Source organism: Rissa tridactyla, chromosome 2, assembly GCF_028500815.1.
Source record: "Rissa tridactyla isolate bRisTri1 chromosome 2, bRisTri1.patW.cur.20221130, whole genome shotgun sequence".
NCBI lineage: Eukaryota > Metazoa > Chordata > Aves > Charadriiformes > Laridae > Rissa > Rissa tridactyla.
This window is the reverse complement of record NC_071467.1, coordinates 21,742,512-21,814,600: the sequence shown is the minus strand read 5'-3', so window position 1 is coordinate 21,814,600 and position 72,089 is coordinate 21,742,512.

Sequence of the window (72,089 nt, the reverse complement as noted above, 5' to 3'; positions counted from 1 at the left end):
TGCAATTTACAAAGCACTACCAAGCCTTAATTTGTTTTGTTACTTATCAAATTTTTAAGTATACTTGGATATATTTTTTCAGCATTCATGATCTCCCCCTATTTCTGACACTAAAGCCTAGAATCGTACTTTGAAAACAAATAAAGCAAAATTTTTCTTTACTTTAAAATACTATACACCATAAACTCATATTTATATTTCAGTTTGAGTTTATTTGCATATTCTTGGACAGTTTTTGTCAAACTATTGTCTTAATGCCTTAATTTTACCACATCACAAACACAATGTCAGGCAAAGTAAAATCATGTCGTGGATATGATCAAGGAATATTGCTGTTGTGAGGATTAAGGGAATACAGCTAGTTTCATAAAAATATTGCATTTCATATCACCCCATTTTGCATGTTAATGTCTCGTTAGTAGGATAGGGAATTCCAGTTTTTACAAGGTCTATAAAAATTGCTGAACAATAGGCAGTGAAAGGAAGCCTGGAGAAGCAAAATCCTCACCGCCACCCGGACCCTTTACACTGTTATTTCAACAATGAACCGGAATCTCTACAACTAGTCACCAAAAATAATAGTCTCAATACGTGTAATCATTGCAGGTAGTACAGCACATTTTATTTATTACTGAAGTTATTAATGGTATTGTATTTTTAAGATTTATGAATGATATTTCCTTTATTTACTACAACTTACACAGCTGTTCTGCTCTACCTTGAGCTTGCCCTGAGTAATCTGTACGTGGTATCTATCTCCTTTCATTTTAAGTGGTCACTCCTACTCCCGTTTCAGAACAGGCTGGCTTTGTTCAACCGCCCCGTTGCCAAGCCCTGCATCAAGCACAGCCTCCCACCATGCTTCGTCCTTCTGCAAAACAAACGTGCACAGACATGGAACCATATGCAAGATTCGGTCCACTTAGAGCACATGGATTTCATTGTTTTTGCATAGGTTTATCACTGGTCGAAAGTGGATATAAAATAAGGGCTGTTCTGATTTGGCATCATCTCATACCCACTTCGCACTCACCAGTGTGAGTTCACAGCTGGTTCGGAGCAAAACAAATTCAGGCATTATCAGCACAGATACATTTTTACAGAACAAAGTATTGTCAGCATGCCACACTCTCCACGTTTGATTAATGTGCACATTCAATACAAATCAGGACGGACCTTCCAAAGAGCTCAGTTCATGCAATTGAGGCCAAATTTTGGGAAGTGCTGATTGGTGAGGTGATTTTGAAAACGTGGCACTTTACACAGAGATCAGTGCCTTGCTGCATTAATGTCATACAAGGCGACAGAGATCTTTTTGTGCAGACCTGTTGTCTGAAGGTGCAGTCTTAAGATGCGCGTAGGTGAGGGGGGCACCGTCACTGCTCCCGTATGTGCTTTAATAACAAAAATGAATTATTTAAATACCACAGCAGCCCTGTGAAGCAGGTAGTAACACACTCATCAAAGGACTGGAAAATTTGATGTAAGAAACCAATTGTGATGACTCCTGATTTGCAGTCCAAAATGCAGAGAGGAAATACGAGATGATCCACTCAGAGACTTAAGTGACCTTAATGCAGGCCGAGAAAGTGCAACTCACAGGATAAGGAGCCAGAAGAAGGAAGCTGGAGGTTCATGATAGGACAGGGAAACTATGCTAACGGAACAGATATGTAAGAGGAACCGTAAATTACAAAACCGGAGGCTTATTTCATATGCACTTCTCTTTTTGGCCTTGTGGTCTAGCCACAACACCATGCTCCTTTTCTCCAGGTATTTAAACTATTAGACTTTTAACCAAATTTACATAAATTAAAAATGTCAGAAATATAAAAAATATAAACAGAAAAGCAAATTTTTAGGCAAAAATTTGGGAAACCGGAATCCAATCAAAATAGTTTTGAATAAAATGCCAAACGAAGAATCGATGACAGTGTAAAGAGTTTAAAGAAGGCTTTGAACAGTACACAAAGTCCATCTGGATTTCCTACCTATAATGCTACATTCAGATACAACGCAGAGGAAGAAATATATCTTTAAATGAGCCCTAGTGTAAATAAACCCTCACTTCAATTTGGCTAATCAGAGAAGAAAGCAGCTTTGTTCTACTACATTTCAAAGGGCATTAAAGATGCTTGCAGTTGCATGTATATGAAAACCCCACCCTCTCCACTGTTCTCAACATTGAAATCCATTATATTCACTAAAAATAACTTGGCACTAAAATAGCTGAAGATTAAAAGTATTTGGAGATGTTTAAATCATCAACCTTTACTGATATGCACTTCAAGAGAAATCACCTAACATTTAGATCAGATACCTACCGTCCAATCTGAAAGAAAGCTATTAAAATTGTTCCCCTTTGTAAGTTTGCCAGAGTCTCACATGGTATGGTGCATCATGTTGGCATACGGCATGATGCTGCATAAACAACGGGACTGTATTGTCCATCGTCAGAAATATGTGAAAATTCATTTGGATCTGCCACCAGCTATCAATTTCAACAAGGAATGTATCTGCTCTGGCTTAATTAGAGAGGATGAAAGCAGGGCGTACAGGTCAGCCTCCCCCGTGCTTGCACACCACTGGAAACTGCTCTGTGGCAATCTGCTAAAGTAGTCAGGACAGGTCAAAACCAGATGTTTTCTCTAGAAAACGTTCCACTTCCCACTTCAGTGGCATTAGCCATACCTGATACAACACCAGTAATCACAGGTTGCAGATGCGGAATGACTTAAAAAAAAAAATTCAGGTTTTATTTTCCAAGTCAGCAAGAAGAATACACTCATCTTTCCCCTTAGCCAGTCTCAGAGATGGGATTTGACTGGCTTTGGTCAGGTACCTCCTGACTCAGAGCGATGCAAAGGAGAGCAAACTCAAACCTGTGGGAAAAGGTTTTCTTTGTAAAATTGGTGTCATTCCATTTTGCACATAAGATATGGCCTTCTGTGTTCAATTTTTGCATACTTGTGTGGAGTAAATATATATATATATGTGTTTATATGTACACAGTGTTTTACAGATCAGGGTTATAATACTTTTCAAACAGAATTACCCTGTAACTCTCATTCAAAAAAAAAATGTGTCTTTTTTCCTTTTCTTTCCTTCATTCACTCCTTTTATCTTATTTAAGTCTCCTTTTTTGAGGGTGTTACATTTATCACAAATTTCCAAAACTGTAAGAAAAACAGATCTTTAAAAATCTTTTAAATTTCTTATGTCCTTAACTTCATAGCCTTTCCAGTACAGTTGCATTTTACAAAGTAATTCCCTTACTACCAGCCCACCCGGAGAGTTGTGACCTGTTCTTTTACAAGTCTAAAGGTGACTTTCATTTTCATGTTGACTTTACTCTGTGCCTATTTGGAGGTTCATTCAGTGAAATAAAATTGCCTTGCAATTATTTCTACTTAGAGAAATATGACAGCTAGAATTTTTATGTTAATTAATCTTTGGGTTTTTTTATTATTGTGTGGCTGCCTATCATAAATTTCCTTGCAATACAGTTTTAATGCATTCTATAAATTATTGGTTTCTCCCAGGCCCATTACCCCTTGCAAATAGTTAACTTTGCATGGATTTCTGTTGTTTGCCCTAATACCAACGTATGTGTAATTCAGCGGGAACGGTTTGCGTCTCTGAAAATAAACATGATTAGGAAGGATACTTGTCAGGAATGAGCCCTTGCTCAGACTGTAGTCTTGTTATAAGTATGAATGTGTGTAAAAAAATAAAAGTACATTACAAAAAGGTAAAAAGTAATATCAAATCCAGTGCATACTGGACTGAAGGGAACAAACAAGGCATTACGTTTCTTCTTGTTTTGCTGGCTCAGTGAAATTAGGAAGCCACTGTTTCCTCACCTGCATGCCCAGTTAAGGGCCATCTGTTTCCTGTTTAAATGTAGTATCTTACATGGTTTTTCCAAAACCCCTCTTGCATTAATCAACACAATCCCAATAAACAGAAACACCAAATCTTGCTTATCTTTCTTACTCAAGAAAAGCATTTTGGTACTTGCAACTTGAACACAGCCCAGCTTTACTGCGGTGCTTTGTTTTCACTAACATTTACTTTTGTTCTTCTCATTTTTAAATTTTGTCATCTAGTTCTAGGCTGATTGGCAAGCTTTCTGCAACAGCCTGAAGTCCTTTTTGTTGCTGTGGATTAAACCAATAATACCTTGATTTTGTCACTAATGTTTTTAATCTGGGTCTGGTGTCATGTGTTATACTTTAACATCCTCATGAATGTTATTATAAATTTAACACTGAGTTAAAGATAATAAGGTCAAATGTATCCTTGACGTTATACTTTGCCTTTGATGAAGGTAACAAATAATGAACGTGGCCTGGTCTCTTTATTATCATGGTTTAGATTTACAGGAAATCATTGGTAGATGGATACTCCTGGTAGGGAGAATCAATGAGCCAAATTGGTTACTTGGATTGCAGTAAGATTTACACAGAGAAATAATACCTTTTATTATATCAAATAATTACAGTATTACAATGCCACCACAATGAACGCAGATAATATAAATATCATGTGTCATCTTTAGAAGATATTCTTTGATTAAGTACCATTATCATTGACATCAGGATACTTTTTTCATTTAATTTTAAATAAAAAATGAGTATACGTAAAAAGTAAGGAACAAAAATAGCTTGTAAAAATGACCGAGTGAAGTATTTCATTTCATACATACACGCACATTCACACAGAGGAAGGCTCTGCAAGAACTTCATTAACGTTTTCAGAATCAGCCACTCAAATGCTAGAAAAGGTGGCTTGGGCAACATTGATTTGGCTCATTTGTTGCCTACATTCTGGTACAGCCCTTAACTGCCTGGCTAAGGTCTAGCTGGACGCAAGGCCCTACCTCAGCCATCGTACCTGATGGACAACCCCCACCTAACAAGCTGTTGTTCTGTATTTTGTTGTCTCCTCGTTGCTCAGTGTGTGCTGTGAGACTATATTTATAGCACGCTTTTCATGCCTTCCCCGAAGGCAGAGTCAGTTATTTTTGGGCTGGTCTCTGGTGCTCAATGCTAGCAGGATAGCTGTAGCGGCAGCGGGGAGAGACGTGCAGCTCCTGCAGTGGCACGACATGGAGATATAACACCCGCAATTGTATGCCACTCGGTGCCTCCTACGAATCCTGCCCTCCCAGCAGTACGTCTGCGTGCTTTGCCAATTTATTTTTCTCAAAAAGTGGGGACTGTTCTCAATGGGTCTCATCAAGTGGGTAGTTATGGTGCTGTTACTATTTCCAGGCTAAAGCTGAGAGAAATTTTGATGAAAATAGAAACCTTGTTCTAATTTTGGATTCTCAGCTAGATATATCTGGGATCTGAGTTTTTTGAGTCCTTGAGAGGGCTCTGCGGCATCCCTGTACACATCCAAAACCTCTTTCATTTGTGTCAGACATAGATGTTTACCACTCCCATAAATCAAACATCCCAGTTTGAAATCAGGACCCAGAAAATTAATAAAATATAGTGGAAAGTTTGGTTTAAGTGATTGCCCAGCATCACTCAATCCTAGCGCTTTATGCAATACATTTTGCTGGAGTCCAACCCTTTACTCTGTAGTCCTAACGTCATTTCATGTCCGTTCTGAGCACAGACATCTGACCTTTCTTACCCCATCCCCAGTCTGGTGAGTCACTTGGTGCCACTGTCTCATCCCGAGTCTGTGCTCAAGTCCCTGTCACTCCCCGTTTCAGCTGAGCAAGTCAAAGGTTGGGTGCAGCTGCTTGTGACCTCCCTGACATGCTCCCTGGAGCCTTCATCCCGCAAAGCAGCAGCTCGTGCAGGTCACAGTGAGAACTGGGGCAAATTTAGTAGGAGCAGAACTGCTTTTAACAGTCCCAGGGCAGACCTGGGACCCGCAAAGTTGCGCTGGCTGCGCATTGGTAGGAAGAGGGCTTGTTCCCACATCAGCTCCACCCTCCTGTCCCGGTGACTGGGGGACTCCAGCAGGGGAGGAGCCCAGGGGGGAAAATAAGGAGATTAAAGCCTGCTTCCCTACCACTGCCACCTACACTGGCATCTATTACCAGTTGAGTGGGCTGACTTTCAACAGCAAATCAAGCTGGGACGACAGGCAGCCCCACGTAGGCTGGCTTTATCTCGCCTGTAGGCTAGATACAAAGTCCAAGCCTCAGTGCAAAGAGAAGGTGAAATTCTTCACAGCAGCAATACCAGTGTTTTTCAATATGAGCAAAACTGCACAGCATCCCTCACCTTGCTCTCGAACGGGGCTCAAGTACCTTGGCTGAAATTTTCTCAAAAAATCCAGCCTAGGGCAGACACAAGGCATAGAACATTATTTTATCCCAAACAGCTGAAATTTGGCTAAGCTCTAAGTAACTGAAATCAGCAGAGTGTCTGGCAACCTTAAATGAGAGGTCGTGTTTCTAGTCCCACTTTATAATGTGCTGAAAAGCCAGTGTGAATGCAAAACGAAAGCTATTGAAGTGAGCCGAACAAGCAGAACATTTAGCAGGGAAGTGGTGCACAGCTCAGGACGAGGAAGTTATTTCAGCTTGTGAGTCAAATAAGTAAGGATAATAAACAGAGACTGGCATAAAGGGTTAAAGCTTACACAGCTGTTTCATCCTGAGTGTATTGAACTGAGCTAATATTGTTAGATGACTTAAGCGACTTACATTTCTATATAATAGGGTGATTTTATAAGTTTATAGAAGCAACAAAGAACGTAAAGCAGGTTATATAAAGGCAAAAAAAATCAAAATGAACATTTCTGAAAGGAGCAATGTTGCTGACAGGGACAGTTTTATGGGAGAAGAAACACGGGGCTCAATTTACAAGGGGGACTTAAGGATCTCAATCCCTCCTTAGGCATCGAAGTCCAACATTTAGGAATCACTGGTATCTAATGACATTGTATCACCTTGTCTAATCATCTAGGTACCTCAGCTTCCCTAACACCTTGAGAAAGCAAGAAACTCCTAAATTCAGAGAGGTCAAAGCACCTCAAATAGTCACAGGTTAGTCTTCCTCTGCCTATGCCAGCGGTAGGGCTGGAGCTAGCAGGCTCAGGTAACACAGAATAAGAAGAGAGAGCAACTGCATCCACAGTTTTACCTAAGAGGTCAGTGGTGGTTTTTTTTAATTTGGACTGTGAAAGGTCAAGCTTTAAAACTCCCCTTGCCATTGGGCCCTTAAATCACATCTTCTGGTTCCCCAGAGAATGCCCTTGGCTGCAAGGTGACCTGCAGAGGTGGGACCTCCTCTGCCTATCATGTGAATCTCTATGATATAATGCAGTATTTATTTGGGCCAGTGAATGGATAAAGGCAAGAAAATGAGTTGGTAATGTCATTTTTTTTTAAAGACACTTGAATGAGATCAATGTAAATAAAACCCTCTCCTTAACAGGTCAGCATTCTGCTTTCATGAAAGCCGTTCTTCATACCCACCCCTTCCTATTCACTCTATAGGGAACTGACCGAATCAGGACTGGGAACTCCATTAGATGGCAGGATGCTTTAACATGACAAAGTTCAACACAGCAGCAAATAAATCTCTCTGTTCACTTCCCCCTCGAGATGACTTCCTTCCTTCTTTCCTGTAGCTGGACATGTGCTATGCAGGAGAGGGGGTAGGGCGACTACCTGGTGTAAATCCTTCCCTCCACCTGCTGATATTTTTAATTAAAATTAACCTTTAAATAGTATATCTGAATTGGCATATTCTTGGCTTCACTCTATATGTCTCTGTTGTAGTCTTCTGAAGATGGACTGGTAAAGATGCAAAGCATCATATTGTCTAACACAGTAAATGTGCAACCTTCTTACTATAACGAGTCTTTCTCTGTGAGCCTTCTATTAAGACCAAACATGACACCACAGACACTGGAAATTAAAATGGAAAACCTTATTTGTGTAACTTTCCAACAAGCTCTGCTCTTGCTAAAAGGAACATTTTCTAGAAGAAACAGGTCAAAAAAAGTCTGCCCCTGAATTGCTGTGCTTGGGACCTGGAACAGTCTTCCTCCTCTTGCAGGCAAAAGACCGCAACTCTTCTCCTTAAAGTTTGCTAACATAGAATCATAGAATGGTTTGAGCTGGAAGGGACCTTAAAGATCATCTCGTTCCAACCCCCCTGCCATGGGCAGGGACACCTCCCACTAGACCAGGTTGCTCAAAGCCCCATCCAGCCTGGCCTTGAACACTTCCAGGGATGGGGCATCCACAGCTTCCCTGGGCAACCTGTTCCAGTGCCTCACCACGCTCACAGTAAAGAATTTCTTCCTAATATCTCATCTAAATCTACCCTCTTTCAGTTTAAAACCATTACACCTTGTCCTATTGCTACACTCCCTCATAAAGAGTTCAACCCCATCATTCCTGTAGGCCCCCTTCAGGTACTGGAAGGCCATTATAAGGTCTCCCCGGAGCCTTCTCTTCTCCAGGCTGAACAATCCTAACTCTCTCAGCCTGTCCTCATAGGAGAGGTGCTCCAGCCCTCTGATCATCTTCGTGGCCTCCTCTGGACCTCTTCCAACAGGTCCATGTCCTTCTTGTGCTAAGGACTCCAAAGCTGGATAGAATATTCCGGGTGGAGTCTCACGTAAGTGGAGTAGAGGCGTAATGCATAGTAACTCATCTTGCTGCTTCACCTTGCAGTCCTGCCATTTAACTCATATTAACAAATTCTGAATAAATGAAAAGGATGCAGGAAAAGAGGTAGGCTCTGATGCAAGGAGTCCCTGCTTTTATGTCCATGGTGTTTCTCATCCAACTATAGCTTATAGAATAGCATGTATAATACCTTAGTCCCAGGGTTTTCACTTTTATAATTTCACAGTGGACAAAGCACTGAAAAATACATCCACCAGCCTAATGCTAGCTGTTTTGTTCTTTCGTCTAGTATTTTTCTTTCATCCCTTTTTTCTCTTTGACCTGCTCTTTCTCATTTCCAGTTCTTTGTCCCTCTTTCCAGTATTATAATGCCTCTCCCTTCTTACTAAACTTCAGTTCTACTTCCAGTCACTGTGGAACTTGTTTAGTTTTTCCTTCTTCTTCTGTCTTATTCTGGTTTTATAGCATTACCTCTTTTCCTTATGATGATCCATTATTTCCTCTGGTCACCCAAATTCTTTACTTCTTTCTCTCTGTAAAGATTCTATTATCTTTCTCTTTTTGTTTGTCTTCCACACTTCATTCAGTTTTTCCTTCTTTCTCCTCAGACACATTTTGTCTTATTACTATCCCAGATTATTTCCTTTCTGACTATAATGGAGAAAGTTTTATTCACACTGCCTAATTTTTCCACAGTCTCAATTCTCTTTCATCTCTCCCTTTTTGACTTCTAAGTACTTAGAAGCCACAAATATCCATCCAGGAACTGGAGTAACTTACGTTGATCAGATACTGTTGATCAGACGTAGATGAGATTAAAGCGTAGATGACAGCTGGACTGCTCAGGAGCATAGAGGTTGTCAACACAGGACTGCCCGACAACAAATTCACCAGTTTTGAGGGTCTCAGGAACTCTTCGGTACTGTCTACAGCTTAAAGGGGCAACCTGAGGAGCTGTGAAGAGAGGGATGTGGGAAAGGCAGGGAAAATGAACTAGGGGAATATTAATTTTATACTATGTTTCTTTATGCCTTTCAGGTCATTAACATTTTGGGTCTGTCGAAGCAGCTTGAGAGAGCCATTTATATTTATTGTTAGACTCTTCTCTAAGTTGTGTTATGCATAGCATTGTTGGCTCTGCTAGGGTTATTTCTAACATGGGAGCAAAGTTAATTCCTCCCAGAACAAAGTCATTATCATAATCTCCTAGCATATGTCTATCATAACGATACTTTTTCTTTGGAGTCCTTCCAGCAGGTAATTTTGGGAGACCATTTAAGACAGCCCTTCTTTTTTATTGTGGTTGCACCAGACCTTCCGCTACTACATTAATGGGGGCTTGGGGATTTTGATTACTATTACTCCCTTTTTAACTTTTAAACTGTTATTTTAAAAACTGAGGGTTGGGCTTTTCATTCTTCCAATTCAGCTTACAGAGTGCAAAATGAAGGTCTGGCACTCCAGGGTGTATGTTAGCTACAGGATAATGTTTGTGGCAGAGAAGTATACAAGGCAAAGAAATGGCTTTTGTGGGTGATTAAATGCTGAAGTGAAGCTGAGGTGTTTGATAACCAGAGAAGCTATTTATTGTGTGTATACTCCAGTGCCATGAACATTACTCCTATTATACAACAAGACAAAGGAAGATTCAACAAACCATAACGAGAGAAGGATGAAGCATTTTTTTGGTTGTTGTATTTTTGCTTGATGGAAGTTTGAAAGTTCTGTTCCATTTTCTGCCTTTCCTAACATTTCCTTTGCAGGGGAGATTAAGGCCAAAAGACAGAGATTGGCCTGCAAAGGATGGTGGTAGCGATTAAAATCTGAATAAATACTGGGGGTTATCATATCTTATCATCAAACAGCAGTGCTCACTGTTTTACTGGGACACAGAGAAAGACCATGCTAATAGTATTCATAAAAAGCGTCTCTTTAGGTTGTGACAAATAAGCTTAGGAAAAGAACCAAGTATTATCAGGCTTAAAAAAACAGCAATGAGATATATTAAGAAGATAATGGTAATATACATCTTCTACATGTTCTATTAATCCTCACAGGAGCAGTGTGAGTTCCGGAAATATTGTGAGACCAAGCTCACAAATGCTACTTAAATTCTCAGCAGCGATTCTGTTCTGCTGCTTCCCTGCTTGTTTACTGCTGTTCCTGTGGAGTATTTTGGGGTTTTTGGATGGCCCTCAATGCTAGTCTGTGAGCTTCACCGAGACCTATGCCCATTCTTAGAGGGAACTGAAAAATACAATGAGATTTTAATAAAAAAGACCCAGCATATGGGAAAACATACTTGTTTCTCACTATCATTACTTAATAGGTGTTCCTCTTTAAATCACTTGAGTTGTTAAAAAGAACAGAAACAAAACGGTGTGGCTAAAATGCCGAACAATCCAGTGGAAACCCTGAGCAGAGGAAGTCGGTCACAACCAACCCCACCGTTGGTCTTTGTTTGTAAATGTTGCTCATTAAACAATTATGAGCAGAGAATCTATTTGTGAAGTGCGAACTCTGTTTGCAAATGACTTGCCTGTAGATAAACAAAGCCTGCCTTGTCAAATCATGAGAAATAATTTAACCATCTGTAGTCACAACATCCCTGCGAGTAACACCACTTCAGAGGTGGGGAACTCAGGCACAGACAAAAATTTCTTGCATCAATGGCAAAGTGTGAATTAACTTAAAGCAAAAAGAAGCAACTATTAATCATGCTGTGATTTTGTTGTTGTGTTTGTACATCTCCTGAAAGGAAATAATACAGATTCCCTGGGAATTTTTATTACTTTAGGCAATGAATTTCAATGTTAATAACACTTGCTGCCTGCCCATAGACATTCCTTCAGACCAGGCCGTTTCTAAAAGTTTTTCTAAGTGATTAAAATATTATCTGAGCATATTGTTGAGTACTTACTGCTTTGAAAGGTGCTGGACTGTCATTGCAAGCTCACCTAGCAGTGAATGAGATTAAGGGGCCTTGCACCTGCCAGCCACGAAACAGCAGCAGCGCACGGTCCTGCTGCCCCCTCCAAGGTCCCTCCCCGCCTCCGCTGTGCGGGATGGTGGCTATGGCAGGCTCCGGTGTCCTCTGTCCCCTCCTGCTCATGCCCCAAAAATATTTCCTCACTATCAATATGCGAGTTGTTGCCAGACGTTTTTCCTCTGTTTTACGCACCATCATATGTGGCTTAACAGATCGGTGCCCTTTCCTGTGACACTCCAGCACCCTACTGAGCACATCTTCTCATTTGGATGATTGATTACTCTAAGTACCCTTGAAATGCATACCAGTTTTGTTCAAAAAAGAAGGTATTTCCTCATTATTATTTTTGTCCATGTTTTATATTATTTACAGCATCTAGACATTTTATAAGTTCGTTTTAAAATGATAGCTGCATTTGAGTTGTATATGAAAAATAAAAAGGAACTAATGGAATTTTATTTCAATGCCACACAAATACACAGCCACACAAACCAACGGTATGGACTTGGTGATTCTTGCTGTTGTTTTTTCAGGTACAAATTTCCATATGAATTATAGGATAATATTTCTGCTCTTGAGTGGAATGTGAATACTGCTTTCTTTGTGGTATTCAGTACTAATGTGCATATTTAAATGACAAATAAAGTTCTACTTATTCTAAATTATCTTGAATGACTATAGTATACGAAAAAGGACTGTTACATTCAGATGTATCATTTAGAAGAGTGTTTCCATTCTCCTATGATGTGACCTAATTTCAAAAAAATTGAGGCTGGGAGTTGTGCTCTCCTTGTTTTACACAGCAGATGTTAATGCCATTATCTACTTAATTTGAAAGCTGCACTGATTTCCACTCTGTTTCTTCCTTTGAGTGTCATTGCCGTATAAAAAATACTATCAAGTGTAGCAAAGGTCATTTGAAGTTACACCCAAAATACTGGCCTGACTTTATAAGTAATAACTTTTTTTTTTTTTTTTTGATCATATGAATGCGGATGGCTGTAACATGACTATTGGGTAAGGCTGTGTAGGATAATATGATAACAGAATGGGAATTGTTGTCACTAAAATACGTCATAAAAACACTACCGATGCCATATTCTCTCCTGCCATAAGCACTTTCTTAAAGTCAAACTGAGTTGGAGCAAAATAGCACTGGCCCATGTATTTGTTTATTATTTTACTCTAGTGGTTTCAAGATCAAGCCTGGTCAGTTTACAGGTTTGCTTTGAAGTAAATTACACTTGCCAAAAGTTTCAGAGATTTAACTGTATTTGTCTTGGCTGAATTAACGCCTGTCAAAGATTTTGGAACAGAACCTGGTTAGCAATATCATCGATGCAACATGGGGTAGGATGCAACACAGGTTGTCTCAGCTGCATCACCCACAGTTATAAGGCAGTTAAAATAATTTTATCACTAGTCGTTTGTTTTGATAGCGTTATGAGAAGATGAATGCACAAAGAGGTGCCGTCTACTGTCACTGTTCTGATCACTATGCAATTTTAAAAGTATACTGGGTCTGTGTTTCATCATTATCTGCATTTCTAAACTTAAAAAAAAAATCTGCATTGGTGTTACTTTAATTCACAGCATTTTTAATCTCATAAAACTCCTAAAATTCTACCTTCTAAGTCCTTCTGGAAATGCAATGTATTGCAAAATGTACTATTGCCTCCCTTTTATATATGTTTTCAACAATGTGAAAATTCAGCTGCCCATCATGTGAATCATGAAGTCGTATTTCTTTGGTCTGTGGTCCTGCCAAATGTCAGGCCCATCTAGTATTGAGCTTGTTCAGTAGTAAGATAAAAGACCTGTAAGAAAAATATAGGTTGTTAACTGAATTGGTATTGATAATTCAGTAGGTGGCATTCTTTCCGCTAACTGCTACAGATTTGCTGGATCAGAATGCTAATATACGGCTGAGCTTTCAGTTAAAAAATTCTTAGGTACGTGATTAAAAGTAAATTTCCTACACTTGTGTTGGTAGAAACTCCTCTAAACCACTACATAAAAGTACCATAACTGTATGAACAAGAAAAAAATGTGACAGACCATTAAGCGTGCAACAATAGAGGCTGCAAATTATAATTTGGAGAACTGATAAAAGCTTCTTCAGCAACATGATCTTGAAGACATCAGTTAGTAGATGAACTTATGGACCATGTCAGCTGGATGATGAAAAATTTATACTCTACATGATAATATTTTGGGACAGAATTACTCTGGGCTATGCAATGTAGCTAAGAGTTTACAAATACTGGAAAAGAAGGAAAGCATATTTGTTAAAGATTATCTCAAACTATTTTTGCCACATAAATAGAATTCACAGTGATGTAAGTGCTGAAAGTAAAACATTTTTTGTTAATTGCAATAATTCCTAATACATGAAAGTCACTTTTTATTTTCTCATAGAATGATGTGGTGAGATTTTGTAGAATTGTTTACACTGTAACTTGAAAGTTACATAAATGCCAGGAAATTTAAATAGAGGTGCAAGCTGACATTAGGGCAGGAGGAGATCATCTGGTGTTTTAATGTACTTGGGTTACGTGGCACATAAGGGCAAAGTCAGCTTGCTGTCTGTAAGCTGAAGCCTGTGTAACTCTACAGCAAAACCCATCCCTTTATTTCTCTTTTCCCTTTATCATCACATAATTCAATGCCCACTACAACTTTTCGCTCCTCTGCCTTGTCGTGCCAAATTATTTTCAGTGCAATAAAGACCAAACTTTACTTCTTTAATAAAGATCAAGATTACTTTAGATCTGCAAAAGACATTTTTTCCAGCACTTTTTTTTTTAGTTTTGGGTTACATATAAGTAGCCTAACATGGAAAGCGCTTTCAAGAATACAGCTATCATTAAAACAAATTGAACTAAACAAAAGAAATTCGTAAGTACTTAAATCAGGCAGAGTTGAGGTTGCTCTTAAAATAATCCCAAACATTTAAAAATATTATAATGAGAAAACCTTCTTATTATAACGAGAATTATCTTTATTATTATTTTCTCTTTCTTGAGAAAACCTTACAGGAATAGTCTTTAAAAAGTGGGCTTGAGAGAAACCATAGAACATCTTTACTGAATGGAAAATAGCACAGCCGATGTCTCAGCTCTGCAGTCACAGCCCTGAATCCAGACATTTTGGCAACCATACAGTATGCAAACAAACATAAACTTTGTAAACACATGATTAGGCAGGACTCTTCTGCAGGATCCATGTTTAGGGTGGTCACAAGATCCTCAAACAAAGAATTAATGCATTTGTATATACAATCCCCTTAGTGACAGATTATGAAATTGTCACAGATAAACCCTCCAAAAAAGATCCATGTGGTGACGAAATACTATCCATAGTATTAGAAACATGTATCAAATCCATTCTCATCAAACATTCCAATATATCATTTTCAAATTGCACCATACTTAGTCTCCATAATAAATGTCTACTACTTCAGGCAACAGACTTCCTTCCGTCTTACAGATGAAAATGAAGAAAAGGTAGGAAAAATCCTCATGGTATTGTCTCTGTATTAGCATGCTACCTTTTTCATGTTAAAGACCAGAAATTTAAAGTATATAGAAAAGATCTTTAATCAGGAAAACAGAATTTTAGAGATTAAGTCTAGAGTTTTGAGGAAAGTTTAGAAAATAATATATTCATTCTGAATTAAATATTTCATTGTTTCTTAAACTTATTTTGCTTCAAAGTAGGATTTAATTTCAAATTTGAATTTGATTTAGATCAATACAAATTGTATATGGTTGAAACAAAATCAGAACAAAATACTCCAAGTGTATGTTAAAGAAAAACTTCATTACACCTGAAATTAACTTTAAAAATGGTTGAAGTAAGAAAAAAATACTTCATGTTGACCCAAAGCATTTTTTTAATTATCTTTAATTATGGCCAAAGCTGAAAAAAATCACTTATTTGTACTGTTCTGTAGAAAAGGAAAAAAAAAGATGAAAACTGTTTTGGTAGCAGAAGAGTTAATTTTATTCTGAGGGAGAAGTTAAATAACACTTAACTAAATTCCTGTATTGTCTAAAACAAACCCCTTAAACGAGCTGTTTATGCCACATATAAAATTTTACTGGAGGTGCTCTTTTTTCCTCTCATGACAGTGCAAAACAACAGATGTTCAGGCGAGCCGTACTCGAGGATTCATCTGAGACAAATAATGAAATCTCTAGTCCTTGGTGATGAGATATCACTTGTTAGTGATGCAATTATTTAAAAAGAATTATTGGAAGAAAAAAAACATCGTGTCACTTGATAGCATGTACTGATGTGCGGAATTATGGAACAGGAGAGCTCTCTCTTAGTCTAGTCTTAATAGTCTCTTGCTTAGTTCGGAAGCTTAGTGTGCCAAGCATTTACTGCAATTGCATGAAGAATTGTTACGTCCTTGGCAAGTACCACGTAGAGCTCAGTAACCAGATGCTTCTTTTACTTTGAAGACAAAATACATTTGGTGTCATTTAATTCCTATTCGGATATCTTGAAATAGAATGACAGCGGCACAGGCCTGAAAGGAGCATCCTGGGTCCCTTACTCCAATTCACTACGATCACGGATGATCTGATTGTCTAATTCCTTCTATTTCAGCCTTTACCAGATTCAATGCATTAAGCAGATATATCATAAAGGATCATCACATTAATCATACATTGTCAGGGTCAATCACCTTTATGTAAATGTCTGTAATATACTCACAGGGAAAAAAATAAATGGCTGTGGTTGACGTTTCAGGCAGAAACAAATTCATACAAAGTTCAGTGCTCCCAGAGGCAAGAATGGTAGCACGTGAACAAAAGAAAAGCAGGAAAACGATAATTTCATGTACACATATCTACACTGTTATAAGGAAAAACAATTCTGTTGCCTTTCTTTACCCCAGCCCTTAAGACAGTTGCTGAAATATTATAGGCTAGATCTGTTCCGAGGGTGAAGTCAATGACACAGGCAGATTTGTTTATAATGCTGTTCTATACATTTTTGGAAAAGAAACTTTAAATCCTTGAGCACAAGAAGAGGAAGCCATTTCTGAGGTATTTCCAGCCAATGCACTGCTCAAAAAGGCCTTTTCTTTTGGCTTTTCCTCATGGCCGTGCTTCAAGTGACTTTCTTATTTCTGTAGGTGTCTTTCCTTCCTCCCTCCCAACAGCAGCAGCTTCCCCGATGGGCCTTGATGACCCCCCTGGTCTCATAGCCCTCCAGGCTGCCACACATCCCCCCGGCACATCACTCGCTTCCTTCTGGCGTTGCCTGTGACCCGTGGATTTGACAGTTGTCTATTTGTTGTTCTTAAGAAGGGCTCAGGAGACCAACTGACCCAGCTTAATTAGTTTATCGATTAGTACTATAAAGTCCATAACCAATTAGTGAGAGTAAAGTTATTAATGTCCAATTCTGCAATAGGCTACTGCGAGGGTGCAGCCGTGCAGCAGAACAAAGCAAACAGAACACAGAGCTTGTCATACCCCCTGTGTATCCCACTTGTTCTCCACACCACACGAGAAAAACCTCATTCTGTGCACTTCTCTCCCCATTTTCCCCAACACGGGGAGGAGGATACAGCTTTCTGGTTTTATTCTGTCCTGCTACTATTACAAAAGTAATAACGGACCCAGCCACTGGTAGAGGGACTTCATCACTTTAACTTAAAAAAATGACTGCTGTGGAATGGAGTGTAGCGCGAATGCAAAACATTTTGAGAATATAAAACAGGGTAACAAGACTTTGGTTAACAGGGCAATAGATCCTATTCAATATCTTTCTCAATGAGATTTAGTTATATCCATCATAAAAATAGGTTTACTATACTGTGAAATTCATAGTTATGTGCTAATGCTTTAGTGGGAAATTAAGGACGGTATTTTAGAATTAGTAGTTGAAGTTAACGGAGGAATTACAGAATACAGCCAGGATGCAGTGATCAGCGCTTGTGCTCCGATAGCAAGCGGGTTGTTCTTTCCCCCTATACAAGGAAACAAGCACTGTGCCGTAAATGTGATATTATTAATATATGTTTTGAGCTGTTGTGTTTGGGCTATTAGGCACATCTTCGTAAGGGAAATTTTTATTCCTCTAATATGACTGCAATGGCTGGAAGTATCAACGTGTTGTATAATTAAAGGGCTACGTTAAACAGGCAGAAACAACATGGCTACTTCTAACAAAACCCAACAGGAGCAAGAAAAAGTCATCTGCATCGAAATATTTGTCACCAACCATGACTGATTCTGATCAGGACCTGTAAGGTACATCATTAAATATAGTCCTCAGATTACAATGGTAGAGACATTTCTTGTTCTGTTTCCAGGAGCCAGCTTATTCCTTCTCCTTGCTACAGTTCTGCTCTCAAGACCTTTTTGAGCATTAGCCTTTATAAGGGTTACGCTGTGACATGCAATTTAAGGAAATACAGCAGTTCCTTTCTAGTCCAACTTTATAATTTTATTAGGATTTGATTATGAATGTTTTGATAGTAGTATCATTTTTTACAACATACCTTGTTGTTCTTCGGAGGTAAGCAAATCTACTGTGCCGTTACACCAGCCAGGACTTTGTCCTTGACAAAGAAGAGGAAGATGGGGTATCGTGTTTGAAATGGCTTCAACAGCTTTCTTTGAGCTGAAAACAGATACATTGAAACTAGTTTGCTGAAAATAAGTTAATTGTCCAGTTTAATCACATGAATTTGATTCAAAGAGGAAAGGCAGCGTGGCGGTTCATTACCGCAGTATTTCTTGCCCGAGTTCGTTGATGCCTTGCTCTCATGTTGTGAACCGGAGTCTCAGCCCGCGACTCTAATTCACCGTGATACTGCAGTGCAGTTCATTTCTGAATGTATGTTGTAATACTGTGCTAATGGTTCACTCTTTCTCATGATAGAGCACAGGGCTGTGCTCTGGAGGAGGATATAAAAACACGAGCATAAGTGGCCTATATTATTTCTAGCTTGGAGTATTCAGTGACATACAGGGAGCATGAAAAAGCTTGTACATTTTGCTTTTTCCAGAAAATGGGTTTGCATCTTGTGTAAAACTCCCGAGGAATCATTAAACAGAGAAGGATGAAATAGTAAACTTTGATAAAGGAATAAATAGCAAAAACGCTTGTGGAAATCAGATGTCTGACCCTTTGCAAACAGAAGAAAACAATTTGTCAGTGGAACTGACGCTCTTCTTCAGTCTGTGCAATTGCTTGTTGGAATGGAAATGTATTATAAAAGTAGGAGAACTGCTTTTTTTTTTTTTCTTCATTTCTGAGGTCTTCCTAGAAATTTGCAGGTGATGAGAGAAACCTTCATTCTAATAAAAGAATAGGCCAGCTTACTGATTGGAGAAAATTACATGAAGTTTTTTAATCAAAGTCTCTGTGGTCTGCTGTCTGATTTTCTAGGCCAGATGTCAAATGTTTTTCACTGATGTCGATGTTGAAGTAATCACTAAGCCAATTCCAAGAATGAGTAAGTGAGACTGTAATAACATTTCATTTCAGTATTACATAAGCTTTTTTTTCCCAGCTATGAACAAAGTAACAGGACCCCTCTGATTCAATATAATTACACAAACTATTACTTTGAAATTTGTGAGACAGTTTTATGTGTGGTCAATTGCTCTATACATATATATGGGAGGTTTCAGTACAAAATGCAAAAACACATTTACAAAGTTTTATATTTTTAAACATTTACATTTAATTTAAAACATAATTACATTTTTAGTATTTAATCTATTTTATGAAGTTTATCTTTGCTGCTATGGTATTAACCAGTAATTTGAAAAGGCAAGAATTTGCTAGAAAAAAAGACTTTGGTTTGCAGTTTGAAAATGGGGAGAGCGAGCACTAGCTGGCTCAACGGATGATGCACCTCAGTGGGTGAATCTCAGCTGATTATTGTGGGAGTATGGCATCAGATTAAATGTTTTACAGTTTCTGTGCAGAATACAACCAAAATTGCTCATAGTCATGCAGAGAATTAGTCTATTAGAATTAACACTGAACTTGAAGAAACGTGTTTTCTATTGTTGTCTCAAGAGGAAAGGGGTGATATAATAGACCAGACAGGTATTTGTTTCACAGGTAACCACAGAACCAAGCACATCTAACATGAAACTATATGCAGCACACAGAGTAATCTTACTCCGTGGGTAAATTAAACATGAATATTAACACAAATGTACTCAAGTGGCAGACTCAGACCCTTAGTTGTCAGAAACCGGTAGGATGTTAACATTGCCGCTTTCACCACAATTCAGATCTTCAGTGAAAAGCCGTTTTAATTAAATAACTTTTGCTTTATCCACTGTATATTTGGTGATCAGCTATCCAATCTGTTATTCCTTCACGATGAAGTCCTGGCCTGTTTTTTAGACAGAATCACATATTCCCTCATGAGCTTTGCTGTGGTGCTTGGTACTACAGTTTCATAACCGGTGATGACACCGTGATGTTTTCACGCTGCTCTTCTGAGAACAAGTATTATTTATGTTCATTTTGTAGATAGGGAATGGAAGCATGGAAAGATTGATACAAATATGTGTTATTGTTTTCTAATACCCATCCAGGATTGTTTTTCAGCATCCTTCACCTCAGAGCACACTTTGTTCGAAGCTCAGCTTGCTTGTGATATTATTTGCAGCATCTGTAATTTCTACACATGCTATCTGTGCCTAAAGTATGTGTACATAAATAGCACATGTAGAAATCGAGGCCTCGGGGGACACACCAAGTGCTGCTCCTCTTGCTGGGTGCACAGGACAGACGGGGCTCCCGAGCCTGCAGCCCCAGCATTGCTGCTGGCTCCAGCTGTAAAACTGCTCCTCTCAGGGGCCTGAGGTCTGATCCAAATTAAGGTGGTTCTTATAAGCAAGGCAGAAAGACTCATTTCAAGGGTGGGGGCACTAGATCTTTTAAGGAAAGGGCACTAGAACAATTTAATGGGTGCCCTTGAATAGACACCATGTGCTTTTTCCCTGTGCTCATTCTCAGAGGCAGTGGAATCCCTTTTGGCTGAAATTTCCCAAACTTACTCAGCCTGAGCAAGCAACACGACAGGAAAACTTCCATTGCAAACCCAAAGGTTACAGTCTGAAAAATGTGATAGCAAGTGAAAACAGAATCTTAAAATGGGAAGCATCAGACAACATTTAACACAAGCAGTACTGCCAGTCCTACCTCCCGCAACAGGGCAGAATCCAAACAAGTTGAAGTTGTAGCACAGACCCTGTAAAAATGTAAGAGCTTTCAGCTTAGTCATAGTGATCCCCAGGGCCAGTTCTCTACCCCACTGCAATCCTGCCTTAGTCTACCAAGTACCTCAGAGGACAGTGAATGCAGGACTGAATATACAGTATATATAAGTAGATTATTTAGAAAAGTCAACATTCCATTTATAGGCCAAGTTCAGACACCATCTTCTGTTATAGACTTATAATATACAATTTGTCCCATAAACAGGACAGGTTTGTGATAAAGACAGGGGCTGAGGAGCTCCAGGATTCAGTGATACCTTTCTGCTTTATCAACCAAAACCATTTTCGTCGGCTTAGCTACCTACATACAGCAAGGACCAAAAAATCTGCAGTGATCGATATAGTCCACTGCCACTTTGATAGTGTAATGCTGAATTAAACACAAAACTTGGAGAGGCAATTAAATGTACTGGTTTTTACTAACCTTAAAGGGACCAGATTCTTGTCAAGGACAAGCACTCTAAGCCAAAAACCTCTTGAAAATCATATCTGGTATATGTGAATTCAATTTCTTCAATTATGTGAAAAAATTCTCCCAATAAATAACCAAAAATTTTCATTATCTATCAATTTTTCAATAATTTTATTGACTCTCTACCTGTTTGTTGAAAATGGCTGATTTGCCTTTAATCTGTGTTTGAAATTGTTCATTCAATTTTTTTGTGAATTTTTGTTTCTCCATCATTTCGTATTTCGGTTGTTTTCTTAGCTACGATAGGTCACTGGAGACTCATATAATTGTTTCTTACTCTCCGCTTGGATGTGTGAAATTGTAGATACAGAGCTTCTGATGTGAAAGCTCCTGGAAAATAAATACCTGCAATTGTTAAGCGTGCAACATTAAAATATGTTTTATGAGATGTTCATGGTAATGAAAAGACACTTCAAGAAAGTATATGGGAAGAAAAACCCTGGTATGAAAACATCCCCAAATCATTTTTTGTTTTGTGTAAGTATTTATGGAAATAGTATTTGCTGTAGTGGGCTAAAACTTAACACGAACAATATTTTGCCTTACTCTTCAGGGAACCAGAGAAACAACACATAGGTAAATCCTTCCATAGATGTATTTTTCTTAAAATATTACTATTTCAATACTTTGAAGACAAGAATTGGTGAAAACCTGATTACCATGACACAATCAACCATGTCAAAGCACACACAGGTTAAAGCAGGCTGAACATTTAAAAAAGCACCCATAAAAAGGTATACATATTCTTGTATTTAACGTTTCCAAAATATGGCTTTCAAAATCCTACACTTTTGGAAGAAGAACATTTTTGTCTGAGTCTTGGTAAGAAAGACTGTAAACACTCCTCGAAAAATATCCTTAATAAGGCTTCCGATAGCCAGAAAAATAAAGCTACTATTGGGCGGTCACCAAAAGGAGGAGGATGACAGGAGAGGTAGCTCACTCTCTCCATACCGGCTCTGACCATTGAGGTGCTTCTCCTGTCTACTCCTCTGCTTTCTCCCCTCTTCTATCTGTAGCAGTAACATAAATAGCAGGTCCCTGGCTCTTCTGAGTGTGGACAATGGCAACTTTCCCAAACAAGGCTGCAGATCTTCCAAGCTTTCTGTGAACAGAGCAAGAGCATGAGTTTAGTGACTCTTTACTGCAGGAAGATGGAAGAAGTGAAAGCTCACTGAAGGAAGCTGAGACTGAAGAGGAAGGGTTTCCATTGGGAAAGTATGGGGAAAGATAAGATCGACTGCTAGCAGCGGGGTTTGGGACAGGTTCTAAAGGGAAGAGACCAAATCCAGTCCGCCAGCTAGCAAAGCTGGAGCGCCTCTGTCATAGAAAATAACGTCAGGATTCCAGCAATTGAGGTGGGGTTTTTTCCTAATTTTTCCTTTCTCCATGAAGAGATAATTTGTCAAAAAAGTGTTCACACAGCCATACATATCAGACAAGAAGGGCATTTCTGGCTGAACACCTCTCTTGCAGCAGCAAAGCACCGAGTGACTGTGGCTACCTCCTCAGCTGCGGAAGGCCAGCAGTTCAACTCTGACTAAGGCAGAGCAGAAAATCAAACTCCTCCTGGATCACAGGAAAACTCATGAATCACTGGTCCATTGCCCATTCTGGGATGGATGAAGTGCTGTCTGGCTTGTCTATTTGAGGGGGCTTGGATGTAAAACAGGAATGTTTCTAAATATCAAGACTTTTGTGGATGGGAAAACTGTGCTCAGCCCAACTGCTGCCAGAATGTGGGTGGGAGAAAGGAATCTGTTTAAATAAAAGCTGTGTTTCTGAGAGATAGAACAAGGATTTTGATCTCAGCGAGATATAAAAGCAAGACCGTAGTGAAAAAAATAAATGAAGATTGTCAAGGTGTTAGCACAAAGGAAGAGAATGGCTTCTTGTAGCATTTTATTGAAACTGAGCTCAGGGAAAGTCAAAATGGAAGCTGCACACTCATAAATGTATATTCTACATATTAGAAGCTTGAAGTGTGAATTGCAGGCAGAGCAATAACCAAGGAGAGGGTCAAAGGAGAAGTGACATCCTACTCCAACAGAAATATATACAGGCTATCACTTTGAAAGGGAAAAGCTAACAAGTCCTTGTTAATGAAATTAGGTTGAGAAAATGAGGTATTAACTTTTGGAAAGGTCTCCAGGGACAGAGTTAGGAACAGTCTCTCTCTGTACTTTGGATTGAGCAATAATGTCTGTCTGCTGGACTGATCCACATGTAGAGTTGAGCTTCGCTATTTCCTTTTATTTGGACTGATGACTTTGCTGACGTATCTTCCCCTTGGGTGTATTTTCCAAAGTGACGCCTCCCCAGCTCCTGAAATACAGACCTTTCTATTGCCAGCAATGAAGTCATGACTTACCGTCCTGGGCAGCTGGACAACACATGCTTACTGGGACTGCCACAAAGCTGCGCTACCGTCACCCTTCAGGCCACTCTTGGTGACTTGTTTAACCATGCCTATACCACGGGTACAGCTGTCAGGCATTTACCAATGCTTTAGTGAGCTCGTTACGTGCCACTGTGTTACAGAAGGCTGGCTCCTCTCACATTGTACGTATGCCAGGCACCTTTGCTTACACTAGCTGCAAAACTCATTTTACACAGCCCGTTTTAGCCCATCACAGCGGTATTGTGTACTTTGCATTAAGTAAGGGACATGCTGTTCTGGTTTCTTTGAAGGTGTTGCGGAGGGTGGACTAGCAGTGCAATCCTGATCATGGTCCCACCTTTTCCTCAGTCTGAGTAATCAAAGCAATTCCACTAATCCCTTCACAGAGATGAGAGCGGCTTAGCTGTGTTCATGACAATGGGCTGCTGTTTTTCAACTGGGGCTTTATTTGCAAAGTGGTCTCTGAGGCAAGAGGACATTTTGGGAGTGCAGCCTTGAAAATGCGGCACCCCAGTGAATTTGATATCTCTGCCCTGTCCTGCAACATGATTTCATTAATAACTGTGTCTTCGGTCATAATTAGGAGCCACAAAGACTCTGCAGGTGTCTCACACATTTGAATTTGGTGCCCCATCCTTTGAGGTAAAAACTCTTTGATTTAGGATTTGGGTTTTCTTATGGGCTTTTCCAGGATTGATTGAAAAGATGGCTGCAAACCACAGACAACATCTTGCTTTTAGGAATGTTCTAGGGGAGATATTATAATTCCATAATACCTTCTTGACTCCTGGGATAAAGAATAGCTAGAATGCCAACATGAATGGTGGATTTTACATTAAGTGCTCAGCTGATAGCTCTAAGAATGTCTAACAGTGTATTAAAAATTAGTTACTCCTTCAAACCACCAAATATCATGCAAACAGTACTGTGTGGAGGAGAAGGATCTCTTTGCGGTTTTCAGACTAATTTGTTGAAACTGGCTTGACCTGTATTTGAGAGTTGAACAGTGCAGCAGAATTCATTTTCTCCCCTTATATTTTCTTAATCATGGTCCAGGATACGTTCCAATACTGATAACAACTGCAAGCCCCAAACGATGGCCTTTACGAAACGAGAGCGCAGGATAGACGGCCCTGCAGCCAATTGCTCCTAACCTTCAGCTAAGCAGGCAGAACAGTGAGGATGGCTTCACTCCAAAATTATCACAACAGAGACCACACAGATGGGGAGATAAAAGTTTTCTCGGTAAGCCCCTAACAATGCACACCATTTTGCTCCGAAGCGCCGGGATCCAGAGGTAAGCCACCTGCGTTCTCATGACGTCACTGAAATAAAGGCCAGGGGCTGATTACTTGATGGGTGCTCTTTTATTATCATATATCAGGTGTCACCTGCAATTTCATGTCTCAGGCAGTACGGGAGAATCCATCTGTCATCTACCGGTGAATCTCAGTGAAATTTCTTTTCTTTTGAAACTGAGACTATTAGACTGGTGAAGCAGATATAAGACAGCCCAGATGTTAAAAAAAAAGATTCAAAAATCCTTAAGGAATTTAAAAACCAGGAGTTTATTGGAAATAAACTGATTTTTAAATTTTAGTACTGCCACATTTACCTTGATGAACAACAGGGCCTGTGTTTCACTAAATATGATGCAACTAAACTATTAATAGATACACCTGGATGTATTCTGCTCATCCTACAAGTTCTCACAAGGGTCTAAATAATTTTTAACCCTTTTAACATTAATAGCTACACATGCCAGTCTAAAACTGGCAGGTTAAGATTAAAAAAAAGCTCATTTAATGTAGTATGTTTTGAAAGCCCAACTTTTCTCCTGGGTTGGAAGACTTCACATTGTCGCCACTGAAACTTCAGTACAGCTTTGTGGGGCACGGGTCTCCTGTCCACGTTTTCTCATGGATGCATCTGGCTCCTAGCTGCTGTGCCAAGCCTACCCTATGAGCCACTGCATCTCTTATCATCCCTTTGTAGCACACCTAGGAAATCAGAAGGGAAGTGTGCCTCATCTGTGCAATGCCATGCCCTGCAAATGAAGGAAAAGTTATCATCAGCCGTTCTCCCACATCAGAACATTTCTAGGGCTTAGAAGAGTATGTCCTAGGCTGATCAGGAGCCATTTCTGCCATGTTTTCTCCCCTTGTGTAGTGGCAGGAGTAATATCAAGCGAAGTAATAGTACTTGATAATACAAATAGTCTGTGAATGCTTTCAGTGTTATATTAGTGACTGGATACTACATGACATAAATAAAAATAACTGTAGTTGATTTAAGCCCAAATATTGTTTGGTTTTTTTAGATTTACTGCAGTATGCTGCATCAGGGCATTCCTGGTACTGCTGTGACTTAATTTTATAAATCACAACAATCAAAAGTTGTTGGGGAACTTTATGATGTTACCCAAGATGCTAACTTGCTTACATTAATAAAAACTGTGAAACTAAGGTTGGTTTCTGTGGCTGAAATAAAACTATTTAACTTTGATATTTCAAATGATACTTTACAATAGTCTTGGATCCTCTGGAAACATTCTCTTCCTTAATTTTGGTTATAAAATAAGTTTTGCTAAAGTTGAATTTAACTTTTATACTGGCTATATATGCACAGAGTACTAGAAGACCGGATTAATGCAAGAAATTACAATAAATCAGGGTTCAGACCTCATATTCACATTTACCGCTCAGTTTAGTCTCACCTTAAGAGATGTAAAAGGGAAAGCTGAGGATGAGTAGTGTAGTATCCAGGTTCTGCAGCTAGAAGAAAAATCAGGCTGGAACTTTTAACACTATGCACAAAAAGAAACAATAAAGAATAAGGAGTCATATTTTCCCCCAATTCATTTTCCACCCTTTTTCATACCAGCCTCTCCTGTCTCTAAATTTGAATGTCATTGCATAAAGTGTGTACACTTTTTTACCTGACCAACTTTTCCAACCTGGCATCTCACTGCCTTTATGACCTGTAACCAGCCAATGCACCAGCCTAGTCCACACCGCAAACGTGTATGCTGCACCCCAGGTTGCACACACTATGCAGCTACACAACTACTAATCCTAGTTCCTTCAGGGGAAGTGATACTTATGACCTGGACTTCTTATTCAACCGAAAGAGTCTGGAGTCCCCCCTAATGCCCTGGTCGGCTAGCTTGTCCATTTAGTCATTCAAATTCTTCAGCAACAGGTCAGGAAAAAGTTTGGGTTGCTTGGCTCTGCTGCACAAAAGCTGTCCAGGCAGCCAAAATGATCTCTTAATTAGAGAAAATCAATAAAATTAATAGTAGCAAGGAATTATCCAACACTTCTGAATGGACTCAGTTATGAAATGTATTAGTATTATATTATTATTTGTTAGTTCTTTTATAGAGCCTACCACTCATATCAGACGAAAACTTTCTTAGGCATGATGTCTACTTAAATGTGAGGTTTTGAAGAAGTCCTGGTAGATTGCAAACTAGTAGATGTCTTCCATACTGAGCAAGCTGACGGAAAGTCATAGTAACGAATTATTAAGATATTCTTAAGATCAAAACACTTCTCTATTAATATACCATTAAGACAATCTGTTACTATTACATACATTTTGAAAATTTTAATATGAAATTTGCAGAGAGAAATCATGTATAGACAAGTTCTTCAGCGGAGCCAGTGAACAAATAGATGAAACAAATGAACAAATAGTTAAAACAGGATAAAATAAATAAATAAATAAATAAATATTCTCTTAGCATACCTGGAACTCTACAAAATTTAAAAAAAAAATCTTCTAACAAAGGATTTTAAAAATCTGGGCTCTCACAAGTTCCAAGACTTGAAAAATAGCAGAAATTAATGGTTAACTTTGACTGTGACAAGGATTCAACAGAGGAGTTCCTTACAGACTGCAGATACTTTGTTTTTTAACATATTTATCAACAAAGTAGAGAAGGGTTTGGTATTAAACTGACGGTATAAAATTATTCAGGTTAGTTAAAATGAAAACTGACTGAGATGTCTTGTGGAGGATGTCACTACACTGTGACTGGGAAATAAAATGGCAGACGAAATTCATACTAATAAACACAAGGTTATGTAAATGAGAAGAACATCTCTGACTATACCTAGGGAGTGATAGGCTATAAACTAGCCATTACCATTCAGGAAAAAGATCCTGGAGTTATAAGAATTATATGAAAACATCATTCCTACCCTTAGCAACAACCAAAACCAGAAAATAAATGTTAAAAATTATTAGGAAAGGAATAAAGAGCAAAGCAGAAAATATCATGCCACAGCATAGACACACAGCACTCTTACATCTTAAACAGTGAGTGCACTTCTAGGAGTCCAATTTAAAAAATTATATAGAACTATAAAAAGTAGAGAGAAGCGGGGGGAAAAAAAAAAGTATGAACCAGCTTTTTATGAGAAAAGACTAAATAGAAAATGACTTTTCAGCTTGGAAAAGGAATGATTGTAGGGAAACATAAATTAATGTCCCTAAAATCGTGAAAGGCGTGTGGAAAGTCAACGTGGAATGCTATTTCACTATCCTTGTAGCACAAGAACCCTTACCAATTTAAATCCATGCAAATTTTTGTGCAGAAGGAAGCTGTCCACGCAGTTCACGCAGTCAGCTGTGTAGCCTGGGTGAGCCCAGGATGTTGGGGCAGCCCAATGTATTACTGTGCTAAAAAAAGCAAACAAACAGGCACATTTGTGGAAGAGAACGTTCTCCTAGACTTGTTAAGCATGACGAAGGAGATTCACTTTCCAACTCCGTAAAGCCCTTAAGCCTTACCTTCCTCAAGGTAAGGCATAGGTTGTAGCATGTTATAGCAAGGAAAGATTTGTCTTGTTTTCACAGCGGATTCCTTTCAGAAGCAGACTCCTTTTTTACGTGTCCACTATCAACGATGATAATTAAACCAGGATTGTGCTAGGTGGTTTTCTTCTGAGAAAAATATTGCTGATGTTCTGAATTTCTAAGGTTTTACTGTTTCTGATAAAAATGAGTGGTCATCGAATTTATAAAAAAAAATTAAATCAATATATGATGAATAAGAATTTGTCCAGAAATGGTGGATTTGCATGTGTGCAATTTCATTGGCTTAGCTATTAGAAATCCTGATTCCCCCAGTTCTGACCAATGCCACTTTTACACACAGGCATTTGAAACAGCTTTTTTTTGTGGTTCTGCTTAGAATTAGCGTGACACAGACCAGCTTGAACTCCCTGCTGAGCAGAAAAGTCGATGGGAGAAGTAATTTGGATGTTGTCTCCCTTTCAGCTGCAGATTTAACTAGGCAAGCAGCGACGGAGTCCTCCCTCTCGGCAGTGGGCTTAGGACCAGGTGTAACAGAGCCCAGTCCCTCTGTCTAACAGCATCCGGACCCAACCTCTTTACAGTAGACAAGCAAAACAGAAGAATCCACAAATGCGCTCATTTTGGGGGGGAGTTTGTTTACATCTTGGCGCTGCAGTGAAGGATATTGTGTTCAAGGACATTTTCAAGTTGATTAGGTTTGATTAACTTCAGGTTATCTATGATAGCATTCGTTTTTAAGGGACGTGTGTTTATCAAGGACTAGGTTAAAAAGCCAGGTTGGGAAGCCAGTGTTTCATCCCCATATTTCCTATTTCCCATCTCCTGTGTTACCCTCAGCACGTGACTTTGCTTTCCGATGCTTCCACTGCGCCCCTTGACTGCCTTTGGAGGTCCTTCATATGCTGCCTGTGTCAGAGAAAAAAGCTCATTTGTTCACATTTTTATTCACCTGTAATCTCAGAATTAGGCAACCTGGAAAAGGAGCTGTTGATAATGTCTTTCTGAGTTTAGAGAAAAATACAGATAATAATGTCTCTCTATAAAAGCAAATAGGTGTTTTCTACCCTAAAGAAGTTCTTCTGCTTCTTAATAAACAGGTAAAATTGTTTGGCATGATTATTTTTTTCTCACTAAGTCTGATAGCAAGAGAAACTTTAAAAACTTTGTTGATCAGAAATGCAAATTCTTATCCATCCCTGCTTTTTAATTAACTTTTTAATTTTCAAATACAAAGATAGTGTTGATGATGACTGGTAAGCTTGGGCTGAGAGATGTACTGATCTAGTGCTGTTCTTTGGAAATCTGCAGAGAAATGAATCTCAGGGAACAAATGAAATGATAATGGGATTTCAGTTCATCAGGGTTCAATTCCACAAAAAAAAATGTTCAGTTTCACAGATTGTTTCTTAAAGGTCTTCTTCTGTAACGCACAGAATTATTCAAGACTCAAATGACAGTTAAAATTATTATCGTTTTTTCATATTATCATTGTCTCATTCCCAGAAAGGCGCCATCAGGTTCAGATCCTTATTGTGTTCATCACCAGGAGCAAGGGGGAGGAATATTCACCCTTTGTACCTCCACACAGATGCTTTTAGAGCTCTAAATCACCTCCTGAAGGCTCCTAGCTTTTCCTATATTGACTATATAGGAACACGGGACTCTTAAATACAGATACTTCAATTAAAATGTTACAGCAACCTGAAGCAGACTATGTAAATACTTGAACCCATATGCCTCAGAGCAAAGATGTACAGAGATCTGTTCCTGGATGAAGGAGTCAATGCTAAAAAAAAAAAAGGCTAATATAAAATTAGTTACTCGATAGGCAGTGCCTACTTTTTTTTAGAGTTGGAGACTAGAGCACAGGAAAACTGAAACACAGGAAAACTGCAGTTCCTGGAAGTCCACAATGTAGCTCTTCTATTTATTGCATACAGTAACACTTTAAATACAAGGAAAATCCACATTCTCGTCACATTCATTCCATTTCCATCTGCTGTTAAACAGCTGATTTCTTACTGGTGTCCAACCATGCCGACACTGAAGACAGGGTTAGGCAGAACATGAGGTTGGAACGACTCAGTCAGTGAACCTGGAGAATTATTACATTGAATTAGACCTGGAATCACTTTGGAGCAATGGTCACAGAGGGATCGAGAAGGGTGGTATTAGTGGCCGCACCACTAGAGGGGTGCCTGGGGGCTGGGTCTTAGAGGTGATGGTGAGGACTCTCCCACCAACACCAGCAGCAGAGAAGGCTGCAGGCCGAACTAGCAGCTGGTGTGTGTGGCAAAGCTGTGAAGGATAAGGCTAATCTCCAAAGGAAGAACTGTGAGCTTGATCTTGATGTGGTCAAGCAAAGGAATCTAGTAAAGGGATTCAGAATAATGACTCAGGCAAACGGTTTTAGCAGCAAATTTCTGAACTGGCTGATTGGGAACAGTGCACAAGGGAGATCGCAAAATAGAGATGACAGAAGACTTACAGGAATGAATATTCACAATGGGTTTTACTTGATTTGGGGGAATAAATTATATATAAGACTAATCAAAATAATGCTATTTTTTCATCATGAAAAAGCAGTAGGTTTCTATGGTCAAATTCCCATGAAACACAATATGCAATTTCTAATGTGTTTACACATACTGTGAGCTGCCAAACGATGGAAAATATCCGGCTGCAGAATCTGTCCCATAAAAATCGGAGTACTTTGAATATTATTAGTACTCCTTTTTCTAGCCAGTACCAAAATGTCAGCAAAGAAAGAAAAAACATCCCAAAGAAAAGATTTCTGATGGGCTTTTTTTTTTTTTTTTTTTAATTTAGTATAAATATAGTATTACATCAAGAAGCAAAATCTGAGAAGGCAGTAGCTGAACACATCCACTAAGGTCTGCTTGGAACTGGTCCTGGGACACAGCGAGCCCAGTTGCCCACCTGGGCACTATGTGAGTGACCCTCTGCTGCAGGTTGCCAAGGTTTAGACTGCGGCAGGGTAGGAAGGATCCTCTGTACTCCAGGCCAGCTTATGGAGGCTGCCTTGTACAGGCATCTAAATTATTGGTGAGCAAAATAAGTTAGTGCAGAAAGGAACCATAAAAATGAGTGGGTTAAGGTAATTCATTTAACATTTTAAAGTTAATTTTTAGTTGCACGGAAATGTTGATTTTCTATTTGCTCTTGCATCCTTACACACCGGCCGCACCTTTTATTTTGAGACAAAATGAAAACCAAGGAGAGGAATAAACAGAAAATATTTTTGCTTGAGCAAATTCCTGCCTGGCAGAAGACTGCATCATGGGATATTGCGTGTATACTTTTGTACCTGGGCCATCAATCAATAATACAGAGTCTCAAAGAATCATTATTAAATTTAACCGTGTTGTAGACTTGATCAATTTTAATCCATAGAAACAAAAGACGTGGACATCTATGGCTCTGCATTGCCCCTCTCAGTAACACATGGCGTCCACAAAGTCTGACATTCCAGAAAGACTGTGCTGCTGCTGATCCTCGCTCACACAGGCAAAAAAAAGGGGGGAGAAAAAGAAGGCTCCTGTTTTAATGCTGACAGTATATTAAATGAAGAAATTAAATGAAACAATTCTGGGAGGGTATATATAATGATAAGAAAGTAAACTAGCAGTGGTTACATTTTGTATGGTAGACATAATTGATATGTTTGTTGTCTGTGATTCACACATTATTTTAAGTTTCTGAGGGGGATTTTTATTGCAAAATATTCTGCATTTTAAATACTATTTAATTATGGTTTGTTTCCTTAGGGATTATATCACCATGTGATTTTAATTTGGTATATACCCTAAGGGCAGCATATTTTCAATTATGAAATATTTCCTCCAGAAACAATAATGGTTCAATGATTTATTGCAGGATCCTATTATAAGGTGCCTCATACAAGTGAAATCTGAAATGCAATTGGCTTAACAATATAGTATAGGCAGGACTAAAATGCATGTGAACTGAGCACATGGGCCTTTTTCACAAAGATCATATTTATATACTTTCATCCTTTGCATAATACTTCAATTATTATATCTTGAAAAAAGAACTTGGAAAGCTGAGAGCTATGAAACATTTACATTATTATCTCTTCAAAAAGTTCATTTTTGGACAAGTATCATTTGGATAGGGATTAACTTAATCAGAGATTTTGAATCTTCTTTACTTTAATTTTTAATCTCTTTTTAAAAATATGTCTGAATCTTAAAAAGGCCTAAACCTGTAGTCACAAAGCACTGCTTCAAAAAAGGGGAAAAAAAAAGAAAAAAGAAAAAAGAAAGTTTTTAAAGCAGCCACCAGCTGTAAGAGAGATAGTGCAAGCAGCAGATTTGTGACAGAGTGGAGCATGAAACCCATCAGCTGATGAGTGAAAATCCCTGGTTTCTAATTAATCGAGGTACACAGGCCAAGGGATGAAGAGGATCAGGGAAATGAAATCAGGAAAAAGATACCATCAGTCATTTCTGCGGCCCATTGTCATACTTCAGAATCTGCTGTAATGAATCACTCAGGCATTCCACAGATACATTCAAATGGTGAAGAAAATTCATTGTCCGGTGAAGAGTGTTTGATAAAAATCTTTCTTTTCCCCCCTCTTTGTCAGAAGCCTATGATCAGAAAAGGAAATCCAGACAGCACAACAGGTGTGCTTTTGCAAGCCTGGTGAAATCTGCAAATGAACGGCGGCACTAAAGAATTTTTTTGTACTAAAATTTCACCAAAATGAAAAAAGTAGCTTGTGAGAGCAGGCAGTGGCAAAATGCACTGAAAACAGCTGAAGATTAAGGGGATAAAAGGTATAAACGCTCTTCCGGTTGAGAAGCTCCTGTCCCTATGAAATCTTCTTATATGGAAAGGGTGAACAAATATTTTTTTAAGAATATTTTTGCCGAGTTTAGCATTTCCAGATATCGACATCTGCTTTGAAGAGCTACTAATCCACCAGGTAGTCCCAATTTAAGACAGCACTAAACTGCCAGTCTAAAACTTGAGGCAGGGAAGGGGGGGGATTCTACCTTTTTTTAAAAGGGGACAGTTTAGTTTTGTTCTCACAATCACTTGGTTTACTTCAAAGGTAGAATCAATACAACTAAAGGCAAATGGGCTTTGGTTTTTTCCCCTCATGCGCCTGTACGAGCACACACTCATGCAAATACTACGAACAAGGAGATGCTTACATTTTCGATACCTGTTCGTTTCTCTCCTGTCAGACTTGTGCAAAGATTTCAGAACGTATGAAAAGATTAGGCTGAAATTCTTCACAAATTTAAATCCTCTTTATTTAAAATTAGGGATAACATATCTTTCTTCTTTTCCCTTTCTGTTTTGCCTATAGCTCAACTTTTTGACCCTGAGCCGTTCTTCTACCAGTGTGTTCCTTAAAGTAGTGTGTCCCATTATGTGACACCAGAATATAATTGTTTTTAAATAATCAGGTGCTATACTAAGACATATAAGGATGGCTGATTCATTTTAGATTTAATTACCGTAATATAGGGTTTTGCTGTCTATAGTATCAATCACTGAGACACTTTATAGTTGATAATATTAAAATGGCAACAATAATGAGAATTCTGCTTCATGATGAAAATAATTTTAATCATGGGTAGATTACAAATCCATTTACTGTTACGGTTACTGAGAATTCTATTATCTGCCTCCTATTGTGAAAGATGTTGAAACTTGTTTTCAGGAAATGTAAAAGATTATAGAAGTATGCTCTCTATGCAAAGTTTCTATCACAGCAGAGCGACAAAGACCTGCTTAATACCAGGAACCGTTAAAGATGAAGCTCGCCAAGTGAACTTTTAGCTGCGTCTCTGCGTGAACGTACGCCTGGCTATGCACACCTATTTATAGGCTCGAGGACAATATTGGCGGCTGGTTTAGATTCTGACCACGATTTCTTCCATTCACAAACAGTACTTAGCCAGGTGACCAGCTGTGGCCTCTGCAATGAAGGTATTACTGACTAATAACAATCTAACAGAATAGACCATACATGGGTAATCTGGGTAACCTACAGAGTATAGCTCTTCTGGTGGCTGTATCTCTGATGTTTTCCTGTGACTATGGACACACCATCTCATCTCTTTTTCTTCTTTTTTTCTTTCTTCTTTTTATTCCATTCGTTGCCCATTACAACCCTAAACAGCTATTGTTACAATAGGGCTGCCGTCAGGTTGGTATTAGCCGTGTCCGCTCTACAATTAAACTAAGACTGATATGGGGATAGGAGACTGAATCCCAAAGTCCATCTGCTCCCAAAGTACTGATGGGGCTGGAACAGTTGAAGGTCTCAAACCATTTCCTATTCAAAAAATGCCCAGGTGGGAACACCAAACCCTAAATGCCCCGAGTTGGCGTCCTCACTGGGAGAAGTGGCTGGGAGTCAGAAGAATCGGATGGGGAAGTTCTCAGGCTGGACGTGATTTTTCCAGGGGCGCACTCGCCGCTGCTGCACCCCTGTGGTGCAGGAAGAGCTGCCGTGTACAAGAGCTGGTCTGCTCCAATTTCATTTAAAACAAACAAAGAAACCTCACTGAGGTAATTTTAATAGAGGATTTAAGAGAGGGTCTTGTTCTGCTGAAACAAATAGCATAAGCTTCACCCTGTTGAACCTTTTCCTGAAACCATGTGTGACTATGTGTGCATGTATACATTAGCACTGCTTTGATTATATAATGTAATGAGCTCAGTGGATTTATTCTGGATTTATACTATGGAGCCTCAGAGCAGAGTTGGAACAGTATCTTGTCTTTAAGATGCCAGTTTTGTAAATGCTTTTCTTTTCTTAAGGATACTGATGAAAATTTATTACTGATTTATCATGCGTAACTCTGCAATGGAATCAGATTTTTCTTTTCCAGCTTCATTGCTGTTTCCAGATGGGGATTAAAAATTTTTTAAAAACTTAGTAGAGAATCAGCTATCATCAAAGTCCCCAGGAGCTCATTTACTGGTGTGCAAACTGCGCCCCACACTGGTCCCCTGCTTTGGAGGAACTCAATGAATAAATTAAATTTCCAGAGACAGCCAGCTTTATAATCCTGGCCTACTGCTCTCCCTTCCTACTTGCATAATTTCTGTCGTTCTGGGCTTCATTCTCCCTGTTCGGTCTCCCTTGCTGACCAATGAGTCCGGGGGGAGGGACACCAGGGCTCAGGAAGTCTGGGAGCACGACTTACACGGAGCGATAGGCAAAACAGTAGAGGGGTACAACAGCAGCAAAACACGTTTGTAAAACTGTCTGCCTATGGAGCAAAATTGTAAAATATACTGTCCGCATCTTAAATTGCATTAGTAAAATGAACAATAACAAATGTAGAATCAATCTATTTTTTTTACAAGAAACAGATTTGATGGTTTTTATTACACAGTTCTCCTCAAATATATTGCTACTGAACCTTGTTAAACAACCATAATTTCATCTAAACAATAAATCTGTTGCTTTTCTTTATTTTTTTACCTTGTGCTGAAAAAAGCATGAGATGAAAAAGAAAAAAAATCCGAACAACTTCACAGGTAACATGATCTTCTTTGAGCAAAAGTGAAACAGGAACAGCAACAGAAAAATTCCTTCTAATCAGTCTATTTTGTAACTCAGAAAGACTATTTGGAAAGGTTTTCATCAAAGTGATTTTCTGCAGATAGCTCATAGGTGATCAGGATAAAACCCCACAGCTTCAGCACTTCAAATATTTATCATATACATGTTTTCTTGAATCTTGATAAGGGTGAGGTTTGGGACTTATGGACACTGAGATAGGATGTCACCTGAGACATTCATCTGATTCCGAATGCAGACAGAAAGAAAGTGCCTAGGAGAGGCCAGAAGAGAGAGGGAGGGAGAGAGTAAGGGATAGTAGGAATGGACAGCCCTTGTTCCCAGCTCTAATATCCCAGTGCAATTATTTTGTGGACATCCACTCCTTGCCTGCACAGGAGATAGGGCTATAAGTGTATGTTATTTTTTAATTACAAGGGGGTAGAAAAAATCCTGATGATGGGCTGGAAGGTGCCATTGCATTGTTATTTTTTTCTCTCCCTTCGTTTGCTGATTATGTGAGCTGGGCTCCTTTGCTAGCCGATGATAAGCAGAATTTCCATGTTCTCTGCATAATTAATCCATCTCTGCCTCTCTTCATGCCAACTCGCCCGTTATCGCCGGCACATGCCTGAATTGCAAAAGAATCCGCTCTTCAATTGGAACTTATTGATATTCTAAGAAAAAAAAGAGAGAGGGAAAAAAACTGAAAATCCTTAAGTTTAAGCCGCAGATTTTTAAATGGATTAATTTCGCTGCAATCGCAGCCATCTAAGGCGGGAAGGCAGGCAGAGCAAATTGAAAGCATCTCCATGTTTGCAGAATTGGGTCCAGAATGCTGAAATGTACTGGCACAGTTCTCTTTTAAAGTCAGAAAATTACCATTCATTTACATCACATGAAATACTTTTTTATGCTAGAAATATTCAAGAGACGTTCCTTAAATGCCTGCTAATGCTAGATAACATTTCTAACTTTCAACATTTTGCTAGACTTTGATATGACATGATAGGAATGCCTGCCAGTGAGGAATATTATATGTACCAGTAATCTCTTTTTATCACATATTTAGATTATATCATCCTCTTCTTAAACCATCCTGAAGTAGTCTTTAAACAATGTACTCAGTGTCGGAGGCTCCTATTTAGTATAGTTACATGAGCCAAACTTAGTAGGGCATATTTAGTCTGTCTAGTATGAAGGGGTTTTTAAAGTGCCAATACATGATCCCAAAAAAAACCCCAAACCAGTTTGTCTTTTTCTATCTTTCACAAAGTTAACTTGTATTTCTTAGCCTCCTTTCTACATTTAGAGATTCTGCGTTCACCTCATTTACAGCATGTCCTGTGTTTTGTTATTTCGATGCAGCTCTTGTGGATTGTACTTACAGTTTGCAAGGGCTCAGCTGTGCTCCATAGCAGCCTGGTATTGCACGTGAAATAACGAGAGCTAGTGGGGGGCTAGGACTTTGCCTCTTCTCCTTCTTTTTTCCTCAAATATTACCAAAATCCAAACATGCTTCTCCTTTTGTTGCTCTAAGACAAAATTCACGTCCTTCCTTTCCTTGACCCTAGGAAACAGCGGCGTTCAGCAACAACGAGAGATCTCTTTAATGCCTCAGCTAAGCCACAACGTATCTGGCATTCCATGTCCATATGCTAGAAATCAGCAATTTATGCTGTTGTAGAAGGTAATGTTGACAATCGCAGTTAACAGAGGGGGAAAAGTTGCCACACTGACTGCAAATGGAGATTTAGCTGTTAGGAAATCTTTGTCATTATTAGACAGACCTCTTTCATTTTAAAAATACGTGGGAAAGAAATAAAAAAAAAATAAATGAGAGGAACTGGCAGGCACATATTGGAGTGAAAAAAAAAGAAGAGGCATACAGCAAAACAATGATATTTGTGGCATCATCTGCTTCAGATACAAAAAAAATGAGCTTAATACATGGTTGGGCCATCTTACCATATAAAATTAGCACCTGTTATGAAACGCATGTCACTGGTAAGTAAATAAAATGCCAGTGTTTCAGTTTGGATTTTCAGGCAATAAAAAGCACCATACAAGAATGACTAGTGATCACATTAGGATATGTTTTTTATATAGCAGAAAGAGAACAAAGAAGGTTTTCCATTTGCTTCAGAATGATTGACAGTTCTAAGGCACTACTGAACTTGAGGATATTTGTGGCATATGACAATTTTAACATTATGGTTTTGGCAAAATCAAAATATTTACAAATGCTTTTTATAAAAAAAATAGTTGTGTTCACATTCATTCAAGTCTATTAGCTCCTAAGAGAAATTGTTGAAACCACATTTAAAAAAATCAACATTTTTGAATCACCTGTGAAATTGTATATTTAGCAGACAAATATAATCTCTAAAGAAAGAAATTTCTGTGTCCTTTATGCATATATCTGTAGCCTATATGAGTAAATAATAATTTAATAGTCAAATAGTCGAAGTGCTTGAGATATGTATTTCCAATTGTATAATGTTTTTAATGAAAATAACCATTGCCAACCTAATTTGGGAGAAAAAAAAATATAGCACACAGATTACACGAACTGCATATTAGCACAGAACTTCCTAATCTCTTACAGGGAAATCCTGACTCTTTTGAAGTCAGTCGCAAAATCCTTATTGCCGTTAGTAACACCTGCATTTCACTACAATTTTATGAGTAAAATAAGGTTTAATTAAGTTTACGCTACAATCAGTGTTGATATTTTCTTACAAAAAGGTTCTTCTCCTAAGAATTTATACTGCAAACTTTCAGGATTTACATCATTAAGCACATACAAAAATATTTAAAACATGCTAAGCTTATTTTAGCTATAAGTAAATTGTAGCTATGAACTAAAAATATATGCCTTTTATATTCTTTATATATGTTTATATTCCACCTTTTATATTCTCATCCTATTGTTCATAATAATACTCCTTAATAATTATTTAGTTAACTACAAATGGCTAGTTTCAATACTGCTATTTTATATATATAGGTATACTGCATTGAAGGTTGCATTACAGCAAACATATGCATGATTTTTTACATGTAGAAGTCAAGATATTTTTCTTATTGATTTATGAACAAAAATTTTTGCACTAATACTTTGGAGGATTTTTTTGGCATGGCAGTGTAGGATGAATACTTCTTGCACCTGAAAAGAATGCCAACAGGCACAGCATGCAGGAAAAAGGGTGTTTGCAGCACACAATGATCTCCCGGTTGTTCATTTTTCAGCGTTTTTTTCAAATAATAAATGCAAATTTGTCAAGCTCCTTGTTATCAGTCCCTGTATTGATTTGGCCTTATTGAAGATCAACACATAACTAAAAAACCTGAGATCAGTGGTCAGCACAAATGTTATCCTGGTTTAGAAGCCTAGATTCAGTGCAAAGCAAATGACTGCAATTTATCCATGCATAGCACTGCCTGGCATTAATCTGCTCTCAATTTTATAACTGGAAAGCAACTCTAAATGAATTACCAATTGATTTGTAAAATTTACTTAGAGGAATTTCCTTGCTCCTTCCAAAAATATTCACTCTGCTTGATTTAGGGTTGCTGGCTTTGTGCAGTATATGAATTCTGTTTCTGCGTGCTGGGGATCATTTCGGCAGTTATGCAGTGACACCTATACCAAGGGAGCTGAGAATGCTTCTAAATTCCTCTATGGGGTTCATTCCCATACCGCATGCCCTCTGCATATTGGGCCATCTGGTATAAACCACAGCCTAAGCTATGGATTTGAACACACATCAGATACGGTCAAGTGATGAGTCAGGATCCTATGGAATGCTATAGATGCATAGGAATTTGTCAGACTGCATTCAGAATACAAGAGTTTTGTTGTTTGTCCAGATATGTATGCACCACCTGCAATGTAAAGACTGACTGATATTTAGAATCACTGGGAAGCCTTTGCGTCTACCCACTTTCACCTTCCTGAGGACAGGAACAGTAACCCCAAAGTCCTCGTTATGCTGCAAGTCTGGCAATGAGGGTGGCTATATCATCCGGCGTGCAGTGTGTTAACCTTAGCAAGGAGGCCTAGGAAACCAGTTGTGATATACGGCCCACAAAGACCCTTAAAAACCAAGGAGACAAAGTGCTGTAGACAAGCACAGAGCTATCTAAGAACAAGGAGGTGTGATGATTTGTCCATAAAAGTCCTTGCATAGGTTCCACTAAGAGAGCTGGGTGTTTTGTTATTATAACTGCAATTTAAGTAGAGAATGTCACAAAACCTTAACTCAGTTCACGCTACTAACGAAATGGCTACCCTCCCATAAAAATAAGTGGATAGACGCAATGGGAGCCTGTCTTTGGAGAGGAGCCTTGATGGGTGTCCTCAAAAGATCTCTGGCCTAGGATGTGATCAGTCAGATCACATACACATATAACCTACTGCTACAGTTAGGTAGCAGTAAGAGCTTTCTGGAGAGCTATGAGGGAACAAATGGATTCAGTGTCAAGAAACAGGGAGAAGTCCAGCTGGATAGATGTCACGCTTCATTTTAATACGAATAGATTTGCATTTTCATTTTATACCCTACACAAAAATGTACACTTAACTCCAACGGTAACCTCCATGATGAACGATCAGCAGCAACAGTAAAGAAATAACTTGCCAGATGTTATCATCATTGGTAATTCTCATGTCTAAGATAACAGTTTAAGTTAAGAAAATATGAAATTTTCCTATGTGCAGAATATTTGACATATTCAGATGCTGCAATATGGTCAACAACGTATCCACGACATCCACAGTGATAGATCCAGGGAGCTTTCTCCCATTTCTTTCCCTCTATCATTCATTTTCCTCTGGACCTGGGGAGGGAACTAAAGCATGAACTCCTTAGTTCTATGAAAACAAAGTGAATGGACTGTAGATAACTTTCAGTGAATGTCATAATCTCTCTTAAAGAGCAGGACGTGATAGGTAGAATGCTGAATTTAAGTGCAGGGTACAACTATTTTTTTGCCACAAATCTTGGTACAGAGCTATAAAGGTGTTGTCTGTATAAGAAAAAAATATAAGCCAGAGTTTTCAAGAACAGAAGTTACAGTGTATGCACAATATGTGTATTTTTACCATTGTACCAGAAAAGCCAGAAAAAGTAGAGGAAAACATAACTTTTCCCAGCATAATATATTCACAAAGGAATATTTACATGAAAAGCCCATAAATACACTCAACCTTTGGCTAATGTTGCCGCCAGAGAAAAAATATATCATTTCCTGGAACCAGAAACGCCATTGTGTGCTTTATGTACTCACCTTGATAGTTTGTTATTTGTTGAGACCTGAGCTGAATCAGAATCCGATTCAGCCACCCTCTCTGGCCCTGGGGCAGTTTGACTCAGGAACGGGAGCAGAGTAAACCTGATACAGAAAGAGCCCTTTGTAACATTCACTGGTCAGGGATGTACAAATGAAGGGGTACAAAAAACCTGCTGCATTCCGATAGGCTTTCCAGAACAGTACGCAATGATAGGACTTGAAGATGGGAAGATGGCCTTCGGCACATAAAAGAGGGGCAACTGTTCCGAAACTAAAAGGGCAAATGGATGCAAGCACTAAACGAGCAAATCCAGAAATAACGGATGAGGGTTTCCAACCTATTGGAAAAGAAGATGGTCCGTATTGGAGTGGCTGGGTTTTGTGCTTAGGTGAAACACAAGAACCGGCCATTGAATATTTCCCTGATGGTGCCACATCTGTATGACTTTGCTGTTGCTTGTTTACAGATATGCCTCAACAATGAAGCACAAATCACTGGAGGAAAAACTTTCCACTGCAGATCTGTTCTGAGGCAGATTGCAGCCTGGGAATAGCAAAGGCAAAGCCGCAGAGTTGCCAACATTTGACAAATCACAGTAAGTCTCTTTGCCTCACTGAGAGAGAGCAAGGGGAGCCCAACTGTCTGAATCTGTGGCATCTAATGAGCAGGAACAAAATGACTTCAGACTGTTAACAAAGAAAAATTCATTTTTTCCAAAGCTTCATTTCCTATGGGCCATTGCAGCTCATAACAAAAGTAAAGCTAAAACCTACACAGAACTGAGCATATTTTTTATTTTTCCATTTGAAACCTGGGATTATTTCCTCCAGGCATTTGGAAGGACAATGCTAGCAGGACCCTGTTTGCCAGTAAAACTCAGTTTTGGAAACCATCATCAGTCAGCATGAAAATGGGTCCAATGCTATGGAAATGAGCTCATTACTATTATTTTTTTGCTGGCACTCACACAATTTGTGCTTTTAGAATTTTGAAAAGCGGGACATGAATTCTAAAGAAAAAACGAGTTAACAATATTAAACAGTCAGTTGCTAATTACTGAGCAATCCAAACCTGCGTCTGGAATGACATACTCAGACATCCAGCTGGACCTCAGGCCATATGCTATCCTAGATCCTCACGCATAGCTCCCGCTACTGTCAAACACTGGAGTACTGGGTAAAAAGTTCAGCATACAGATCAAAATATGGTCAGAGCTGTATATTTGTAGATACTTTAAAAAGAATAATGAATACCTCCAATCTATCAGTAAAAGTAAAGGATGAGAGCTGTAGACAGCAAGGTAGGAAATCACTCTGAATTATTATATTTATTTCACACTCATCGCTTTGTTTGGAGCAGAAGTGTCCAATAGCTCCAGTGCTGTTCTTTCTCCATAAGGAGGTTACTTACAGAGATTTAGAATGTTACTTCATCCTAGTACAACGTTTCAGCTGCCATAGATCACATTTGTAATTGTTCAATGTAATAAATGAAGTTTATGATCTACTTATTGATCCTGAGGTATGACGCTTGGCAGAATGAAACATAAAGAAAATTCTAATACAATGTAGTAAGTTTTAATGGTGCATATCCAAGGATAATAATATTGCCAAAAATATTATTCCCTTAAGTGTAAAAAGTCATTTACCTTTAGCTCTAGGTTTCTGCTTGCTTCTAGGTAAAATATTAACTTTTCGTTTATTTGAATTTTACTCCTTACCATGTGTGTTTCAGATAAAGATGATCTATGTTAAAAAGTGTTCATTGGTTTAACTAAACCAGATATTCTATAGTATCTTCTTGTAACAAACAAGTTTTCATTAAGTATTTTCTTACAGTAGTATGATTTCCTACGTTTGTGTTATATTATCTCGTGTATATCAAAAATAGCCCGTCATAGATAAATTGTGAAATAACTGGAAGAGGTCTGATTTGTATCTTCATTTACAGATTTGCTTACCTGGGTTGCAATTACAAATCATTTCAGCCCCTGGATTGGCGATTTAGTGTTGGCCAAATAAGTCCGACGTTGTAAATTAGCTGTGACCTCAGTCTTAGAATCAGTTACAATAAGGCAGAGAAACCCGCAAGTTTCAAACAATTGTCAGGAACCGAGCCCACGCCACACGGTCCTTTTGGATGTAGAGTTGTAATCCTGACTTGCTTAAAATTGTAGCCAGTGAAAGAACATATTTTGTGAGTTTTGCGTGAGAATAGACTGCAGCGGCAAGACCCAAAAACACCCTGCAACTTACACCAAGAGCTGTTTTCATGATGCTTTAGATCGTCTTTAATTCTCACTCATACAAACAATGAGCAAGTATGGTCATGTAACTAGATTTAAATAAGAGACATATAAGCAACTAAGAATTAAAGCAACCAGTCAAAGCAGAAATTCGTAAAGGAGAAAATATCGTAGTAGAAAGATTTGTTTTACACATTTTAAATTCCTCCACTGTTACTGGAAAATAAATAGTCCTTCATATACAAATACATTAAGGACTAGATAGCATGTGATTCAAGGACTCTGATTTAAGAACAAATCCTCTATGATTTGGACTAATATTCTTTATGCAGCTAGTCAACACTGTATTTGGGAAATATGAATTCGAAAGAAAGATTATTATACTAGCTTAAAGCTGGATATTTACACATTCGCCTCCCATATTCATTAAACATTTTCATGCAGAAAACAGTAAAGAAAAATCCCATGGAAAGCTGAAATCCTAAGCAACTCATTTTCCACTTTAGGAGAAGAGTCTCAGTGATCAGTAGGAGCTTTATTATTGCTTTATTTGCAGGAATTATTAGCTCTTTCTTAAATTGTTCTGTTGCAAATCTGAAACATACAATATTTTACATTACAGTAATATTTAATAGAGAACTGAGAATTGTGAGATAGTTTACAAGTGGAGCTACTGTTACACTTCTTGTAACATCTTTCCATTAAAAAGTTAACAGGCTGGATTAATTGCTTCATGATAAATGTTTCTTTTTAAAACCTGCTGTTTTCCAAGCAGCAAAACATAAATACTATATACCGGTATTAGTCTGTTTTGAAATACTGCTTTTCTACCCAAAAAGTTTATGGTGTAGATACATAGTCTGCATTCTAATGTACTAATTCATGCTATAATAGCCTAACAAATCAGGGAACTTTAAAGAACCCACACAAATGCGTATGCTGTTTGCTTGGGAACAAAAATCCCAGAGAGCTCTTGAAACTCAACACTGTCATAATAAATTTGTAGATTGTAAAACATAACATATGACAGATATTATTAATTTGAAAGGGAAAATAATTTCACGTTTTTAAACTGAACATGCATTTACTTACAAATTACATTATAATTACATCATTTTGTCCTCCTTGTTAGTGATGCATACCAATAGAGAAACCTTGAGAGAAATCTGCAAAATGCCTGATGAAAATGTAAATAATATCCAACATCGCTCGATTTAGTTTAAAGTGATTATAAAAGTTGCAATAGCTAAAAGGTATTGATTTTTAAAATAAATCTGGACCTTTAAGGTGACAGCATAGTATAGCATAAGTGTACATTCAAATTATCTATTGCTTTACTATTAATGATTAAGAGCAATTATTAATTATGGTATTCACCTGTTTTATAGCCATCTTCACATACCTTCAACAAGAAGTATATTAATATCTGAGAACAAGAACTGGAGACAGAAACTATATCCAGTATGCTTCTGAAATATACATTTTTAAATGACTATGTTCATAATCCAGTGAACATAGGAAATGACTTATTTTTGCAGTAGATGTAATTAGGGTTTTGCTCGGAAAAAAAATCAACTATTTTAAGAAATAACGATTTCTGAAGCCTGTAGTATCACGAACTAGGTAGTTGCTGTTGCTTAGGACTTGGGCATCTTGACTCAGAAGACAAAAGTATCTTTTTCTTTGATATGGACATTTTAGTTCTATTTTCTGCTTTATTCAAAATTCGTGTTTAGTATCTAGATCTTCAGCTTCAAAATGCCAGTCATGAACCGCATGTGAATGAATTGAAATGCAGTCTGCCCAACATCAAAACATGCAAACTTTGCTGGAAAAGATTTAGTTAAGAGTTTTCCTCTTTCATGTCTTGAAAAAGTACAAGAGCATCTGACTGAGCACATCATTTACCAGGGCTCAAATCCAGGCTGAACATGAAAAAGTCACATACTCCTTGCCCCTCCAGCCTACAGTCCCAACCATTTCTAGGTTAACATTCACACATGTTTAATTATTACAGAATGGATTTTGATCCACTTCAGGCAGCTCAGTAGCTGTATTTTAGGTAGGAGGGAAATAGGTTTTTTCCATCATTCTCAAAGCGATTGGCACAGACAAGGTTTTCACTTTCCCCAGATCAGGTCAGGAGATGAAGGTGAAGATGCTGAAACATAGCAAGTGAAAAGTACTTCATTCTCCTCATTCTAAGAAAATAGCATTGAAGATATTCTTTGGGAAAGCGATCTTATGGAGGAAGTACAAAAGCTAGGGCTCTTCGTGTCTAATTCAGTCAATAATCTGTATTTCTGTACCATCTAAGTGGACTGTACAAGAGAAAGGTCTGTGGATATGAGGTTACAGGCAGCTGATAAAAACCCACTTCTGGGTGGAGCATGTGCAAAAACAGTACAAGGATTCATTTTACACTAGTTATGGTTACTAATTCCCACTCGTGGTTAACTAAAGCATATTTCATGTAGGTTGTATGCCTTGCATAGCCTTGCCAGTTTGCCATGCATATTTAGGCAGAGGGGTTCCTCCAGCGTGGAGGGCAGGCTCCAACCACCTGCACCTACCACATTTGCAGTTTCAGGGGATGGACAGGGAGTGTGTCTGTTTGGGAACGGCCTGGAATAATTTTGCTACCATCACTCACTTGGTGAGCAGTTTGGGAAAGGGGTGCGTACACTAAAGCAGTTCCCTGCATCAGGAGAAAAAGCTCAGCATTCTGCAGATGGGAGGTTTGTCAAATAGGACCCTACCACGGGACAGCTGGATTTTCTTGGAAGTTGCTCATACTACCCATGAATGCTTTTGTGACAGCGCAAAATGCTCTAAAGTTTAAAAACAGACACCACCAAGAAAAGATGGTGTAACTTTAGGTGGTCATATATAAGGATGTTTCTACACTCCTACTTAGAAATTAGTTTCTAGAACATAATTTTTGATTTCAGTGTTTCAGAAGTATGGTGCCATTTAAACAAGCCCCCGGAATAAGATGGTGCACAGCACACAATGTTCGTCCTCCTATGGTACAGACAGAAGACTTTATTCCTAAACTGTACTTATAATACCATCTGCAGGAAGTATCAGAACACCCTCAAAGATATTTTGATTGCTGATGTGCATTTTCTAATTAGCCTGTTTGTGATCACCAACACTTAGATAAGGCCTTTAGAAAAGACCGAAGTAAACAGGGTCTGTTTGATCGTATAAAGTATTTCACAAATTACGGATTTTATAAAAATACATGATTTTTCAAAAAATATCTCTTAAGAAGTTTTGAAACACTGGATAATGGATTTCTCATTAATAAATATATAAATCATAAATCATTTATTCATACAGTGTAATGTAGCAGTTTATTACATACTGCGTGAATTTTGTAATCAGGGAATCCCCTGATGAAAAAATAGCACAATATTAATTACCAGCACCATCTGTGCTAAACAATAGGAAAAACAATATTTTAATACAATGACTTCATGCATGTCAGTTATCTTCAACATTAAACACTGCAGTTTTGTTGATGTGGTTTACCTTCTACTCATTTAAATAACTGATGTTCTTACAAAGGTTAAAACTATGAATAAATGAATTAAAATTAAATATAATTAAAAATACCAATAGATACAGCATGGATCAAGCTCATTCATCAAATAAATGATCATGCAGGTATAGATACACATATATTTGCACACACATTTTTAAATTTACCTACACGTTTACAAAAAATTATTATTTACATGTTTGTTACCTGCCAAAGACTAACGTTCGACTTCTAAGAATTGTTTTGAGATTTGTTTGGTTTGGGTTTTTTTTTTAATTATCACTATTCTAAATACATAATCCTCATAACATAAATATGGAATCTACTTTGCGACATTGTGAGTATGAGTTGTTTTGACGTACACAAAAGTATTTAAGGTACATTTAGTATTCCGGAAACTCACTGACTTTTCCACTGTGTCCTGCCACTCTCAGTGCAAAAGAAGTGTGAATTTAGGAGAATTTGCTTTGTCTCAGTATGATAGGAAAGATGTTATTCTCGTACATCCAGGTGCTAATTTTGTTTAATGATTTATTCCGTTTAAAAATATGTTGGCTATATCAAAATTACACTTATCAACATATCGCCTTCTTGAAAAATTCTGCCCAAGGAGCCAACCAGGGGTATTAGGATGACAGGATTCAAATTTACTGGTTGAGCTTGCCACGGGAAAGCCTTAAATGCAGCTTACTTATTTCCAAAGTCCCCCACCATGCCCACATTACCAAGGTGCAACATCCGTCTGTCTGCACATTCTCTTTTATTATTTAATTATTTTTAACACAAATATTTTATTTCTGTATTTAAACATATGCCCACTACCAGAATTTTTATTTTCATATCTATCCTATATTGGGGTTGTCTATCGATTTGCAACTTTCCCCATAACATCTGTATTAATTTTTCAGTACTTCAAGACTTCATTGGCATTCATGGCCTTCAAATGTACATGTTGGAGCCCTAAAAACCTGCAGTAGGCTGTTTCCCAGACAGTGCTTTTATTTTTGCATGTATATACTTCTGATGGTAATAAGAATTTATTGGGTTTTTTTTTTATTAAGAATTTTGACTCACTGATACACTTTTTCACAGGTATCGTGAATAACATTGTTGTCAGGAATTTACAGGAGAGGAGACAGTAATGAGACTCCCAAAGCTTTACGAACTGCCCTGAACATTTATTTACCATAATAAAAATTAACTGCTTATTTACAGCCATCAGCTCACCTCCTGAAGGGCAGCGTGAATTCTCCCAGCCCCTGGGCAATCCGTTTTTTTCCCCAGGCCTCCAGTGAGCTGCATGTTTTTCTCTAGCAGGGTGTATGTGCTTGCCCATGGCTGGAAGGCTGTGCCGAAGGCAGGCTGCTCCCTGCTCTCTTACCCTTCCTGCCCATGGCTGATTTTTCCACGCTTTTCCATACCAGACATGGAGTACCCTGACACTGCCTTGCTGGAGGAAATTATGGATTTGCACCCTTTGCACTTGCCTTTTGCTGGAGTTGGGTGAGAAGCCAAGGAAACCTCTCAGACAGAGCTATAGTTTTCTTTAATGCTCGATATCTGAAACAAAGCTATAAAGGAAGGCTTTGCACTTTTGAACTGTGACATACTGGTACTCAACAAATAGCGATACTTTATTGTGACATCCCCAGATACGTCTCTGGGATTCTGTAGCTGCCTGCTGTCAGTGGGTTTCTGCACAAACTGAACCCATTTAGGTATTCATGTCCTTGCCAGGGCTATCTGGGTCTGCTAGGAGAGTGGTAAATCTCATCAGATACTCCATAGGGATGTCTAACCATTGCAAATTCAGTCTAATTTTTTTTTTCTTCCTCATTTTGATGTATGCTTGTGGCCACCGCTCCATTTCCATATCAATAATTCTCTTCTCTAACCAGCCTGGCTATTCTCCCCTCCCAGTGTTTTCTGGGGGTAGTTGAGAAGATTTATTTCTCCTTTGCAAACTAACAGTTTTCTCGGTTGTGAACATGACTCCAGGCTGATATCTACTTCCACAACTACATCTCTCATATCTTTTCTTTTTTCATGCTTCTGTGGTCTTCCTAAATCTATTAATTAAAGGGAATCTCCTCAGAAATATTGTGCAGACTTTTACCTTTTTCTCCTTAAAGAAAAACTCCTCCTCTAATTTTCCCAAGCTTGTGCTACTCAGTGCTACGTTTCCCAATGTCAGTGTAGATTGCAGTCTGGCCATTATGTAGAATTCACTTCTTGCTCTTAGGGACTAAGTGACTCCCACTTTCTGCTGCCTGTACTTCATTATTTCCTCTTACTCTCTTTGACCTAAGTGGTTCTTCCCACAACTGTAGCTTTCTCACACATGTGGATCATTTATATGGCTCTATACATTTAATTTCTTCTTATCTCATTCCAATATTTCATTATAGGCAGTTTTACGTCTGCCTATATAACACATTTTTCACTTTTTATTGGTGGCTTCTGCTATGCGACAAGGCTTTTCTTCTGTGGTTTTTCAGGTCTCCTCGGTTCTCTTTGCAATGCATTTCTCCCCTCAAATAATTCCTTGCCCTTGCTCATTTCTTTCTGGTTGTTCCTCCCTCCTAGTTGAGCCATAATTATTTTCAGACAATGATGCTTAATTGTTTACCTTTTTCTACTCTGTGATGACTTCTCCCTATCATTATCTTCTCCACCTTTCTTGACTAGGCAAATTCAAAATCTTAGGCCCTCCACTAAACACCGCTGGGAAAAAAAAATATTTTGTCTCTATCAAGATAACTTTTCGACAGTGTTTCAGTGAATTAGCTCTTACAGTTTGCTTTTCAGCCCTTAGTTTAATTTCCCCTTTGTTTTTTTCATTCACACTGGTTGCGTTCCATAGTTGATCATGAGGACATCAGACTGAAAGACACTTCATACAGTACGGAGCAGATCTCACTTGCCTTGATCATCCGAATAGTTCTGCTGACAATACCCGAGTAGGATTGTGCCTTAGATTTCTGTTATGCTGTATTTTAGTTATCAGGAAAAGACAGGAAAACAGTAACTAAGATGTACATACTAAATAGAAAATTGAAGCTGCACAAATTCTGTCATGCGATAGCTTGTCAACCTGAAATTTGACATTTGAATACGGCAATTGAAATCTTTAGAAAATGACCAGCTGCAGAAAATATATATTTCTTTAGTTGTTACTGTACTGCAAAATGCCTAGGTTTTTAAATACCCAGCACTACACTACCAATCAGCCAGGATAGGAGTGAGGTATTTAACTTGAATTAGAAATTACAAAATGCTGTAAATACCATCTAGAAAGACAGCAATGTTGACTTCTAACAGGTGAGCCCTCATAGAATGGTTCAACTGCAAGCAAGTTTGAACTTACTGTCAGTAAAGATTTGCAGCTGAGACCTGGCTTTGCAGTTAGGCAAAAGAGGCACCTCCTTATGAGCCCGATTCAGAGTGGCTGATTAGTGACACTAGGTGTGTAAGTGGAGACAGAAGCAGCCCTGGAGTGGGCTTCAAATATTTTCAGTCTCTGGAGCACGTTGAGTCTCATCTGAGCCCTCTTGAAGAGTGAGTTTTCCTTCCAAAAGCCAGCTACGCCGTGCAGAGGTGGCAGCAGGGATACAGGCAGTGGGGCTCCAACTCTGAAACACAACCTTCTGAGATCTTTGCTTTTATGGCTGCTTTATAGTGGTGAAGATCATTAAATAATTAGAGTACATTGAGAACTGATGGAATATATGCATGAGTCCCCAAACCATCTATATAAGCATATAAGCATCTATAGTGCTTACATAGAAATACATTAGATGTGCAGGCTTCATATTTAAATTTGTAAAGGAAAGACCTAAATTAACTTTGTTCTCTACTGGCCGGTGTATAACCATACAGAGAGAAAAAACTATCTCATTTTCAATTTGACCCCTGATATCAAAAATTACATTTTATTGATTAGTTTGCTACCCTGTTTATTTACCAGTCTGCCTTTTAGTGCTTCTTCAAAGACTCCTGATAGAACACTTACTTATGTTAGGATCTCCTCGAGGTATTTAAAATGTCTTCCCAAGAATAAGGGAATATTTTCAAGTCTCTTTTCTCCAAATGGGAATACTTTTCTGAAGAATGCATATGTTGTTCAGACATTATGCATCTGACTTATTACCTTCACAAAATATCCAAAAATCATGAGCTAGAGTTCATTGTTTTATAAATAGAACCCCATTTATGTAAATAATGTATTTAAGAATGCAGCTTTTTAAAACTTATGTTACATCTAAGCACACGTTTTTACCTAATAGCCTTTGTACAGCTGAGACGTACAGGTAAGGTATTTATACATTTGTGGGTTGGTAAATAAATCACTTCTAATGAGGCTTCTAAATAACTCCTCTCCATTTTTTCCTTAGATAACACAAACATTAGAAATGGGACATTACTGCATTTAGCTACCAAGCAAAGGTTAGGACTGTTTGTTTACTAGTTCATTTCTTCTAAAAAGGAAAATACACTTTAAATGCAGCAAATTTTCTTTCATTCAGCATTCAAAAATTGTCTGCATATTCACTATTATGTCTGGATGAATTTTTCTGTCGGGCATAGCAACAAAATATGAAAATAACTTACAAAAAATGAGGAAATAGGCTATGTGGAATTTGTGTCCAGTTATTATTCAGTTTAGAACGGCTGAAAGAAATAGGTAAAAGGTTCGGATTTAATGCAGATTAGGGAAGATGATTGTTTTAAACTTGAGTTTGTCGTTAGTGTAGTTACCAAGAGATTGTGCACGTAATCGAAACTGTTTGTTGCTTGATAATTTTGTTAAATAAGTCAATAAATGGACCAGAGACTGAGCAAACACAGAGACCTAGTTATCCCTTCTCATCAAAGTCAATCCTTTTATCTGTCACAGTTTCAAGACATGATACTATCAACAGACATTTTCAGAAATAAACATTCTGAAATTTCCAATCCAGAGAGAAACAAAAGACTTTAGAGTGATATCTGTACAAAGCAAATGAGAGAGAGGGCAGGGAAGAAACTTTTGGATGCATTCTTCTATGTAGTGATAGGTTCCAAAGCATAATTTTTATGTTCGGGAATGTAAGTAATAGTCAGTTATCCTATCCTAGTGGATCTACCCACTGTTTGAGGAGATTAAACTGGGGGAGTCATAATGCTTTCTACTTCTCCTCCGTGCTCCAAATCCTATGCTTAAAATGTTTTTGTTAATTCTATTTCTGCCCCCAAATTTAAATGTTTCTTCAGAAGGTAGCCAGCTTGGGAGTCTTTTCTCCTCTATCCTGTGTGGGTAAGGATGGTGTTTAGCCTAGAGATACTTTCCAAATTACTGCGCCCTGACTTTGTTTAAGGAAGGCTGAAACATCAAGCAAGGAATTAGTTTTGTTCTATTCAAGTCAGCAGAAGATACACAAGGACACGGAAGATACATTTATGGGTTTGGAACCCAGACTGAGCTCTTTGTCTCCAGTTCTACATATAACAAGATCTTCCAAAACATGTAACAAAAACGGGTACTCATATTGGACATTTAGACGGTATGTATATTGCTATGTATATTGGTTTAAGACATAAACTAGTGAATCTTAAAGTTGTATATAGTTGCTTTATTGACAACCAGTTCTTCAGACCATTTTCCCCTGTGGCAGGTGGCGTATCTTGCTTAGTTTTCTACCATAGGGATGCAGTTCACCAGATCACGGAATGTACAATAGACCCCTGTGCAGTGTTGTTACGTTACCCTACTTCTCTGTTCAAAACAAGAAATGGCTATGTACTGCTGATGGCAGATAAGGTTAAATGACTTCTTAACCCTTCTGTACAGTAGAAGTAGCTTAGCTTTTCAAAATTTGCTAAAACAATTAAAGAAATGTCATTTTCTTTGGACTTTGAAAATTACACATCAGCTAGGACTTGGGAACACATCCTAAAGAACCTGCTTTTGGATCCCATCTGTAAGTGCTAATATTAGACGTATTATCTTAATATTGTAAATACTACCTTACTGTGTCTTCCATCTTGTTTGCATCTTTGTGAATTTCATGAATGGCTTTGTTTCATCATTTTTTTCAACTCTTTATTTCAGAAATACATATAAAATAATTTATGTGCAAGGTTGAGGAAAAACATACTCTGAGGTCTTTTTGTCTTCTTTTCCTTTTTTTATGGTAGAGAAATGGCCATATATGACATTTTAGAAAAAAGATAATAAATTCATTGCTGACAATTATTGCAATTAAAAAAAACGCCAAACCCAAATTGGTTTGCTTTTCACATATGGTACTCTATCATATATGAAATTCAAATTAAATTAAATTCCTGTCCAAAAAGGCCAGTGGCAGGAATAGCAGGTAAAAATACATTTTTTAAAAGCTCATATGTTTCATGCAGTAAATCATGAATATCAGTTACACCCATAAGAATGGATTAATGCCATGACTAGTGTTCTGATACATCGGACTCACGGACATGGAAGTTGGAGACACAAAAATACTGAATGTTAGAAAAGTCATACATGTTATACTTAGTAAGTCAGTGATTCTTTAACATTGATATTAAAATGGAATTGCAACCAGTTGTTTACCAGGTAGTGAAACTGAGGGAATCAAGTCCCTCTAGACTTGCTTGGAAAATCTTGAAGCTTCAGTGCAGTGCCAAATAGGCTTGAGATGAAATAGAGCCTGGAAGCTGCTCATATTTAAACATTACCTTCAGCTGAGAGTTAGATCAGTCGAAAAAAGAAAAGAGGAAAGAGCATGGACACAGAAGCAAGCAATAACACAGCCAAGGGTTGCATGGTTGGGCATACTCTGCCACTCTTGCAGTGATACCAGTTGGTACTGATACTTGGTACTGATACCAGTTAGGAAAGATTTGTTTGTGCTGGATGATTTGACAAAACACGTCATAGCGTAAGAAAATGGAGAGAGATCTAGTTACCTCCAGTAAAGTGACTTACTTAACACCTGCTAGTTTGAGCTTCTCCTGCGCTCAGAAGAAGGCACAAACTGCAAAGAATAAAATTTTCTCCTAGCTCTTCAAAAGGGCACTGACAAAAACCCTGGAAAAAAAAGGAAATGTAATGGAAGGAGCAAAACAGCAGTAAAAAACCCACAACAAACACAAGGGGAAAAAAAAAAAAGAGAAAGAAAGAGAGCAAAAAGCATCCATTTCTAAGAAAAACAGTATTTTCCATCTCCCACTTGAGAGAGGAGCAGTAGGCCAATAAGATGGACATACAGATTGTAAACAGACAACCCATGTTGCAGAGTTGGAGGTTCACAGCATTTTCCTTTTCTACGGTTCCCAAAATCCACCTACACATGTGCTTAGAAGGAAGATATTAGCAACGAGAGGTAGGAAAGGAAAACATGCCATTATGAATATCATCATCATCACCATGAACAAATTCCCAGAAACACAGGAGGATGATTTCTTGCTAGTCTACACAAACCTTTATCTCAAAAATGGGGCAAAAAGTAGAATTTGAAAGAAGTAAAATTTATCTGGATATTTCCATTGTTTTAAACATTTCTTCAAAGTTTATAATTGCACTATGTGAAGACTGGGTAATATTTGAAAGCATCTATAGCGAAGTGGCAGTGGCTATGGCTAGGTGGATTTTCCAGTTTAGTCTATTTAATTTCAGTTTTACACATTTACTTTAAAATTATGTTTACTTGAGTCATGTATAGAATCAAAGGCCCTCCTAGAAAGCTTTGTAATTTCAAGATTATTTCATATTAATTTAATTTTACTATCAATCAAAGGCTGTACTATGTGGCACGTTTTTGAGTGCCAGGGTTTAAAATAATCCTTTATTACTGTTGTTGTTGTTTCCTCAACAAGAGGGTCACATAGTGCATTACTTCCATAGGTCAAGCCTACTGTGCACCCTGGCGTGCCTTTGTTCTCCCCTCTAAGTGCACTGGCTACCAACTTCCCCGCTCCTCTGTATTTTGCAAACTCTTTGCAGCTCCTTCAGTTCCTTACTTCATTCCAGAGTTCCTAGATATATCCTTAACCTTCCTCTTCTCCCAGACTAGGACACACTCTTCTCTTACCCTCATGCCAGAAGTTTTCTCTGTGTGTATCCCTTCCCCTTACTATCCTTTTCCCAGTCACCACTCTGACACCCATTCTCTGTGTCTTGGAAACAATTTATTCAGGAATTTCCCTATTTTAAAAAGAGGGAAAGTGAGGGCAAGTGTTATGCTAGAAAGTCTATAGGCTGCTACAGAGGTGCTTTTAGGTTCTGGATGTGGTAATCAGAGCTCCGTCTATGTCTGATTTTCCCTGTCCAGCTACTAGGAAAAGTAATTGGGTTCGACCCATTGATTCACACAGATTGACGGAATATAGAATTCCAGGCATTGCACAGTGGAAGTATACAGAAATGCCATCGATCTGGGTGTTGAATCTCCCCTCAATTTGGCGGTTATGCTGCTGTTACTTCTTTGTACAACCTTGCTGCTAACCTGTGGATAGCAATGCAAAGCTGATTTCTGTAGAGTAATTTAAATACACTGTTAAACTACAAAGCATACTTAAAATGAAATCCCTGTTTATTACAACTGCAACTGCAAGAACCATTCTTTTTTTCAATGGTAAATAGCACCATTAGTGTGAACACAAAGTTAGCCGAGTAGAGTAGTCATATTATTTTTCATTTCTCAATATATGCTTTTGTTAGTCTGGATAGGTACAATTCTTCTTTTTCTGTTTCTCCATCACTCTGTTTCTACAATACTATGTCAAAACTGACTGATGGGAAGTCATTTCTGTAAAGGTACTTCATATTGCCATTCAATATTAAAATTAATATTGATACATACGGAATAGCAAAATCAAACTATATGTTTTAAACTGAGATGTGAATTCCCATGACTTTTAATATGTCATCATTATGCACAATAATATACATTTTTGTCATAAACTTGTATGCTTGCATATAGATAACAACAATACTTTAGCCCATGAACTGAAACATAAGTATTCAACAGTAAAAGACAATTAAAATTAGTAATTTCATTTTTTTTAAAAGGCTTTTTACCAAATAAGGTTAAAGGCTTCCTTTAAATGCATGCAAACCTGTAGGTGTTAAACCTCTGGGCAGTATGTAGATGATGAGAGCCACCGCATTTAATATATGCACCTGACTACAGAAAGGCATTATAGTTTTTGTTTTGCGCATTACATCTTTCATATGTGCACAGTTTTGGTGCACACAATTATGCTTTTCTATGTCTGAAATACCCTCTCTGAAACCAACTAGCTGGAAGACCAGCTGGAGATCTTTTTGAAATATACTCCACAATCTTGAAGGGAGGGCATTTGTATTTTTCTGGCCAGCAGTAAATTTTCTACCTCAGTAGCATGGCTTATGGTACAGTATTAAAGATCCAAGGTTTCACAGCAGGCTGTATTGGCTATGTAAGCTTACACTGATTAAGCTTCTAGGAAGAAACAGTCAAATATAAACACACAAAACAACAACGCAAATTCTCAATTGAACTTAGCTAAATCAATGAAATGTGAATTGTGAATTTATCTCACTTTCATACATTATACAACTAAAACCAATTTAATAAATGGTCAAATCCATGGCCCATAGATTAATCCATATTGATATTTCCAGTGCAGCATTATTTCTACTTTCCAGCACAAGATATTCAATACTACTGCTCTGTCAGTTGACAGTCACATTTGATTCTTTTAATAAAATCCTGTATTGCATTACTATTAGACCGAACAAGAAGCGAATTTCCACATGGGAAATTTTGGAAGAAAAGTAGATGAAGGTCTTACTATTATTATAACCAAAGGCAATAACATATACTCTCTTTTTGACATATCCAGTCTATCAATACATACTATAGAAATAAATACAAAAATTTCCACTAATAACTGAAGGACTGCACTTGGAAGATGAAGGCAAACCAGCCTGTGACCTGGACCCTGCTTCACCTGCTTGACTCCAAGTTCCCCTCTAGTGGCTGTTTGGAGCACACAGGCTTTGTAGGTATCGCTACTCCTTTTGTAAACAAGGCGAGGTGACAACATCTTGCTGCTGTTCATTACCTAAAAATAATGAATATCTGAAAAGTATGAAGAACAGTATAACATCGTTGGGCTCCATCCACTCCTTAGCCACGCACACGACAATGTTCTGTCACTGCATACACGTGTGCAACACAAAGCTGGAGCCATACTGCAAAATCCAGCTCTTCGAATTACTTTCTCTCGTGCCTTTGGGAAATGGTTAAGATTCTTTCAAGGTTGTGGGTTTTCCTCACAAAAAATGTCAACATTGCAAAACTGAAATATTCCTTATGACTCCTCTGTTTGCCAAACGAGTTTCCAATGAAATGCAAGACGAGTTTCCTGGCAGCCCACAGGGCATCTTACTTTGCCATCTGCTGGTGGTCCCCAGCTTCCAGATTCCTCTGTTTTAGCTTACTGTTCCTGTGAAACTCTTCCAAAACTGGGAACAACCGGAACTCTCAATTGGACAGCATTCCCATATGGACTTTGCCCAGTGTCCTGCACCATGACATCTGGGAAGACCCGACCATGTATGAGCATGAAGGCCTAATGTACCTTCATGTTCCCTGGATCAGAGCTGGACAGTCCTTACCTTCAAGGCTCTGGTCCCTAAGTGCTACCTTAGCTGCCTGGAAGGTCTGGCTCAGACTCTGACTTTAAGAGTTTCCAATTTCTCTGCTCTAGAGCCAAGAGGAGGCAGAGGTTGGCTGATTCACCTTCCCATTTTCACTGTGGAGAACCTTGAAGCAAGGCAAGACATAAAAAGCCAGAAGTCTCAGAGCTTGTGTTCTTGTTCAGTTTCACATAGGATTTTCCATATTCTCTTAAATGGAAGTACAAATATTGTGCTTTGGTTTTGAACAGAAATCCCAGGTTTCTGCTGAAACTGAGAGAAAAAGAAAAAAAAAATCTGCAGAAAAAACCAGGTATCACAGATCTTTGAAGTCAAATGACCTGGACCTAAAAGCAGCATTTTTCTTTTTTTTTTTCCTCCTCGCATGCTCACCTGCAGTCTCCTCAGTGACAAGGATGTGCTGATATATGCCATAATCACTGCTTTCCACTGTCTAATGGTAAGCACACACATGAACTTCTCCCGTAGCAGTTCCTGAGAATGACACAATCAGTCTGTATTATAAGCTTGGAAAAATAAAGCTCATTTTCCCTGAAAAAGTAAAACTGACTACAAAACCAATTTATTATATGCACAAAATAAATTACCAAAGGGAGACAAATATTTTTGTTTGTTTTCTAATCTCATTAAGATATATTTATTTTAAAGGTTACTTACAATTTCATAGTGGGAATGTGCTTTTGAAATTGTTTTACTTTTCAACACTGTATGCCAGTAGGTTGCCTTTTCACCTTTTTCTCAGCTTGTGGAGGATCTGAAAAGGAAAAATAAACATAATAAAAAAACACACTACAAATCAATCTCCAGGAGAAAAACCCAACTGTATTATCGTAATTTGATATAGATGGTATCTGGTTGGAAAACAACCCATTCTCATTAACAGTGAGACCTAGCTTTACTTTTTCACACTTAAATAAAACTTTAACCCTTGAGCAATCCCACTGAAATAATTTTATATTGTTAAAGTTCACGGTGAGACCCTGATCCCACTGAAATAAATGGCAAAGATTCCACTAACTTCAGGTGAGCCAGATTTAATTCCTGGTCTCCTTTGGCTGTTAGAGTCTGTCTTGGTGTCCACCTGGCTGCATAAGAAAATAAAGTATCAACATGGAAACAGATTATGTACCAGATTCTTGTCTTTGTGCTCACTTTAACTGACCTTCAGATGTATGGTATCTCTCTATAATTTCCATAGAGCTCTAAGGTTTAGCTCACCCCTGCTTACATTTACCTTGTTAGCAGCTGTGGTATTATTTGATGTTAGGGTCAACATTGCAGGAGGGAAGTTGATTAGGCATGTATGTGTTTTGGAAAGGAATTGATGAACTAATTCTGTGGAAGGGAATGCTCCTCTTCAGGAACTGTTTACTGTTCTCTTTTATGAAGGGTACTTTTTATTGCAGTGGAAATGATGGATTGGTTTTGTTTGCGGAAACTTCTGAACCTCCATTGTTCAAGGGTCCGCGGTGCAGGACACACTTGAAGGCAAGTGCAGGCAATTGGCTGGGAGCCAAAGGAGAGTTTTGCTGGAGGTCTCACTTGGAAACGATGACTCCAGGAAGTGAAAGTTTGACTTAGTTCAAGTCGTGATGAGCATGCAAAATAGGTTTACGTTCATTCAAGTTCATTTACAAGTTGTGGCTATGCAAGTGAGTTTTATCATTGATATCTTGTGAGCCCGAGCTTCAGCAAGTCTCAAACCGCTGGTACGGCCCCTTCCTTAGTGGCAAAATTGTATTATGAAGTAGGAGGGAACTGAATAAACTTTGTTGATGCAGTATAAGCTTAAGCATGATGCAATATAATGCAGCGCTTAACACATCATTCTCTATTCTGTTTTACTCCTATGAGACAAGAAGAAACAGCCTGGCAACTTTTCTACATTATAAACTCTTCAGGGGAGGGAATATGTTTCTTTGTGTATATGTTGAAGTGCCTCTGACACCTTGGGGTTCTCTATAAATGGTAGTAATAATAACCATTTATTGCTGTGCAGTGTGGTCTGGCCTCCCATTTACATTCAGTATGATCGGTTGTGCTGTGTCGCTGTCCTGTTCATCACTTCTCGCCTTGCACTTACATGCAACTTCTATTAAGGTTATTTTTAGAATACATAAGGCACTCAAATAACATGATTACAAGTGTGGAACAACAGCTTAGGAAATAGATAGGAGGATAGTTCACAGAAAGAGGCAACATACTGCACCTAAGCTGTGCAAGATCAAACCTGACATTGTAAAATCAAAGAGAGAAGGTTTAATATGAAAATAATGTGATGATATTATAACGAGTAGTGCTTTTTTCCTTTTTTTTTTCAGTTGAGTTACCATCAGTTAATGAGTTTCTGGATTTCTTTTTAAAATTCTATACGTATGCATGCAAGTGTTTGGCTATATAGGCAATATATGTGTGTAAATATATGCATAAATGCATACTCACACTTGTGGGGGGGTGTTTTTTGTGTGTATTAAGAAAAACACACAGAAAATAGTGTGCTGCAGGAAAAAAAATGGACCAATTGTAAGGTCCTTTTTCCATTCCTGGAGGGAAATAAAATGGCCATAAGTTTCCCTTTCATGGAATCTGAGCAATCTCTATAGAAAGTTTCATTTTCTGTCAACTTCAGGAATGGGATATATTTACATACACTCAGACAGTTTGCGATGCCTGGAGGCAATGAGTAGCGGGGAAGGGTGCAGCGTGGAATGCTCTTCCAGCTCTGGCTGACAGAGGGTACTGAGTGTTTTGTTCTAGTTGTCAGACGTTAGAGCACCCCTGTGATTTCTCCAGCTTTGCGCTGAAGGCTGGCTTGGGTTCTTATCTCCAGGATGGTGCTGAACTGGGGGAGGCATAAAAGAATCTTTATCTCCCCTCTTTACTTCAGTGCAGCAGAGGAATGAACCCAATATAATATGACCACTTCAGGTAAAGTTTGTAAGTTTGTGGCCCTCAGGATACTGGCATTTTATGATGTCTAACATGTACCAAATGATGAAGAGATTTTGCATCAGATAAAGCTATTCCCCCTTGGGTTTGCTGTTGAATTAAATACTGTAGATTGGTCTGTCATAAATGCTATAATAATCTTTTGTTTGAGATATACAATGACATACATTTTGCATATAACTAACACGAATTTTAAAATTATCATGCCCAATCCCCTCCCATCACAGGTACTATCTAATATGATCCTTCTCTGAAACCACTTGTTTCCCTTAAACCTCTTAGATAGCTGTATTCACTTTTCCTGCTGGAAGACCTTCCAAAACCTTATGGCTCTCATGACTGGAAACTTTATGCTGGTCTCCAGTCAATTTTACTCCTGGTCAATATAGTATCATTTATTTTTACTGTCATCATTTAAATTTGACATTCATTTTCGTGCTCCTTCACTTGGCTCGCCTTTTTCTGATCATACTAAGCCAAGGCGTGTGCGTACACCTCACTAACGTGCAACAGGACTCTGCATAAAAGACTAGTTGGTAGTTTTATAATTCACTGAAGATCACAAATTTATTACTAGAGTTCTTCATTGATGTTACATTTCTTTACATCTCTCAGAGTAAGAAAATATAGTTAAACATTAGTCTAAATAAAGAAATGTAGAAACGCCTGTAGAATTTTAATTGATTTTGGATCATTAATGTTTGATATTTGCATTGGTCTAGTGTAGAAGAATGGGACTATGGATTGTCTTCATTGAAATTAAAGGCAGTTTAGAATCGTTGTTGGAATAAACAAAGTTTCTAATTTCACCCCCCAAAATGACACAGGATCATAAAGCCATTGTTAAAAAACATTTGATTAGTGACTGCTAAACTGCATCTAAAATAATAATTTTAACACCTTGAGGCAATGTAATTTTCACCTAGGACTATTTTTAATGTCAATTTTACTTCAAGAGGGACTGGTACAGGTCCTAAATAGTTGTCTTAGAGATGTGCATGACAAGGTAACATCTGGATGAGATATAATGGTTTAAGAAAATAATTAATTTTAAGTAATATAACTCAGCCTGAAAGGGATGAAGGTCCATCCTTCTAAATAATTTTTATTTATAATAATGATTTGGGAGAAGATGTAGTTATTAAGAGCAGAGAACATGGGATAGGGTATAAATAATCCAGCTCCACTGCTTAGAAGCCCATAGTCAGTAAAGAGGCGTCTGGGGACATTAGTTGACAAGGTCAAGTACTTGGATTTAATCAAATTCATTTTGTAGCTGAAGATTTAGTCATGGTTATAAGATAGCGAAGTCATCTCAAGTAAGGAAACCTAACAAGAAAGCAATACATCATCTGCATAAAGTGAAATATATCGCTCTCAGCCATTTAGCTTCATGTCAGAATTAAGGAAGGTTTTGGAAGTACTTTTCTAGCATGAGCTATTTAAATAGCAGTAAGTGATAACATAAAGCAGTCGTGCTTTGTTTCAGTGATATTGTGAATCCCTGGTAACAGTTTAACATTATTGCTACTGGGATACACTGATGTCATGAACTGATTCAGGATGAAGATCTGCATTTGATTACCAGTTTGGAAGTTTGTATGGTTTTAACATACGGAAATGATTTTCCACACCTACTGCCATCACTGAACTTTAAGGGAGGTACAGCATTAGTTTCACAGAGGAGAACTGGGCTCTTTGACCTTCTCATGCAGTTTGAAAATGGAAGACGCTGCAGGAGATCAGCTGGAGAAACAGAAACAGAACAGTCTTGTAGACCGCTGCTTATTACCTCAATTTAAGATTCAGATCATATAAAATGTTTGAAGTGTAGAACTGTGTATAAGCTAGCATATTTTGGAACAGATGGTATGAAACTGTGATGATTTCAAGATCTACAATGCTCTTAGAGAACAGGGATTTGTTCTGAACTAGCAATCACTGACTAATAATTGTTCCTGTCCTAAAAGGGAGATGCTGGAACCGGACTTGCTGTGTGTTATAAAGGACATCCCCTGGTGGTTTTGCTTTTTCACTAGGTTCATTTACTATATGAATACCTGTGTATTCTAAGACTGACTTGTTATGAAAGCCTTGGTCTGAAATTTAAAAGCTGCAACTGGTTGAACTTAATTCCAACTTGGTTTTTGGTATTGAACTGAAGATGCTATTTTCCATATGCAGGTATTTTAACAAAATGTATACAACCCAAAATGAAATACAAAAAGTAAAGAAAACAGATTATAGCTGTGTATTTTTATACAATGGAGATTTCTTCGCATTAAAGACTCTAGAAACAGAACTGTCCAATTATATCACCTACTCCAAATACAGGAAATCTAAAGTAAATTTAGCATTTTTTTTCCTCTCTAGCTTTTCAAGTTATAAATGAATGTGCTTCACCATTTGTTGAAACTTCCATTATGTAAAATCTTACCATGGCAAATATTTTGTTGATTAGCAGTTTAAACTTTCCTTTCTAGAAGTCTATGCCACTACTCCTTCTCGCATATTATCTTTCACTGAATAATTTTTCCCAGTGTTATCTCCCACTAATATCTTAGTCACAGTACACCACCTTTGGTTCTCCTCAGCTTTATTCATAAGACATTACTCAGGTTACCTGACTTTCTTTTATATACTGAAATTTCCTTATTTTCATAATGCAGTGCACAGGACCAAGGTTAACATTCTAGGACAAGGAGTTTAACTGAGTTTAACACAGAGAACAGGAGAGATACATTAACAAACAGTGATGAGAATATGAAAGGTAGATAAGAACCGTATAACTGAGAGAATAGGAATGGGCAACCTGTTCCAGTGTTTCACCACCCTCGGCGTAAAAAAATTTCTTCCTGATATCTAGTATAAATCTACCCTCTTTTAAAAGTTTAAAACCATTACCCCTCATCCTGTGACTACACTTCCTGATCAAGAGTCCCTCCCCGTCTTTCTCATAAGCCCCCTTTAAGTACTGAAAGACGGCAGTAAGGTCTCCCTGGAGCCTTTTCTTCTCCAGGCTGAAAAATGTCAGCTCTCTCATCTTTTCCTCATAGGAGAGGTGCTCCAGCCCACTGATCATTTTTGTGGCCCTCCTCTGGACCCACTCCAACAGGTCCAGGGCTTTCCTGTGCTGAGGACTCCAGAGCTGGACACAGTGCTCCAGGTGGGGTCTCACCAGAGCGAAGTAGAGGGGCAGAATCACCTCCCTCGACCTGCTGGCCACGCTTCTTTTGATGCAGCCCAGGATGCAGTTGGCTTTCTGGGCTGTGAATGCACGCTCCTGGGTCATGTCCAGCTTTTCAGCCACCAGTACCCCAAGTACTTCTCAGCAGGGCTGCTCTCAATCCCTTCATCCCCCAGCCTGTATTGATACCAGGAGTTGCCCCAGCCCAGGTGCAGGATCCTGCACTTGGACTTGTTAAACCTTATGAGGTTCACACAAACTCACTTCTCGAGTCTGTCCAGGTCCCTCTGGATGGCATCCCATCCCTCAGGCATGTCAACCTCACCACTCAGCTTGGTGTCCTCTGCAAACTTGGTGAGGGTGTACCTGATCAAACACCTGAGGGACACCACTCATCACCGATCTCCATCTGGACATTGAGTTGTTGACCACTACGCTCTGGATGCAACCATCCAACCAATTCCTCATCCACCGAATAGTCCACCCATCAGATCCATATATCTCCAATTTGGAGAGAAGGATGTTGTGGGGCACTATGTCAAAGGCCTTACAGAAGTCCAGATAGTTGACATCCGTAGCTCTTCCCTTGTCCATTGAGGTAGTTAATGCATCACATAAAGCCACTAGGCTGGTCAGGCAGGACTTGCCCTCGGGGAAGCCATGCTGGCTGTCTTGAATGACCTCCCTGTCTGCCATGGGGGCTTAGCACAGCTTCTAGGAGGATCTGTTCCATGATCTTCCCAGACAGAGAGGTGAGGCTGACAGGTCAGTAGTTCCCAAGATCCTCCTCTCTACCCTTTTTTTTACAGGTATAAACTGAGAATATATTAGAGAATTAATTCAGAATCTGATATTACACTTTTTTCAGTTGATCCATCTGTGATAATCATATGAAATCCACATCCACTTCTATTTTTAGGCATTGTTTGAAAACGTAGTGAGTTTGCGTGTAGCATTTAGATTTACGTCTTCTCAGAATTGTTGATCAGCCTCTAATTCGGAAGAAATTTTATCCTTTGCACAAATTACAGATATTATAAAAAGATTAGTACATCTTGGGAGATTTTATTATGAATGATTTCAGTAGTGAGTTTACCTGCACTTATCAATAGCTCAAGCAACATTTTTCACCTTACAGAACAAGGTAAGAGGTTAAGAACTTTTTAAAATAATAATAATAATCTTGGTTTATCATTGCAAGCAGATGCATCCTGAGAAGCAGAAAACGCAGCCTATAAACCAGGCACCCAAGTACCATAAACATCAGGAGTACAGAATACATCATGGAGCAATAAAGGAGTATAATGACAAGAATAATGACAAAGAAATACAGAAAAATGGTTTGATTTATTCATTAGCTTGACAGAGGTCAATCTTCCATTCTGTCAGCATGAAATTCTCAGTCCAGAAACAATACGGAATCTCATATAGTTGACATACAGGCTGAAATGATGGATTAAGGAATACATGCTATTTGGGAGCAAACTCGTGAGAAGGCAAAGGTAGTAGTACTGTTAATGATGTAACAAAATAATAAAGAGACATGTGACATTAAAATAATAAAAAAATTCTTCATTAATAATTCCAGCACGTAATTCAGGGAATCAATGACTAAGGAGCAACATTTTCACATATAAAATTTTGCCTTTTTTATTTGCACCAGTCCTACAGATTTGTAATCAGAGTTGACAGAGTTGGAGTCAGGGAATTTAAAAGAGCAAAAGCTCATTGAATAAATATGCTCATCTGTGGCAATTTGAGTCATGAAATCTACCATTTCATGGCCAGACAGTGGCCATGGAAACAACCTCCAGGGAAAGGATCACATTTCAAAAATCTCTCTAGGATTTTGTTGGTCAATGTCCAAAAAACAGGAAAATACAAGTAGCAATATAGGATCCATAGGTTAGATTGTTTGGTGTTCATTATAGTACTATTTCCACACAAAGGGCAGCTAATTTGAATGAAACAAGCTAAAATATTGGCTATATACATAAATAAACTCAAAATTATCATGTGAAAAATAAAGCCTCTGGAGCCATCGTTGGAGCTCTCACTATTGGACTGTTGCTCTAATTAGGCTAGCATCTATTGAAATAATTTGTGACGCGTGGAATCAAAAAAGTCATCTGCATTTTTTAAAAGAACATTTGTTGTAAATGAAGTTATCCTCCAGAAGACTTGACCAATAATATACCTTTTTTTTTTACCAGTGGCAGTTAAGAAGTTAGTGTTCTAGATTCAGTAGTAAACTGACAAATTTGTAGAAATATCATGCTCGGACATTCTCTAGATGTTAGGCATCCAGCAGATGTACCCATGAAATAACATCTAATACACAAGAAATTTAAAAGAGCAAATATAGTACACTATGTTTTTGTTACAGATAGTAAGTAACTGAAGTTAGTGGAATTTAGTGAGATTAAACATGCTCTGCTGTGTTTGATCTGTGGTGCAGTACTAAAAATACAGCTGATGGGTTAGATAACAGTTTTCATAGATGAATTAAAGCTAAATCAGTTACAGCAAGAGCCAAATATTGCACTTCAGGATTTAAAGAACCTCTAATTATTAGTGATATGGACCAGAGCAAGCATAGAGTGGTGGCCTAGTCCCCTAAAACAGGCAACACTGATCTGAGACCAACTCATTAATGTCTCCAGTCACACCCTGTCCAAGTGGCATGTTGCGTGGCTGGCAAAACTCCCCTAGAGCAGCGGCTTGTCCCTGTTGTGTCATGAGGCCTCACTGCATCGCCCTGGTTGGTCTCACCTAAACGCAGCTCTGCTCGTTCCTGTCTGCTATTTGTCACGAGCTTTTGCACCACATAGGCTTCACTTTGATCCCCATGCAACAACTTCGATATTCTCACAATCATGAGTAAAAGAGAGCCAATGTATCTCATTTTCAAAGGTCAATAAAATACTATTTTGAGGGAATCAGTAGAAGTCACATTTAGCTACCCAATATTTGGGTATTTATTTTAAGAGGGGATTAATTTACAAATCTGCTCACTCTGCTGTAGGGAGAACCTAGAACACTAGTTAGATTTTTAGGTATGTGAATATGAAGTGGGTCCTGTCCATAAGAAAGACATTTTAATACATAATGTAGAGACTTTTTAATCATAGCTATCAATTAATCAGCATTTCATATGAATGCAGCAGCATTTTGTCTTTTGCACCAACAGACATAAATCAAAGGTCAGACAGTTCGCTTTACTCCATTGCTTACACTAATGTGTGCAAAGTAATTTGTTTTTATGATTGCAGAACACTACAAAAACGCTCTATGCTCAGTTGTACTGATGAAATGATTTTATGAAATTGAGGGCAACTTTGTTCCTTGGGTGCCTGATGGGAAATGGCTAGGGAGTGGTTCTTCTTCAGCATTTTTATTTGGAGAGCTTTCACCTAAATCCTTTTAAAATCAGTGAGACTGGGAAACAATCAAGAACTTTGATTTCCTCCTTTTTAAGCTATTTTAATTCCTAACTATTGGTACTGTCAAAGGATAGTCTCTAGAGCAACATTTTTGGAAGCAGCTTGATTCAAAATTTAAATTTCATTTTCAAGAAGGATTAAAAAGGAAGACTGAAAAGGACTCTAAGTTACTGAGGCACTTTAGAAAATTGTAACCATGGTTTTACCTTTTAAAATTCTTATGTGATTTTTTGGATGTTACCTGCGGATTTAAGGAGAGGACATTTTGAATAAAATTTTGTTGTGAGCAGATATAATACAAAGGGGATAAACACTATGTGTACTGCTAATACCAACAAAATCAATGATGTATTTAAGGCAACCAATTTTGAGAATAATTTAGCTTTACTATGGTGTACGGCGGACTACTAAAAATCTTTTAAATTTTCTCAAAGGAATATGGGGTTACAAATTGCTGAGTGACTCTGAAGTATATTTTGCCTTTGTTCTTCAGTCCATTGGACTGTGATATCTTTCACTTATTTTACTACGTCTGCTGTGCAAAGTAAGCATCTAGTTCTGAAGGTAGAAAACCTTAGGGGGTCCCACTTTCGAAAGACTGTTTGCATGGTAAAGTTTCCTTTCTAATGTAGTTGATCCTATTTATAGGATAATGGCATAAATTGAAGAGTTGCATCAAACGCCCCCTTAATAAACCAAAACATATCCATGCTACTGAGAGGAACCTGAAGTCTCAAAAAGAGGTGCTATGCTGGCATAAACTTTGAGGCTTTAATAATAGATTTTATTATTTATTCCTATTTATGATGACGATGATGTATAGTTTTATATATTCCTTAAATTGGTAAACAATAGCAATTCTGATACATAAAGAGGGCAGGCTATGCTACTGCTCTGAGGGGGGGAAGCCTCATTTGCACAATGTAAGGAACAGATAGGAAACAAGTACCGATTATACCACAGACTCTGCCAGATGGCATTCTGCATTTGTGTAAGAACATCCATTAGATGGATATATAGCAGAAGAAATACTGGGTTTTAAAAGATGATGAAGGTGATTATAAAGCCATAGTGGTAAACTGGTACATCCACTATGGGTTCCCCTGTATCTATAGGGGGATCATCACATATGTTTCCAGGTTTCTAATATTTTTAAACTCTTGGTCAAGCGTATATATATGTTGTTGAGCTGTTAGTGCATATGCAAGCTCCTTCACTTACACTGGGCAAACTGAGATGCCCATAATATCTAGTTTGGCTACGCGCAATGATGCAGACACTGCTAATTGCTCCCAGAAGGTGTGCTACGTAACAGTTATGGTGGGAGGGAAGACCAAGGAGAAGAGAAAATGTTGTTTTAGTTCAAGCTCTGCAGCTGAAGTTGCACTCTATACTCATGTCACTACTTTATGAGTGTTGCACTACAAAGTCATAAACACTAATTTGACAATATTAATGTTATCTTTTCAGTGTTATGCTATGTCTACATGAAATACTGCTGTTGGCTTATTTAACAAGAAATAAAGATAGAAATAGAGATTTTTAAAGCACTACAGCTGTCTGTTTTCCCTTTTCCCTTCTGTTTCTGCTATTCTACTATTCCTTGCCTTTTTCTTCCTTGTTCTCCATGTTTCCATTTTCTCCTGTGCTTAGAAGCTGAAAGAAAATTCATGCTACAGTATTGTTGGTATTTCTGAGAAAGGTGCTTCTCTCAGAAGCCTGGACTGTAAAGCGTTAAGACTGCGCTAAGGGTAGTATGCTCCTGGGGAGGGTAAGGCCATGGAATGCAGAGAAGTCCTCTGACTTGTAAGAGAACTGGCCTCTGAAGCCCATGCACGTGCCAAAATGGTAAGTTACTGCTGCTGTGGGCTGCACAGTCTTGCTACTGGCAGAAATTTGCAGTGTGGTGTGGGATTATATACATGTTTCAGTAGATTTCTAAGTTTTCAGTGGCCATCTGTAAGCAGTGGGGGTGAATGGGCTGCATTTCAGACAACCGAGGCATCCAGAAATATTTCCTCACAGGACACTGTTCCTTCCACTGCACACTCCAGATGCTGCCATATGCGCGATACACTGTCTCGTTCTGAACATGCAGCCGTGTTTTTAGCTTTCTTCAATCAAAAAGCTTTCTCTAGCTATGCCACAGCTACTGAATTTTCTTTTCCAGCTGAAGGCATGGTATACTACATGGTAGTTTGTGCAAGTCATTTTTGCAGTAGAATTTTGCCGATCTTAAGATATATATATTTTTATAAAGGAGAACATGGATGTCAAAATTAGGAGCTGTTTTGTATGTATAATTTTTCAGAAGTAAATGCAAATTCTTTCCAGGGTATTACTGCAATCCTGTGCAGTGAAAAAGAGTATTTTACATTATTATGAAGAGAATTATGATGGCGATTCTGTGATTCCAATTTGAAGTTGCCCAAAAAGTCTAAGCAGTTTGGTAGACGAACAGTTTGTTCATCCATAAGATTACCTGAGCAATATCACAGAGCATCCAGTCAGGAAATGAAGAATAATCTTTGCCACTATTTCTGGATAACAAATAAGATATAAATTTTAATGTGAGATGAAAAGTATCTTGCATAACTGAACTATTGAAAGAGAGTAGTGATTTCTGCTCTAAATAAATACCTGAAAAAAGACAGGAAACTGACACCAAGAAAATACTAAGCTTTGCACCAACCAAAAATGAACTCAAATCCAGAGAGTGCCCTTTTTAGGAAAAGTCTGCTGAGGAATCCAGAAAGTTTCTGAGGTCACCATTTATTTCTATGCCATTCTTCCTTCTCCATATGGAGTGGACATGGGTTTTGGCCTCTAAACACTGGCAGATCTCCCAGAATAGATGCAAAGGTCTGGACTATCAACATGGAGTCTGACTCAGCACTGATTCCAGCACTCTGTGTGTCTGGCTTCCTACTGTTGATGTGTTGCTGCATCCATTGAAATCCTGCGGCCAGGAACTTCACTGTAGGGTTATGATCACTCCTAGGGAGTAAAACATTCACAAAAAATGTAGTAGTAATTCATTTCTAACTTGTTTACAGGACTGGTTGAAAGGGCAATCCATATCCACTGGTCTCACCCATTCTCTTTGGTTATTCTCAGATCTTCTGTAGGTTCCTGCGCATGTGAGGAATCTGCCTTGCAGCATTTTTCCTTTGTGTCATCTAGAGGCACACCACACCGGTAGAGCTTTTTCTTCTTTATTTCAAAAGTCAGAAGAAGCTTTACTGCTAAATTCAATCGTCTTTCAGCTGTGCAGTGATATATTTAAGTCTGTTTTCTTGTTGTCTTAGAATCTAAGTATGTCTGGCATGGCCACACAGAAAAATCTCCAAATTATGAAATTACAAGAAACTGTAGTTTTCAAACAGCTGGGGAAAGTACAACTTGTCCCATAGTTGTGTTATAGAGGTATTAATTCTGAGACTTAATAATTTCACGGTCAGATTAATTAATTATGTCACTATTGACCAAAGAAAGGAGAGGAATAAAGTTACAAAAAGCTATGCTGTATATTCTTTCTAACTCTGTGAGTGGTTAATACTTGGAAAAATACCACCTTTTTCTTCCTTTTCATTCAGAGATAAAGAACCTTTGGCTATGATTAAGATCATGAAAGAATCCAAGTCTTTACAAAGGAAATCAAAACCTAAGAGGCCAACAGAACTTACACAATTATATTTTTAACATTACATACTCTTACTGGGTGTTTCAAATGGTCAGTACTTGATTGTGTGCATATCCCAGAAATCAAGCATATTTTCTTCCAAATTCTGTTGCTGCCTAAACCTTAGGATGTCTTCATCATATCAATATCTTCGTATAAAATAGCCTATAACTAGAGTTACATGAGAATTCTGATGTGATTTTGCTCAGTGTACACTCTTTTTCACAAAAAAAATAATATAGGAAATCCATACTTGCTGGTCAAGAGGTTAATTCTGCTGCCAAGAGAATATTTCAGTATTTTAGGATTTCCTCTTCTCGATGAGGCAATTGAAAGGTTGTTTTAAAAATCACTAAGTGTTCTCCAAGGAAGGACATTGTTTTTAAAAGTATGCATGTTATCTATGTGGAAGACAGTTGCTAACACTTGAAGATCATGGAAATCCATGCTGTAATTTTCCCAGTTTCTTTGCCAGAGTACAGGCATTTCAATAATTTAAGTTTTGAACTGTGATAACCATTCAGTTAGAGGGTTTATATAAATCTTCGTAGAATCTTAGAAAGGTATAGACAATTGCAAGGGATGAAGTTCGAGATGATTAAGAAGTGAATCTCTGCAGAGGTTATTTTCTTCTTCTTGAGATACTGTAATTAACTAACAGCATACATCTTCTGGAACGGACTTATACCACCACTGCTCACATCCAGTTATTATTTTGGTTGAAAAGCACTACATTTTTAAACTATTCTTACTCCATCATTCTTAATTATCTGTCTGTACCCTCAGCTTTTGGACAGATAGCCACCATTCCCTCAGTACAAAAACTAGAGACTTTCTTTCCCCTGCCCCCATGCTCAGACGCTGTAGTTGCCCCCCGGCGCGGAGGGGGGTTTGTACCATTCCCCTGGCCATGC